The following is a 60,948-nucleotide window of genomic DNA, read 5'->3' on the forward strand; positions in this document are numbered from 1 at the left end:
GGAGCCAGTAAGCCCTGGTGTAAACACGGCCATTTAAGAGGATTTGCATAGCATTTATTAACCTTCCACAAGAACTACACAGACCCCAGTCAGGGAAAACAACTGTGTACACATGTTCGATTCATTCTTGTTATCAAAATACGGCTTCTGCCAGCCGCCTCCATGCCTTTTCCAGGGGTGGATCACGCTGGGGTTTGGGAAGGATGGGCGCACTCAGTCCTGTTGTATTTTGGGAGACGTGGTATTTCTCAGTGAGGTTTCTGGAGCCTGCATCACCTCGCACGCTCCAGCACTGCTGCATGGCGTCAGCACTGCTTGCTCTCCTCCATCGCTCTCCCCATGCTTATGGCCACGCAAGCCATGCATCTTCCTTCCCTTTCACTGTTAGCAATGAGTTACTACGTGCATTTCAAGGTGCTTGATAAAAAAAATTTCAATGGTGATTTTCGCGGCTCTCTGGGATGCAAATCCTCTGTAAGGTGCATTATTGGGACTGTGTGGAGGAAGCGTGCTGGGATGTGGGAGCTGCACCTCCTCCCCATCCTGCACAGATCCTGCATCCCTCCCATTGCCTTCCCAATCCCAGAGCCTTGCTCGGCCAAACTCTGCTGCTTTGTGACCTTCACTGGATTTCGCCCCATCAGCAGCTGGAGCTTTAGGTGTCCCTTAGCAGAGTCCTGGCACCATGGCTGTATGAAGGAGGGTGAAAGTCCCCACTAAGGTATCAGAAAGGCACAGATTTTCCTCCAAAAGTACTCTGTAGCTCACTGGCCCCAGCAGCAAAGGCACGTTGTGTTTGCTGGCAATAATACACAAGAAGCACCTCCAGGCCAGCAGAAGGTCTGCTCTGGGTAATGCTCACACTCAGTGCATGGTCTGGGGAAGACTTTAGCCTGGGTCTGGCTACTGGGATGAGAACTGGGAAGGAGTGCAGCCTTCCCCTAAGGCAGAACCAAGGCCTGAGTGAGCTTTGCTGAGGGACATGGGTCTCACACACACTTGCTTTGAAGTTCGAGACAAGGATGTTATCAGCTTAAAAACAAACAGAAAAGAAAACTTGTTAGAAGGGATTTTTCCTCCTCTGATTTCCTCAGGGTTTTCTTTTTATTTTTTCTTTCCCACTTTAAACACACGTTTCATTCACGTTTCATAAGAAAATTACGCCTTGGTATAGAAGCTGGATTACCTGATACATTTTTTTGCTTTCATATAACAGCATGTTGTAATGTTTACTTTCCAAGCACTGTACTAGAACAGTTTTAAAATAACACTCTGTAATTGATTTTTCACTGGTTTGGGTTAAATTACACAAGCTACACCATTGCTACTAGTTTTTATAAAACCCTGTTTCTGTGTATTTCTTCTTTGGTTTATAATTTACTCTAACAGGAAACTCCTCTAATCACTTAATGTTGTAAAAGCCACCTTTCTCATAGCTACTCTAACACTAAAGATCTAGCAAAGCCTTCCAAAACCCAAGGTGAACACGCAACCAAGGAAGAAAACCTGACATCCAATCCACAGAAGAGTGGTAGGGAAAGTGTAATTAATGTGAGACATAGAACAAAAAAAGAAGTTCTGAAATCTTTCCCACTGATCATGCACTTTGCAATGTAGTACAAATGCAGTTCCAAAGGCTATTTTAATCCTGGCACACACAATGGTATATTGTTACCAGGCCTGCTGCTAGAAGTAATTTCAAATATCTTCCTGAACAATCACAGAAGATTCTATATTGGAGAACAGGCACAGAAGTCATCTTTATCTCACATTCTCCATGAGAACATTTGACCTTCCTGATTTGGGTCCGTTTGACAAGAATTTGCTGGCTACTTAGAGATCTGCATCTCATGTAGAATGATTATAATAGAAGTTCATATCACAAACCCTACACAGAACAGCATTCTCTTTACCTACATTTACTTGACATTTTCCAAGCTGTTACCTAGAGAGCAAAGGACAAATGGAAAAGATCAGTCGCATAAAAGCAGCATTATCATAACATCCCATGGCAATTTCAGAGTTCTTTGAAGGCCAGATGCTTCTGCTCCATATCTGAATTTCCTATAATAATAGACTCAATGGAAGCACAAAACATATCTCTGTTGCGAAGTAAAACATGCTGGTTATTCTACATTTTAAGTTATTTTCCATTTGGAGATGGTCAGTTCTTTGTGGAAGTGTGAGGGTTCCCCCAGTCTCTCTGAGAGAGACTGCAAGATACAAGGAACCCTAGGATGGGTAATTCAATATCTGTATGTAGGGAAAGCTTTTTTCTGCCCTCTTTCCACGCCAAAGCAGACAGCTCCTGACACTTCTTGAAAACTCTTGGGCCTACAGAGGCAATTGGGCATTTCTGGTAGTCTGCCCAGTGTTCAGGCTTTTATGACTTTAAACTTCATGGGTGCATAATTGCAGTATCACAGAATCATTAAGACTGGAAAAGACGACCAAGACCATCACATCCAACAGTCAGTCCATCCCCCCTGCGCCCACATCCCTCAGTGCCACATCTGCACAGCTCTGAAACACCTCCAGGGACAGTGAGCCTGTAGAGCTATGAGAGGAGCTGGGCTGAGGGCAGTGGGAGCTGACTGCTTGGAACTGCTGCCAGCCCAGGCTGGTGGAGGTAAGGAAAAATCATGAAGAGGAAAAATCACTGTCTTGTTCTAATTCCAAAAGGAAACCCAGCTTCTGCACAGCCCCATTTGCTGGCCCCAAAGAGCACAAAAACAGATACGGAAGGTGGTGGATACCAACTGCAGAGTTTTACCAATGCGCAGAGCTACCTGGCCTTGCTTTGCTAAACCATCTCCAAATGCAGGCTGCGTTTTGGTTAGTTATTTTGCAAAAAGAGAACAAGAAATAAAAGCAGATCGATTCTTCTATGATTTACGGTGGGGTTAAGGCAAACGTGAAGCCCATGTTAAGGCTGTTCATCTCATGATAAGGCAGCAAAAAGGTCAACAAATTACTCTCTCCCTAATGGTTCATTTGAGCCAATGAAAACAGGATATTTTATCCTCCCGGGTCAGCTTGCTTAGAAATCCACGTCTCCTACCCCCCTTCCCTTCTTTCCCCCCCCCTTACACCCCCCATTCTCCTCCCTCTCTCCCACTCCCATCCCCTTTCTTTTAACTCTCCATCACCATCCTCCAAGGTGACCTTTCCTCCCGGCCCTAATACCAAATTTTCTGGCTGAGTGAAGCTGAGCGCTGCCCCAACCGAGAGCCCCTCAACCTGGGGCCACGTTGGGTGGGGAACAAATCAGAACTGGGGAAGATGGAGTGGGCAAAGCCCTCCAGTCCCTCCCCTGCCTGGGCGTGGGTTATCCGCCAACCCGTGGCTCATCAATTATAAACTTGCAGTGGGTGAGATGGGCTCTGCTGCTGCAGCCGGAGCAGGGGCAGGCAGCGCTCGCTGCCGCCTGTTAGGAAGAGCCATCACATCTAATTGTTATCCCTGCTGCTGATTGAGGGGGGAAGTGGAAGGATGGGAAGTTCAGCCGGGTGACATGATGCAGTTTTAATGAGTCTCTCTTTTTCTTTTCCTTTTCTTTTTCCTTTTTTTCTTTTTCTTTTTTTTTTTTTTCCTTTCCCCCTGGCCTGACTGTTTTAATGTGGAAATAAAGTGAATTCTAACCAAATCAGGCTACATCAGAGCACAGACGGAACGCAAACCTCCCAGAGCCTTCCGGCAGTCGGTCGCAGGGCGGCTGTAACGCTACAGAAGCAATTAGTTCCTTAAGTTCTTTAATACAGGGCCTTTGCAGGGGGGTGGACACTAGATTAAGCCCTGCTTCATTTGTCTATTTATTCAGCTGTCAGAAAGCTGCAAGGGTTACGTCGCCTGTTGGGGAAGAAAAAGACTCCCAGAGCCCCATCCCCAGCAGCACTGCCCCATTGCAGGGCTGCTCGCTGCAGCCTGACCTCAAACACAAAGAAGTTACAATCACTTTTTCCAGCAGGACCTCATGCACAAAGCAGTATCATGCATTTTTCCAGCGATTGCAGCATGACCTCATGCATGAAGCAGTTCCAGTGGCCGCAGCATGCCATGCTGGGCGTGCAGCACAACCTGACTCATCAGCCGCCTTCTGTCAGCAGCCCAGCTCCAGCCGTGCTGGAATTCACCCGTAGCACAGAGCCATGGTTCTGGTTGCAGTGTGAGCCCAAAGGTGAAAGAGAGGCCATGGTTCTGGTTGCAGTGTGAGCCCAAAGGTGAAAGAGAGGCTTGTGAGGTGGGTAAGCCTGACCCCGGGAGAGGCTGACGTGCCATAAGGGATTCTGTGTCTCTAAATAATGAAGTGATTAAGCTCCGCTTTTGGGTACGATCAGGATTTGTTTCCTTGCTCGCTTTGCCCCCCTTGCTGCCATGCGTGTGCCTGATCTGTGCACCCCACACACCTTGCTCACACCATTGGTGCTCCCACTACAAAGTGGAGTCTCCCATGAAGTTGTTTCTCCCCGTGTGCCTCAACAAATGCACAGTGCATCAACGGTGCTGCGGCCACAAAGGGCTGTAATTACAGGATCGTGGCTGTGGCGCATGACCACCTTATTCCTAATATAGGTCATGAACGTGGGCTCTCTTTCAGCTGAAGTGGCTCTTGGTGCTGTGTGCTATAACAAGTGGCAGCCTCCATCCAGCCCCACAGTATTTCTTCCTTCTCCCTGCATTATTTGAGACACAGATCTGAATTCATATGCTGAGAAATACATGTCTTTGTTGGCTGGCTTGTTTGCTTTTGCATTATTTTCTTAAAGATTTAAAAACGTACCATATTCAGAGTGGGTTTGGACAAATAGATCACATACGATCATTCGTTCAAAGGAGGAACAGAACTGCAGGCAGAGTACAATAGCTCCAAACACAGCGACAGCATGTAATGCAATTTTGTTATAGCATATCATTGAGTTTTGTTAATATAATAACCTGGAATAAAGTATTAAGGCAGATTGACATGCCTTGGTAGCACAGCTGAGGATTCAAATATTTAAACATAACATGTTCTAGCTTGTTCCTATTGAAATCAATGGAAGTTGTCCTTCACAGCTGATTTTAGTGGGGAAAAATGGATCCAGTTATGCAGAATTGCAGGAGGGAAATGGGCAGATTCTGCTGCATTTCCAAACACTGGCTTTTTTATTATTATCATTTTTTGCTCAAATTGGCTCTCATTTCTGTTTGTTTATTTTTTACCTGAGAAAAATAACTAAGCTGTTTTTTTTTTCAGCATCCGTGAATAAAACAGAAATCATCCCAATGAAAGGAAGGAGGAGGGAGGAGAGAGAACACCCTTTCCCCATGCATCTCCCTTCCTATTTTCAGGACGGAAAACTTCCTCTGCCTCTATTTTCTATTTGCCACTTTCTGCACCCAGAGGAAGGGACTGCATTCTGATGGCACCCGCGGATCCTCTGAGCTCGCTCACCATTCACACCAAAGCTCCAAAACGCTTTAGAGCTCAGAGCCTGAAAACACAAACACAGAAGCAGCACCGCAGCCCGGTGCTGTGTTTGTGTGCTGTCCTAATTCTTCCAGGACCGTGCACTGCAATTCGGGGCCTGGCATTACCCTGAAAGTGACTTCCAAAGAGGAGCAGAAAGGCTTCACCGCCGCGCTGATACAGGGGAAGTTGACAGCTCTGCAAAAAGTGTGAACCATTTCCAATTGTTTCTCCCGAGGGTATTTTCTGTCACCCACCCCTCCCTAATGCCCTTTCCTTTAGTTTGTTTTAAACAGTGTGGAAGTTTTGGGAAATAGAAAACTTGTGCCATTAAGGGTCGTGTAAAGCACATTTAAAGGTAATGCGGATTTCCCTGCTTCAAAATGTTTTCTTAAATGAAAAGCTGATTTTTCAAAAATATAATGGGGGCAGTTACGAAGGCAGACAGGAGAAATTTGCTAGAATGAAGCAGGAAGCACCTTGTTCTTCATTCAACCAAAATCAATCCGAATGGATTCATGAAAGACTGAGAAAATCATTGTGAGGGGTCCTGGCACTGCCAATAGCATCTCTGAAGGGAACGAAGACGGTGATGCCCAGAGTTCCCAAAACAACCCCAAAAATTCTCTTTGTGATGCTTTGAAGAAGTAGCTCAGGCTCCAAAATACTGCAGTGTCACGGGAGAGGCCTCACCGTTGCCCAACTCCTGGCTGTAAATCCTACCCCATCCCCCCAGAATCATTTCTGTGCTTTATCCACTACATTCCCGTGCCTTGTTTAGTTGCGTGGCTTTTCTTTTCCCCATTGCACCTGACCAAAGCAACAGAACCCTGTGCTGCTGGAAGCGCCCCGCAGCGCAGTGCCGTTTGCAGAGCATCCTTTGTGCCAAACAAAGCAGCACACAGCAGCCCTGCTCTGCTCCCCCCGCACGCAGAAAGGACAGCTCACAGAATCCGATCACCGCGGAGCAGCAGCATGTGTCCCCACCCTGGCCATGCCTTCGCTTTCTGCTTTCACCCCCAGATCAGCTTCCTGGTGCTGTCACCATTTATCTGAATGGCCCTGGCAATGTGAAGCTCTCTCATTTCTTTTATAAGCAGAAAGGATTTATTCCAGCCAGAAGTCCTTCGGAGCAGGGCTGGGAGCAGCCAGGTCTCACTTTGCTGTTCTCCCGACGGCAGCAGAAGTAGTGCTGCATTTTTGCTGATCCACAGAGGGTTTGGGGGCACTTACAATTCCCTTCCAAACCAATCTGATTTTTTTTCTGCTCTGCAGGAAGCCATCCAACGTGTCTTCCTCAGCACTCTGAGGAGCTGTTCACTACTTAAAGCCCTCCTGGTTCAGTGGAGCATCTCAGGGAGCATCTTGTACACGCCAAACATAAAGGGGCATACACTGGGATTCAGGATATTGGTGTAAACATGGGGTCAGCGCCATGGTCACAAATGAAGTGTTCCTGTTGAAGACAATTCTGAGACACCAAAAATACCTCACATGAACCTTCCACCTTCTAGACATGGGAAAGAAAGCGAGGAAGCAGAGTTGACCCCAAGACAAAGACCTGCTGGGAGCTGAGCGTGCTGCTGTGCTCCTGGCTGGCAGCCCTGTCTTCTCACTGCTACTCAAGCTCTATGTCTTTGCAGGGTATGCAACTGGCATATGGGATTTTTAAAAGCAATTTTGTAAAGATGGGCTTCTATTTCTGTTCATGCCATAGCTTTTAATCCTCAGGCAGAAGCAACCAATGCCTGAGTTTTGCATGCATGCATATGCATTACCTGGAAAAGGCAGGCGAATGTCACTTTTGGGCTTCTACCAAAATCTTTCCTTAGCTGAGTTTTCTCAAGAACTGGAGAAGAGACAGAAGCAGAGACCTTAAAATATGTTTTCAGTATTTAAAATGCAAAGTGCAGCCTTCCTGCTTTCGCCACATGTAGCCAGGGTGAAATTCACTTCTCAGAAACTCAGGGATCTGCACTGGGTGCAATTGAATGCAGCACTGCAGAAGGACACTGTATCTGGTCCCAAAAAACGTGCTTGGAGGGGGGTTGGATAACGAGAACAAGAGGTAAAGTTAACTGGCCTGCAACCACCTGAATTCCCTACGCCCTGCAGAAAGGCTCCAGCCCTAGACCAGTGCTGGGTATTAGCCATGCTAATAGAAGAAGGGATTTCAAGCCTTGCCTTCAAGGATGGTGCTGTACTCTTTGGATGTAGCTTCCAGTTCCTTTGGATGCAGCCCCTTAGCTCAGGCTGCACATAAAGTTCTGGATGTATGAGCATAGCCACATCCATTTGGCATCCCCAGGAACTCACAGCATCTCCCATCCTCATAGGGGAAAGCAGTGCTGGGCTCTGCTCCACGTGACTTTGAATTCCAGCTGGCCCTGCAACTGTCTGATGTCCACTCCAAAAGCAACTGGCCTTAAAAACTGTTAAAGCTGTAAACAGCACTCACTCAGTGAACTAAAAAGATGGATATTTGTTCATATGTGTCCTTTTAGATGTTTATTGGCCTAACTGGCTTTTCATTAACTCAAGAGCTCTGCTATTTATTTTCATATTCCAAGCATTTATGACCTTGTAGCTATATCATCAGATTCTTAATACATATGGACTCCAGGTCATCAACAGATTGTTTTCATTTTCCTTTTGCTGCTTTTTGAAACTATCAGACCAGGTCATCCAAATTCCTACAGAAGACCTTTGAAAAACCCTCCAAGCCTGACCTTTCCTGGCACAGCCATCTCCCTGGGTCTGTGTGTTACAGTATAGAAATCAGTCCTGTTGCAATCATGCACAATAAAGTAAAGCTTTCCCTGTATTTTTTCAAGTGAAGGAGTAGTCAGCAGACATTGCCAGCTCCATTCGTCTTCCTGTAGTTTCATAGTTCACTTTGCTGATGGCCTTCATGGAGGATTTCAGTAAAGCATTGTGCGTGGCCAACATTTGTCCTTCAGACACGGAAATGAGTGAGGGTGAGTAAAGATAATTCTGAAATAAGTTCACCTTTTTGTGGTCAAACTTTTATTTTCCTTTACTATTTACTTTGACTCCAATCAATCAATTACTTCTTAACCTTTCCATGGTTAATATAATCAAGAGAGAGGGAGGTATTAAGAGTGTGGATGATCAGACCTCCATCATTTGTGTCTTGTTTCAGAGCTTCCAACCCTTGGGTCAGACATCCTGGGGAGATGATCTGTGGGTCAGCTACAGTGCTTGAGTTGCTTCAGCCCTGGGCACTGGCATCTGCTGGAGGTTTGGGACCATGTCTGTAGAGTTTCTGAGACTGGCCTGAGCCTCTGATCTGTGGGAATTCCTTGTGCCATTATGGAGCTGCACCTGCATCCAAGTGGGGAGTCACCATTCCAGAGCGGATGGCAATGGATCACAGCAGCACGAGACCATTTTGAGATGGGTAAGCTGTGACAGAATAAGGGTAATGATCCTTTTTTTCCCAAAAAATCAGCATCTCACAAAACCCTGCATCACACATGGGTTCCCAATCCCCAGTGAGAGGCCACCCCGGGTTTGGGAAAGCCCTGAGCAGGGGATGTTGAGGAAAACAGGGAATCTCATCACCAATTCGTGGGATAGAGAGCCCACAGAAGTACCACTCTTGACAGTTTTCTCCAAGCTCTTATAGCATCTTAAGAGCAGATCACAGTACTGCTTGCTTTATGGGTCTGTGGAGGATCCAACTAGGTAAGAAATGCACATATTTAAGTTTATGGACAGCTAAATCCAACATTTAGCACCCAGCTATGTACATATGTAAATCTTTGCATTATAAGGCATGTTTCTGCCATCTGGGCATTCTGGCTGACCAAACTGGAATGTGTTTCCTAATTATTTAATTACCATAGCGAGATGACACCTATTATTAATACTATGAATAATAAACAATACGTCTAAAACCATGAACTCCTAAAAGCAAGTCAGACATGCACAGGAAGGGAAAAAATGGACAGAAAAATCCATGTGTCCTTATTAAAGACGAAACTCTGGCTCAGCAGGATTCAAAAAAGTGGAAATACTGGGGGAAATAACAGCATGGCCCACACCTTGTGCTTTTTTAGGGTCCCCCTAAAAGCTGGATTTTCACCTCCACGCCCACAGTTTTGTTCACAGAGAGGATCTGCAGAGAGCAGGGAAGGAGAAGCAGGGAATGGGGCAGTGGAGGTGGGTGCAGGAAGGGGAAGAGGTAGCACGAGGTTTGTGTTTGTCGTTCTTGGAGGGAGAAGGCAGAGATGCTGCAGGGGAGCTGCAGGGCATGGGCGGGCAGGGGAGAGGCGTGCGGGTCCCTGAGTGCTGTCATTTACAGATCAACACTGAGGGTTGTGGGAGAGGAGGATGCAAAAAGACATTGCTCTGAAATAATAATAGCACCACCGCCGAGCACCCAAACACTGAATCCCACGGTGCCCTGCAGCATGCACTCTGAGGCTGCCTGTACGAGGCATGGGGATGGACAGACCCCATCGTGCTCCCCGTCCTCTAACGAGAGGATGTGCTTTAATGTGCTGACTGCAATTGCACCCAGTCCTTTTAAGTGCAAAACAAATGCAGAAACTCCAGAGATTTGCTGCACTGCTGAAAAAAATAATAATAATAATCTTTCCTAAATAATTAGCACAAAGCAGCCACTTCTGCACACAAGCTTTGTTGGTTTTACCAATTAATAATAGGGAATAATCTCATGTACTAGGCATCGAGGCATTTGAGGCATTGAGTTTACATTGCTGCCATAATTTCCTCAAAACTGACCTGCAAAATACTTTCTTTTTTAATTCCAGTGTGTCAGTGATGGCACGAAGAGAAAGAAGGAATAAATCTCCCAGGGACACTATAGATCTATGCCTGTTCGTTCAGAGAAGAAGTGGAAGAAGAAGGAGAAAAGGAACGGAACGCTGCTGTACATTAATTGCACAAGAAATGCAAAATGGCCGAAAATAGTAGAACAGTAATTATAAAGCTTTCTGGTTTTCACAAAAAAAATCAAAGGCAGAGGCAGAAAAGTGATCCATGGGATGTATCTGTTTGCAAAGTGAACGCTGGAACAAAACAAGCTGTGCTGTTTCCCTGCTGCACGGCTCCCACCCGGCGCACACAGAGCTGCACTGAGCTGATGGGAAGCGGCCACACCGGGCTCTGTGTGCTCCCTGCTCTGTGCCACCAAAGGATGGGGAAGGGCAGAGCTCGGGGCGGGTTGGTCATTGGGCACGCAGGGAACATGCCAGGTAGCTGTCACGTGGAGGAAAAAGCCTCTGGGTTGCATGTGCCTGTGTGCTTTGCTATGGGTGGTGAGGAGAAGCTGGATGTCCTCAAAGCCCAGTTTGCCTTTGAGCTCCTCCTAAATGCTTCCCCAGTGCTCAAGGGTGGGTGGGCTATGCAGTGCACCCAGCCCACACTGCACCCACTCTGCAGCCAAATGTGCGTTCTGTTGTCCCTGGGCATCAGGGCAGAGGAGATCGGGACAAGGACAGCAACTGGGGCAGGGACAGTAACAGGAAGGGGTTGCTCTCAGGGAGCAGGGGGTCTTCTCTCCCTCCATTTTGACCGTGCTCTGAGCTGGGGAGCAATGGGAGCAGGCAGTGGGATGCTCCCTGTCCCCAGGAGCAGAGGGGAAGGATGGGGGGAGACTCCTGTGCCCCACAGCACAACTGTTCCAATATGGAAAAGGGGGAGAAATACCTTCAACCCCCCCGCTGCGGGTCCCCATAAGGGCCCGGGGGGCTCAGCATGCGGCCCCATGGCTCCTTGCACCTGAACATGGGCACAGGGCTGAGCAGGAGGTTCCGAAGAGCGGTTCTACAATCGTGCATTGAAATGAGGCTGGGCAGAATTGCATTTCCCTGTCCCTTTAATCCAATAAGTCAGAAGTTCTTAACTGATTAATTACAAAATTAATGAGTAAAATGGCAGGGTTTCTGTAAGGCGGGATGGGAAGGGATTTTTTTTTTTTTATGCTGCGCTCTTTAAAAAGACTGATGGAAATAAAGTTACCTCAAAGCATCAGAGTGCTTTGATGCCTATAATAGCAATTTAGTTATTGCATTAATAGATTTCCTCTTTATTTTTAACGAGGCATTGTTAAATATGTCCTTGTTTAGTCTGAACAAGGAATATTCCAGTTTGCATTTTTCATTATACGAATTCTCCCCGTGCAAGGAATTATTTCGCATTATTCCTCCGTCTTAAATCTAAGCATTAAAGCCAGATTATAGGCGCATTTCACGGGGAGAGCCGGGCTGACAAAACCCCATAACCGTATATCAGCGGCGTTCCACCCATCAGCCTTGCAGCAGCAGCGGCTGTGTTTACAAACACGCTCTTCCCTCTAGAAACCACTGCATCAAACTTAGCACAATAAACCACAGAGACTGCAACCGCTGCCCAGAATCCCAAACAGAGGGGCTGGTGGCGTGAGAGCCGCAACAAGCGGCAGCTCAGTGCGTTCCGAACGCACGTAACCCCTCTGAAATGAGAGAAAGTGAGGATCTGATGCTGCAACAGGAAAGGCGCAGCAGTTCTCCCCCTCGTAATGAACTCCGAGGTGCTGCAATTTCAGTGATTGCCATGCTTGTCACAGAGGAATCAAAGGCAGAGGTATTTGCCCGGGCGCTGTCTGCAGGTATTTACGTTGGGTTCTTCCATTCGGGGTTCACCCAGGATGCGGCTGCGGCTCTGAGAAGAGCATGGGACCGGGCGGCTGCTGCCCTGCTGCTTCCAGGCTGCTGGGATTGCTAGGAGAGCCTCCTGCCATCCCAAGGGCTCCTGCCTCTGGTAGGGGCTGATATTGTTAGGGCAAATATTTAAGCGGAGGGGAAACTCGAGGGGAGAGGGGAGGAGAACTGTTTTCCTTCTTAAAGCACTTCTAGCAAATAAAGGAAGAGGGGAAGGGGACAGCAGTGATACCCAGCACAAAACAAATGTGTTTGTCCCTTTGACAGTCGCTTGGTGAGTGGAGTAGGATGCTGCCTTCCCCATTACTGGGACCTTCATGAGAAAGAGCTGATTGTTTTAAGGGAGGATGACGACACTTTATTTTCCTTTCCTTGAAGTATATGTATATAAAATAATCTCTCCAAAGCACCTGCACCAAGAGGTGCGTTCCTAGGGTCTGCCTGTGATAAAGGTATACCGCAAAAGCAAAAATATTAAAAATTCTATGAGTATTTTTCAACAAAAGGGACTATTGCTATAGCATTCCTAGTGGCCCGGCCTAATGTCACACTGTCCTCCCAAGGACAGACCCGTCCCAAACCTACACATCATTAACCATCGTTTTGGGAGGTGGGGACCCTGGGCAGCCCTTACCCAGCTGAGGGCTGAAACCTCCTTTGGATGGACAGACTGACCTGGGAGATATATGGGCTCACTGCCTTTGGGGGCTGTGGCCATTTAAATGTATACTCCACAAAATATCTCTGTCAGCTTAGGTACGCGCTGTACGCATCTATAACCAGGCAAACCATGCAAGCTGTAGATAAGGAGCACCCAGCTCACTGCACACACACACACGTGTGGCCGGGCTGCACACATAGAGGTGCCCCCCCAATTAGAGGTGCATTGGGGATAGCCGTGTATAACACCCAGTGCGCTCGGTAAAGCCGGGTGAGGGGAGCCAGGGCAGCTGGGCTGGGCTGTGGGAATACAGATGGGGCTGTGAGGAGCTGCCTCTCCCCGGGGGATCCAAGCAGGCAGCAGCATGAGCTCAAGGACGGGGTTGTGGGTGCTACATCAGGGTGCAGTGCCCCACTCTGAATCTCCTCTCAGGGCTGAGCTGGGGGCTCAAGGTAAACTAAGCTGCAGGGATGAGGTGTGGGGAAAGGAACTGTGCAGGCTTTGGGAGGGGGAAGCAGCAAGTGGGGGTGTCCCCAGCACAGGGACAGCCTTTGCAACCCTGAGCTCAGAGGGTGAGGGTTTGTAGCCGGACCTCTCTCCCACAGCCCTGGGTGCATTTCCAGTGCCCTTTCCCGACATTTTGCAAAAATCCCATTAAATAAGCGGCGAGAGGTATTTAAACATAGCACTGTAATTATTAATTCCCCTACACCCCCTTATGATGCAAGGCTTTAATTGGCTCCAAGGCAAGGAAGCTATAAGCGATGTTATAAAACCAATTGACCCCAAAAAATGATGCAACATCTGGAGGCCAGGAGGCAGCAGCATCCCACCAAGCACCCCGCTCCTGCCCGGCTGCATCCCAGCCCCTGTTTGGGAACCCTGGGCAGCCCTGAGAATCCTCCGAGCATAGTAAGAAACAGAGCCCCTCAGTGCTTACCTGCCCATGGTGAGGTGCATCCCCGCAGCACCTGCAGGAGAGGAGCCCTCTGCTTTCAAACAGCTCCTAAAAAACTTCCCCCGAGTCCGGCTGGGTGATTATTTTTTTAGAGCTAATCAAGGAAATAAAGTTAAAGAGGAGGAGAGTTCCTCTTGTTTGGGGTCTGCTTTGGGGGAAGGAGGGGGTGGGGGCAGTTAAAGAGACCAGTTGCTGCCCACTGCTTTGACCAGTGAGGGATTCAACCCTTATTACCATTTTGTTTTTGTCCAGATTTGAAAGTAGGGCCCCCTGCATTCAAATCATCGCCCTCCATCGTTATTGTAAAGGACAGGCCTTAGTGGGCCCCCTTCGGATTGTCCTCCATTAACAATCCCTCCTTTTGTGGAGGTGTTTCTTTTTCTATTCACACACATCGCTGATGGTACTTCAGGCTTAGCTCTTAAAGAAACTGTTTGCAAAATTATACCTTTCCGCGAGCTGCTCCACAAGGAAGCGGGGAGCTGCAGTTAGCAAAACATTATTGCAGCTCGTAATTTAATTAAAGAATACTAAAGCTGGCAAAGGGAAAGTGGGAAAAGGGAAAAAAAAAAAAATAGGAGTGAGGTTGGAAACGCAGGAGCTGGTTTATTGGTATCCTCCCCCCCCAGCAGCACTGCCCTGAGCCCCATGTATGTGTGTGCAGGGAACATGGTGCAGGGACACGCATGGTGTGTGGCTGCTCATGGGATGAGGCACAGATGGAGCATGTGGATACCCTTTAGCAAACTGTGTCTATAAAATTTGGATGTGCAAGGATGGAGCCCGAAGGGCAATGGCCTTGCAGCTCCCAGCCTTGGGGGTGAAGATCTCGGGGTAGTTTCGGGGGTTCCACATGCACACCCACTGGGTTCCAGCCGCAAACCTCTTGCTTCAGGAGTTCAGGATGAAATAAAGCTGCCATGTTTTCAGCATCCTCAGTATCAGATGGGCTTGAGAAGCACATTTGCAGCAAGGACGCCCTTCCTTTGGTTATTGTTGTTATCCCCGTAGCCAACAGATCTGTAAATGTTCAAAGAGCAACATCGCTTTAGAAAAAAAATAATAATAATTCAGCTGGCAAAGCAGGGCAGAGCCTGACCTCTGGCTCCATGGATGAGTGCTTCGCTGGGACCCCTGCTGAGCCAATGTGGACCTTCAACATCAACTCAGAAATTGGTGTGATTTGCCTGGGAAACCAGCAGTCATAGAGCAACTGGCCTTGACAAGATGAAGAGGAAATGTATAGAAGACGTTTAATGGGTTGCAAAAGGAGGAGGGGGGAGAAACTCAGCCCAGAGTGCTGCATTTGGAGGGGCCCTCGTGCAGGGAAGGATGGAGCGAGGTTGGGGAGGAGAGCCCTGCCTGAGCCAGGCTTCGTTTCCTGGCCATCAGAAGCCATCTGGGAATATTCTGCCCAGCAAAAGGTTATTTCCCCATCCCTGGCTGGGACTTCAGGCCCAGGCTGGGCCTCCAATAAAACCGGTGATTTCTTTAATGTCAGTGAATAGCTGAAGGCAGGACGGCTGGCGAGGCTTTGTACGTAGACGCACTGGGCTTGGATTATGCACGCCTAATCGCCTAATTTTCTTCAAGTGATCTGGATGCCGTACTCTTGGGCTGTGGAACATTTTATAAATAGCTGTGCTTGGAGTTAATATGATTTACTGGAGAGAGACTGGTTAAGCAATTCCCCACCTAAGTAGAGCAGTAATGAACAGGCTCTGGAGAAGATGCCTTCCCCACTGGCCTGAGAGGGGTGGGCAGGGAAGCGGGGATGCAGAGGGACGATGTTTATTTGTGTGCGTGCACAGGGTGTCATTGATTTTTAATTGTATTAAAAGCACTGCAGTAGCCACAGGCTGCCTCTAGGACTGGACTTTTCCCTTCCATATGCGCTGGGAAGCTGTGGCCTCTCTCTCCTGCTAAAGGCTTGCTGCCTTCACAAAATCCCAATGCGGGGGTGAGTGAGAATGGCAGAACCCTGACCCAACAGCACAGCCCTCCTCCTTGTCCCCATCCACCAGGGAGGGGACAGACAACCCGTGCGTGGCCACGGGACTCGGCAGTGCCTGGAGATACAGGAGAGTGGAGGGCAACGATTCTCTTGCCAACACCAGTGGTATTGGGGATGTAGCGAGAGCAGCAATGGGATCTTGTGTCTTCTCTCCCCATCCTGAGACAAAAGTCACACTAATAATAATAATGTATTATTATTATATAATAATAATAATGCCCCGGGGCTTGGGGGAGCAGTTCTGAGAGCAGGAGGGGCTCTCCAGCAGATGAAGGAGTAAGGAGAAGCTAAGAGACCATGACAGAGACCTCTCAGCTTAGAAAACAAGAAGAGGAGAAAATAGATCAGCCTCAAAGCAAAAAGTAGGGGAGAAATTGCAGGAAGGCTGCCCAGGGCCAGACCTAGCTCCATGCAGCAGCCATCAGAGGCTGTGAATGGGGACAGTGCTGTCCCCATTGCAACAGAGAAGCTCGATGCTCACTGGCATACAAAAGGCAGGGGACATTTAGCCCCGTGAAGGGACAGAGAGAGAGGTCCCAGTCCACAGGGCTCACCCTGGCCCAGATACCATTTAGTCACCACCCCATGGGGAGAGGATGGAGCCTCAAACCAACCCATGGCAACAAGCTGCCCTGATCCATAGGGCAGCGTCCCTGGGAGTGGGACCCACAGCAGCTATCAGCCATCAGCCACGTTCCCACGAGGTGCCTGGGGGAAATTCGGCTGCTAAACCATGCTGCTGATTGGTATAGCCGAATACCTATCTCTAAGGGAGAAGAAAAAACTGAAAAAGCTTTTCTCCAGCACAGAGACACAAGCAACGACAGGGGAAGCAGGTAATTAGCTATGTGATGGAGCAATCCGCTCCTGCCGAGGAAATTCTTGGCACCAGAATTCTGCCCCGCGAAAATGTGTGTGTACCCAAGTGATGATCATTTTGTCTTATTTTCTTATTTATTTTCTATTTATTTTTTTTTTTTAAATGAAGATCATTATATGTTTTTTTAAACGTCAAATGTGGGAGGATTGGAAGGGGTGGGGGCTGGGGAACTGCGGGCATTCTTCAGTTCAGAAGCCTGAATGTTTCAAAGTTGCTGCTGTGCTGTTAGCTGACGGCTATTGTGTGTGTTTAAGGCTGGGGGGGAGCAAGGAGGGGGCTCTGACCCCCCGTTGGTGTGGATTTGCTGTCCAAAGACCGTTAGAAAGAGGCAGAATGAATGAGATTGAATGGAATTGTAATGCACAAGGCCCTCCTCCTTTCTCAAGGAGCTGGGAGGCCAGGAAAGCGAGTCGTGGGGAGAGCAGGCAGCTTTCTTACACATAGGAAGAGGCTTTGCAAATCAGCAAATGGTGTATTTCTGGGGGAAGAGGGGAGGGAAGAGGGGATTTATTTATTTTTTTATTACAGATCCGAATAATAATAATAATAATAATAATCCTGCAGCGGCCAAGAAGACCCAAAGGAGAAAAAGAGAGAGAAAAAGAGGGAGAGAGGAGACTTGATAGAAAAATCTGATTCCCAAAACTCTTGTAAGTGTCATTACTTTCTAAGAAAATGAATTGCTTTCTAACAAAAAGAGAAATGTAGAGGAATGCCTGAAATGATAGCAGGGAACGGGCTCTGCCGGTCTCTTTCCTACACAGAGAGATTTCTGGGGTGCAAAGCAGAGGCCTACAGGCTGCAAAGCATTTCTCTGAGCTCTGAAGCAGAGCTGGGCCTCGTTTGAAGGAGCTTTCCCTTCCTGATCGCCCGCCGGGGGCTCGGCAGCACGGGGTCTGCACTACTTGGGCCCCATCCCACAGGCAGACAAAGGCCGGGATCTTCTTTCCTTGTGCAGCAGAAAGAAGGAGGGGAGGAAATAGGTTTTGGAGAAGGAAAGGTTGCTTTTGAGAGCAGCAGTGTGCGTGTGATCGTGTGTGTCAGGACGGGGCTGCGCCGACGTTTTCATGGATTGTTGTGCTGCCGTTGATGTCGGGTTCGATCTTGTGTGTTTTTCTGATGTGGTCGTCTCTGCCTGGAGGAGCCGGGATTGGAAATGGAAGGAAAGTGGAGGCATGTTGCCCGTCACTGGGATCTCTTTGTTCAGGGAACAGTAGGTGGTGGGAGAGGGGAAGAGGGATAGAAGAAGAAAGAAATGAAAAAGGAAAGGGGAAAAAAAAAAAAAGGAAAGGAAAAGAAAAGAAAAAAAAAAAAAAAAAAAGGTTCTTTGCAAATCATCTGACTATTTTCTTCCGGGATGTAGAAATGCTGCATTAGAGATTAAGGCAGGGCCACGCTTAAAACAAAATGTCTCACTGGAAGTGCTAATAAAACAGCAGCGAAGCCCAGCCTGCTTTTACAGCCTGCAAGCCAGGAAGGGGCTACAGGGTCGGGACTGGGGGGCAGCCAGTGGAGGCATTTCATTGCGAACTTCAGAGGCTCTGAGCTACCGGTGTGGTTTAGTTTAGAGGGGAAATTAAAGCCTACCACCAGCGCTGCTGCCCGCTGCCACACGGCACGGCTCGGCCGCTCACACCGGGGCTCGATGCTCTGTCAGGGGCTCAGCATCCCATCCCATGTCCCATGTTACGATGGGGTTTGGAGGGAGAAAAGCAGCAGCAAAACCTATGGTTTTCCCAGGAGGATCTGAGGAAGGCGTCCGGGTCAGCGGGAGCAAGCAGAGTTTCCCGCATTCCATCCCTCACCTCCGCGTCTGCAGAATGAGCAGAGCAGTCCGTCGTACGGGGCTGGGGGGCGAAGCTTTGAGCACCGGTCCCGTGGGCCGGAGCTGCGGCCCCGCGCCTTCAATACCATGGACAGCGAAGCCGGAGCGCGGCGGCACCGGAGCGGCACCGGGCGGGGATGGAGAGCGGGCCGGGGGCCGGGGGCCGGGGGGGGCCGGGCGGCCACAGCGCAGCGCCTGCCTGGGTTCTGTCCCCGTTGCCAGCGGCTCTCAGGAGCTCCGGGGTCGGAGACGGACGCGAAAGGCGGCCCAACGTCCTCGGAGAAGTGGGGGTAGGGGGGGAGTGGGAGGGAAGGAAAGCTTCTGGAGCAGAGCGTTTTCCCTCCGCCTTCATTTGGTGAGGTTGTTTTCTTTTAGATCAATAACAGATTGAGAGACGTGGTTCTGTCGGAGTAAATAGGTCAATATAGAATAGGCTGTAAATAAGTAGATTTTAAAATAAAGAAATAAATGAAAATAAACACGTTTCGGAAGACGAAACGCTAAGGGAAAATTCCCTTTGCTGCATAACATCAAACGCTGATATCTGTTCCATCCCCCCCCCCCCCCCCCCCCTCCCGCCCCCCTTTCCACCCCGTTTGGTGCCTATGTCATGCACTGCAGCGTTATACACACAAATAGGGGCCCTTTTAAATATGGCTCTTAAGCTCGGGAGGTGATATTTCACCTTGCCGCAGTGCTCCTGCTCGTCCATCGTTGGCCAAACGTGGCCCAGCAGCCGCTCAGCAGCCGCTCATTCTACAAACTGCTGTCTGCAGGCCGACCTCCCCTCAGAGCCCCGTGTGTGGGAGCCGCCATCCGCCACGCGATTGTGCTGATGGAGCAGCAAAGGGAGCAGATCGCTGCCCTGCCCCGCTGTCCCGGACCTGCAGGGGCACAGGGGGCCTTCTAGGGCTGCGCCAAGATGCCTTCCATCAAAACCATTGTGTCCTGCCTCCCTACCCCTTCCTGTGAAGGGAAATACCACTGGGCATGAAAATACACGCATGCAAATAAATCCTTGCCTGAAAGCTACGCTAGCGAATGCGCAGTGTGCACTGCTGACCATAAAGTTGCTTTGGACAGGGAATAGGGGTGTGTAGAAACCCCCCAGATCTGCACCTCCTCTGTCACAAACATCGGTGTGAGTACGTGCGTGCGGATGTCTGCGAGCTGGGGGTGCATGGATGGATGGGGGGTGGATAAGCAGCAGCGAGGAAGAGGTTTGCTTACAGAAAAACAAAACACACGAGGCTGCTGAGCAAAGCCTCTCCCAGCTGCCCGCAGCCCGCTTGGTGCTCACTCCATTTTCTCTCCCCAGGCACAAAATTTGACCACCCTAGGTAAATAAATACGTACCGGTGACCCTTTGCATTGTGATGAGATCTGGAAGTTTAACCAAGGAGAGCTGCAGCAAAACCGTGCTTGAATGCTTCCCAGCACTGAGCCCCGGCCGGGCTGCCTTAGGGTTGGGGCAGGGAGAGGGCAAAGCAGCTCTGAGTGCCTTCTGCATTTCCAAGGGTAGGAGATTTAGCTCGAAAAATACCCTGTTTGTCAGCTGGACGTCAAAACCGTTCCCTTTCAGCTCAGCAGGTCCTCACGCCTGCAGTTCTGTGCTCATGTGACACGGAGAAAAATTCAAGCCCCAAATATAAAATTTGTATTAGATATTTAAGGGGAACCTCTTACTTTATATACCTCAGGACACATTGTCTCTGTTCTGAGAGAAAGGGGGTGAAATCCTACACATTTCTAAAATAAAAAGGGGGGGGAGGGGGGGGAAGAAAAAGAAAGAAAGAAAAGAAAAGGGGAAAAAAAAAAAAGTGTTTTAAAATTACATTCATGTCAGCTTTAAAAAAAAAAAAAAATTATGGCTGATGTCTTTTTGAGCTTGGAAATGTAACTGTAGGATGCAGCTCTCCCCTCCCCCTCTGCCCCTCCACCTCCCCCCCCCCCCCCTTCCCAACAGAAAAAAAAAAAAAAAAAAAAAAAAAAAAAAGACGGAAAGAAAAGAAAAAGCAACAGAATATATAAAGCTGCTCTGATTAACAGTTTAGGTGCAGAGCCCTATTTATAGGGCACACGCTCTGCTATAACGCCTCGGTCCTGCAGCCCGGAGCGGTGCATTATTGATGCAGCTGCAAGTGCTCAAAGCTTAAACACTATTTTCCGAGAGCCCCAGCAGCCCACCCGGGAGGAAGGTGGGGACGGGCTGGCAATGGAGTCCTGAATGTTACTCCTCCAGTTTCAAGGACATCTTGCTGATGAGGATTTGGTTAATGGAGGAGAACTTATGTCCTAGCGGTGACGTCATTGGGTCCCAATGTAATCCTCTTGTGCTGAACCCAATCAGCAGATGTGCTGAGAGCCGGGATGCGGAGAAGAAGCTCTAATCCCTTAGACTGGATGAGATCAGCTGAAACAGCCAGGACTAGACCCCAAACCCCTCTGCTAGGAAGATCAAGAGAAAAGGGATAAATTGAGAGAGACGCCTCATAACCCCTTTAAAGAGCTTTGGAGAAGAGAAGAGAAAGATGGGTGGTGCACCAAGTTCATCTTGCTTTTAAAGCCTAGCGGGAGCCTGGTTTTCGCTCTGATGAGGTCCTTCTGCATTGTTCCAGGGCAGGAGGAGAGAGGAGGAAAAAAAAAAAAAAAGAGAGAGAGAGAAAAAGAAAAGAAAAAAAAAAAAAGAGGGAGAGAGAAAGAGAGAGAGAAAAAAAGTCTGAAATTCAAAGATAATGAGAGACTAGGCGCCTTTCTTATTCATCTCCAGCTTGCCTACACAAAAACAGCATCCTGAGCCACGGGAGGGCGTTTGCATTGGATCTGAGCGAGGCAGCAGAGTTTGTGCCGCCGGAGCCACAGCGCGCTGCTTCCACTGGAGTGGGTAAATCTGCTAAGAGCTGTAATTACGGGGTTTGGGCGACAATGGTGGGATAGCGACCCGGCTCTGTTGCTAACTTGGAAGAGCATCAGGATTTTTTTTTTCGCCCCTTTTGCAAGCGACCTTAATGGGCTTGTGATTTTCTTTCTTTGCTTTTCTTTCTTTTTTTCTTTCTCTCTTTTTTTTTTTTTTTTCTTTTTTTTTTTATCGACAAAAAGGAAAGGGAGGAAGGGGAGGGGGTGATTGTCAAACGCGGTATCTAGAGACAGAAATCGTCCTAAATTCATAAAGCGCCTCTCAGTCCGACAGCGATCAACGAAACGGCTTTAATCGCTTTATTCCTTTCCGATCCCTCCCAATTTTTTTTTCTTTTTTTTTCATCTTTTTTCTTTTTCCTTTTTTTTTTTTTTTTTTTTTTTTTTTTTTATAAAATTGAAATTAACATTTAAAAAACAATAATAATGAGTGGAGCGATGCTGGTGCCTCACCGCGGCGCAGCGCAGCGATCGGATCCCCGCGCCTCCCTTCGCCGCTTTCCTTTCGGGAGGAGAGCGATCGTTCTTTTGCTTTGCGAGCGAAGGGAACACACGAGGGGGATTTTCCCTTCGCTCTCCGTTCCCGGGGACGGAGCGGTGCAGCATCCTCACCCGACGCACCTCGGGGTTCAGCGGGAAGAGCCCCCGGAGCTCCGTGGCAATGCGGCGGCGGCCCCAGGGATGCGGGAACGGCTCCGGGGGTCGCCGGGGGGGGGGGGGGGGGGGTTTGCGGCGCGGTGCTCCCGGCTCTGCTGCCCGCAAGCGCCGCTTCTCGCTGCTCAGGTTTCGCGCTGCGGCCGTCTGTCTGTCCGTTCCGCGGGGCCAGAGCTGCCGGCTGGCGGAGCCTCGGGGACGGCTTTGTGGAGCTGAACCCCCCCGCCTTCGGGCTTTGGGGATGGAATGAGGGAGAGAAGGGGGAGATGGCCGCCCTCCCCCGGCCCCGCTGTGCCCCCGAGGCCGCCCCGGCGGAGGGGAGCCTCGGGTCGGGAACTGGCACCGGCCCCGCGCTCACAGCCTCTTTCTCTCTCCTGCGAACACCTCTTTCCGCCTGCCCCGCTCCGAGCCGGGCCAGCCCGAGCCTCTCTCTGCGTGTTCACAGCGGACCTTGATTTAATGTCCATACAATTAAGGCACGCGGTGAATGCCAAGAGAGGAGCCTCACAGCTTCATTTTCATGGAAATTGGGGACATACACCCTCTAATTACACTTAACAACAGCCACGGAGCGATCTATGGAGCATCCCCGGCCCTTTGACAAACAGCGCGAACAATGCGGGCAGGGCCCGAGGGGCCGGGGGAGGCGGCCGGGGGCCCGAGGCCCCGCTCCCGCACTGCGGCTCGAGGCTGCCGCCCTACAAAGGGCACAGGAGATCGGGCACGGCGGCAAGGGGAAAGGGGGGGCCTGCGCCGGGCCCACTGCCGAGCTGCGGGACTTCCTGAGCGGTGCTGGGAAAGAGGCGAGAGGAGCGCGATGCAGTGCTGAAGGTCCCCGAATAAACCACCCTCTCCGGAGGTTGCTTAATTTTTAATTTTTATTTTTTAATTTTTTGAATGGCGAGGGTGCTTTTTGCCGTGTCACCCGTTTGCCAAGCTCTTTTGCTGCCCGCAGCCTCACTCCCTTCTTGCGCAGAGGCTGAGAGCGCAGCCCGTTGCACGGCAGGGTCACAACGCGGGGCCGTGGTACCGTCCCCATTGCTCCCCAGCAACGTGCAGTATTAAATCACGAGGCTGCTTTTGCTTCTCCAAAAGCCGAATGGGTGCAGCGACGTGAGGGGCTGCAGCATCACAGCCGCCCCAGTGCCACCTCCGCCGCCGCACCGTCACCGCAGCCTCAAGGTGAGACGCGGCCCCCTTCCGCAGTTTCCCCGCGGCGGTCCATAGGTTAGCCTTTAGACCTCAATAAATCTCTGTTGTCAGACTCGTGTTTTCAGCTTCCTAAAGACACGCCGAGCCCCAAGTCCTGAACCTCCTGAGAGCTGTACTCATGCAAGGGAATATCTCATTATTTGGCTGTGAAAAGCCGTGTAGCTGGATTCAGCCGCACACCCTCCGCACCCCCTTCCCTCTTCCTTCTCTGCTCCACTTTTATCAGCATTGCGTCTGTCCGAGGAAGTGAATCCATAGACAGCTCCATCTTCCATCCCTGCAGTGGTTGACGTGGGACGCACGACCTTGTCTGCAACAGAGATGTGGTAGCAGAGCATTTTCCTTGTTTAGGAGAGGGACAAGAACACCCCTACTGCACCTTGCGGGATTGCTTGGTTTCATGCTCGCCTGTGAAAAGCAGGCGCCTTTAGGGAGGGCTTCTGGGGGAAGCGGGACGAGGAAAGGGAAGAAGCACCGGAGGACACTGCGTGGTGGTGAGGAAGGGAGCTGCCCAGCTCTCGAGGCTGTTCTGCAGCAGACGCGTCGCATGAACAAGCAGTTGGGAACAGGTCTTGCCTGCAGCCCCGGGAAGAGGCAGGAGTGAGGAAGCACGCGATGCCCATACGGCTTCATCCAGCGGTGCGGCAATCCGCTCCTCCTGCGCATCTGATCCTGAGCATTGCTCCAGCAAGGCCAGGTATCGTGTAACTGCAGACGCTCCTGGGGCAAGAGGCTGCAAGGTACAGGCAGCCCCAGACTCACCAGGAGAGCTCTTGAGGCACAGAGGTGTATATGAGAAGCTGGATTTTCCCCTTCCCTTTCCCAGTAGATCAGCGCAAGCATCGAGGTGTTGGAGACCTGCTTGCTCCTACATCCATCAAGCACTGCAAGGTTGCAGGACACATTTTTGACCTCATTTGCCCCCACGATAAATCAGGGGCTGAGTGGTGATGTGTTCACTGCTGGGGACGGGACATCTGCACCACCTTGGCCTCTCTGGTGGGGGGCAGATTGCCAGCCACGGGGCTGTTCTGCTCTTGAAATGCCTGGTTCTTTGCAAAGTAGGTATAGAGGAATAAGGAGCCAAGTTCAGGGAGCCAGACCCTTCTAAATCCAAAGCAGCCTCAGCAGCTGTTAAGGGACAGAAGGGAGCAAGCCACGAGGCAATCTGCAGTGCAGCAGGAAAGCTGCTGGCTCCCTCCAGGGGCCACCAAGAAGCCAAGGACAGCTCTGCAGGATGCAGGTAATGGGGAGCTGCTGCGGCCAATCTGCACTGGGCCTGGTCCCCGACACTGGGGTGTGAAGGAGATCGTGGATCGAGACCCACTGTGTCAAGGTGGTACCAGTCAGCTTCTGTTCCTGGACCAAATTCCTCTCCAGGTTTGCAGAGGAGGGAGCGCATGGACTCTGCAGCACACAGGACTACCGCGATGCGCAAACACTCCCTTTCTCTCTCAAGATTCCTATGGGCCCCCCTTCCTAGCCAAAAGGGAAATCAAAGAGATTGGGTGTTTCAAACTAAACCCTCTTCTGCACACACAAAGCCCCCTCCAACACAAGCACACACATTGCTCCAGTGTCCCCAGGCTGCAGCTGGGGCTCTGTAGGATTGCCCTGAACGCACTCCCCACTGCAGCACAGCTAAGGGGCTGCTTCCCAGGCACCCACCCCACACAGCCATGAGCCCAGAGTCTGCTGTGCTGCAGTGAATTCGTCACGACTGCATGCATTCTGCAGTCACAAGAGATGAGAGCACAAGGCAGCGAGTCAGATCAGCTGCAGCTGAGGGAGGGAGAAGCAGGAAAGGCTGCGGACTGAGCAGCCATGGTCTCGCTTTGCACGTCGCTTTCTCCTGTACCGACCCCTGCTTGTTTAGGTAAGCCAGGACCCAAATGCCAGATGACAGCCAATGTATGTCCATAAAAAAATATCCCTCTCTCATCCGCTGTGCTTTGTACTCAGCAGTGAGACCCCACGTGCTTGGGGATGCAGTCCCACCTCTGTGCCAAAGGCAGCCCACGAGACCTGGCTGCCTGCCATCCTGCAGTGCCTCCCAGCATGGAGCTCACTGTGCCCAGGTTCAGCTGGGGGCAGCTCCCCAGGCTATGCACTCACCCTGCAGCCCCAAAGCTGAACCATCAGCCACAGCCCTGACATCCTGCCTCTTAGCCACCTCCAGCACCAGGCACGCATTCAGAAGGAGGATTTATCAAAGAGCAGATGCATTCATAGGCCGCTCACGGCTTTAGCAGAGCCAAGTCCTGTTTTCTTATGGAAAAACCCTGGGAAATAGGAACTGGGCTTTGTAACAGAGGGGTTGGGTGAGGCCATTCTGTGACTAAGTCACCACAAAGAGCAAATCGCCACTTTATTTTCTCTGTGGAGTTGCCCCACACTCAGGAGAGCTACACAGTTTCCCTCACGAGAGGAAAGCACAGCAGGATCCAAACTGAGGGCAAGAAGGAAGGCTGGCCTTCAGCCCCAGAAGCACCCCTTCCTCGCGGTACACAAAGCACCGGTCCCCATCCCTCATTTACAAGCCAGCTGGCCAGGGAGCAGCTTTACGTATGACTGCTTCATCCTATACAAATCCTGCCATCAGTCATTAAAGACAGATTAAAAAAAAAATAAATAAATACTTGTCTGTGCTCTCGAATCACCACGTAGCAGATGGAGCTGTCCTGCATCCCACTGCGTGTGCCAGGAAGGCCCCAGAGTTGGGATATGCTGAGAAATTCATGGTTGCAGATGGGATAAGGAGAAACAAATGTGGGCAGATGAGTGATATCAAAGGGTGAACTTAAAAAGAAAGATGTTAAGGGAAAGATGTTAACAGTCAAATGCTTAAGAAGCTGCAATAAGGGGAAGGATGTGTCTTCCTATAGCTGTATGGGTAGAAGTGGGCCAAACCTGAAGCAGAAATTATTCACGTATTCAGAAAAAGGATACAGAAGCACTGGAGCAGCCTGGGAAGGAGGAGAAATTCCCATCTGGGGGAGGTATGGGGGAAGGGCCTGGCAGCACTCCCTGTACAGTGCTGGTTCCAGCAGCCCTATGCAGGCATCCCCAGCACAGCGACTGCTCCACTGGCATCACACATCCATCTGCCCCAGAACTGAATGTCCCCCTCCCAACTCCCACCCCCCAGCCATCTTCACCTTTTTTCCCTGGAGCCAAAGTGTTTTTGTGTCACCACAGAGGCCTGGAAATGGATGGCAGAAGTCAGTGCCTGTAAAAGCCCAGGGCTGCTGTCCTGCTATGAGAACAGGGCAGAGATATCCCGACAGCAGTGATCGAATTCAAGGTGTCACTGTCCTTTTCTTCCAGAAAGGTAAGAGCTTTCCAGAACGACTCACAACTCCAGGCTGCTGTGCCAGGTGTACAATAAGATCAAAACACAGAAACAATCCTGTTTGGGATTATTCCCTCACCCAATTTGTCCCACGCCAGCTCAAAACTGATTCATTTATCTCTAATACCCCCACGTGATTGTAGCCCATGTGCCATCCTGGAGGGATTGTTTTCTCTGCACTCCTTATAGGCCCCCTTCTATGAGCAGCACACGTTGCTGGGTGTGTTTTCAGAAATAGGAAATTGATGGTAACCTGATGTGTGCAGGAGGGCATCCAGCTGTAAGAGCAGGTACATATACAGCTGTGTCTTGAGAATGACACGCAGAGGGGACTTGCAGAATTAGAGAAGCATCCAAAGAAGTTGCTCAGGGATCTTGCCCCTCTCTCCAGAGAGGAAGGCAGAGGTTTTGGGGTTGTCAGCAGCATTCACCTCACCTGCAGCACAGCTTTCCCAGCCTGGGCCGTCTGCTCTGAAGGTAAGGGGCTCTGTCCATGGGGATGGCCTCCCCATAGCACAGTCCGTGCTGCAGAGCTGCTCTCCCCATTGCACAATGGCTGTAGGGCCGTTACAGCACAAGGATCACATTCAGGGGATGCTCTCATAGCCCTGCAGGTAACTCCACCGGCAGCTGCTTGAGCAGGCAGCACCTTCTTAAATTCTTACCCCCCTTCTCGCAAAGGGAGAGCCAAGATAAAACCGGTTCCTGCTTAAGCAGAGGAAACAATAGCGGGACAAAGCCACTCTCCGTGCTGCAAAAGCGCGGGTGGCCGCAGGATGGCAGTCCTGCCGCTTGTCCTTGAGAGACACGAGAGCTGTGCCGGGAACGGCAGGCAAAGAGCTGCAGCAGGCGGCAGTCGTGCCGGCAAAACGCCGTGCGTCGGCCTCCCAGGTGCTGCTGTGGAATGATTCAGCATCCTGGCTCTATCCAGGCACCGAGCCACGAGCTCGGTTTCGAGACTGCGGCTCGAACTACATTTCATTCTGAATCTCGGAGGCGATTCTGCCCCGTTCCCGCAGTCCCCGTTTCCTCAGAGGAGAGAGTCATCTCCCTGCTCCATCCCCGCCCCGCCAGCTGTGCCAGCCCGGCCCCGAAGCCCCCCGCTTCCCTCCGAACCCCGCAGCGCCGTGAGCCGCGCGGCCCCGCGCCGGGCTGAACAGCAGGGGGCGCTGCTCTCCGCACTGCGAATCCCTGCGGAGGCGGGCGGCCGTGCGGGGCCGGGCGCGGTGCTGACGCCGCTGCACGGGAGCAGCTGGGCGACGCAGGAAGCCGCGGTAAGAGAAGGGGAGATTCGGCAGCGTTAACAACAAGGAACAAGGCTGCAGAGTGCGGGGTTAACGGAGCCGCACGCTCACGAGGAAGCAACGCCTAAATGTAAGGGAATAAAATAAGGGGGTAGAAAAGGGGCGGAGCACGCCAGCATTAGGAACCGGGGTGCTGCTTGGCTGCGTGCTTTGCTTAGGAGCTCCCACAGCTCCTCCGGAAGAGGTTCCCCTCTTCCCAGCGCAGCGACCAAGCTGTGGTGAGCCCAGCTCAGAGCTTTGCGCTGCCAAAATCCCAGTGCGAAACTCTGCCTCCTCGAAGGCTGCTGTTTCCCAGCCAAACTCAGGTGCAGACCCCAGGGACAAGAAAGCTTTTGGCATCATTACAGGAAAAGATCTACAAGTGCTGTAGGAAGTTCCATTCCAATTAGCTTCACATCAATGGTGGGGTAAGCATTACAAAGCATTTAAAAGATCAAATGCAAAAGCACAGCTTGAGTAATAGGGACCGAGGTGGTTTCAGCTAGGAACATTTGTGGTTAATCTGATGGAGCTCTTTGAGGCTGTAACTGCTGCAGCAGTCAAAGCAGAGGAAACAGGCAGAGCACAATTAGACTTACAGCACGCAGTGGACAAGGCTTTGCAAAAGAAGCTAATGACTGAGATGGGGAGTCCCAGGATAAGTGGATGTGCCGTGGCTTTATGCTCTGGAAATTGCCTAGAAACAAAAGATGCGAGCAGGAAGGTAATAATAGAAACCTTCTATGTCAGAAGGAAACTGTTCCTGGGATGCAGTGGTACAGCCAGCTCATCTGGAGCAGAACAAAAGGCAGCAAGGTGAGACAGAGAGTTCCCCGGGGCAAGGAGCTGCAATTTGCTTCTGAACATCATGTTCCACGGTGCCTCCTGCACCAAACAAACAACTCTCCTTTTTCTTAACCGAGCTGCTGGAGCTCTGCTTTTTCTATTCTCCCCTATTTTTTCGACAAAACCATTTGGAACAAGCAGTGCCAGTGGCACACACAGGCCCACGTAAGGGGATGGAACAGCTGCCTGGCTGTAGTTACGGGATTCATGGGAAGCTGCAGCGAGGGCTCCATGGGATGGTGCTCAGCAGGTGTTACACACATTCGTCTCCATGCATTCTGAAACCCCACACATAACGGGAAGCTGGGCAGTGCCGGGCAGGAGGACCTCATTTTGCAGCTGTTTGGTGAGATTTGGAACCGATGCATAAGGGCACAAATTGCAGGCAAACACCACCGCAGCACATCTACCATCCCACGGCTTTGTAACCTGAAAGCAAAGGCAGAACTGCTTTCTCCACGCCTGCCTGAAGGAGTCAGTGCTGCCTTCACGTTCTAAGGAATGCTTTCACTGCTCCACGGAGGGGACCGACCAGGCTGGAAAATGCATTTCTTGTTACCAACAAGGTGAGATTGCAGCGCAGGGCTGTGCCAAGGTGTGTCAGCTCAGGTATGCAGCAATGAGGCAGCAATGCCTCCTCATCCACGTGAAGAAAAAGCCAGCATTATTTCTTATTGTCCTTCTTTTCCAGGCATACAGCCATGCGTATACATGTGTGAGCCATATAACATACACCTTGTATGCATATGAGTGCACATTCAAAAAAAGAAAAAACAACAACCAGAACCCTGTGTTTTGATACCTGGCTCCTAAAATCTCTCTTCTTCCCCACCTCATATTCGCTCACCCTGGGCAGATTACATTTCCCATAGGAACTCATTATTGCTGCTCTTTCCTTAGCATCAGGAAATCTTTTGGAGCTCTTTTTACTCTGGGATGGTAAAAATCGCTTATTGGTTCTTGTCTTGAATTGCCCTTCCACCACCCTTAATTCAGATCACAATTGACCTTTTTAGAAAGCACCTTTCGGACCAGAAAATCCCATCGTGCTTCCAACCATCATCACGATCCCTTTGGTATCTCATAACCTAACAATGTCCCATGAAGTGTGGCCCTACTGGCAATTTCTTCCCTCACAGCACTCCCCACGCAGCCCCTAATGCACTCTGCAGGCTGCCAGCCCTTTTCCCCACTCCATATCAGGTCACCTATGGAAAAAAAAAAACAACATCTAAACTGTCCAACCTTCACAAAGAACATTCCCAAGGATCTGTGATAGCAGTGCTTTCTTACCCACCCCGTAGCACTTGCACCTCTTTCACATTCATCTCACCACAGCAAACACCGTGTCCTACTGATGGAGCAGAAGAGTGTTTGGCGAGAACTTTACCAACTGTCTGTTGTCATGGCAACTTCCCAGGTAAAAATAATTCCTTGAATATAACTTATAAACAGACAGATGGCATAAATCTGCCCACACGCTCCCAACTGAGGCAGTCACTAAGAGGCAATGTGTGTATCAGCTCTACAGAGTGTTTCCTTCAATGCACAAGGTCATCCTCATAGTGCTCATAACTCACCTACAGAGCTTGGGCCAAAGGAGCAGGGATGCTACAGAAAGCACTGCGGATGTACAGAAGCCACGTCAGCACACCTCCATGTGGGGCTTCCCGAGGGATCACCAAACATGCTCCAAAATCCCACACAAAATACAGAAGTGAATCCAGTAGCACAGCAGGAAAGCACGGACCTCACAGACCCCAGGGTCCCTCTGGCACAGTTCAGTCAGTTCAGCACTTGGGTTCGACTCCCTCATGTCCAAAAACAGGCTGAATAAGAGCTGCTGTTTCACAGGACTGTGGATGGGGCAGGCTGCTGACAAGGTGCATACCATAGGAAAGCACCTCATTCACCCTTTTTAATTACAAGCATGCCCTTTCCCAAAAACAGCACAGCTTCCTCCTCCAAGGAACAGGTGCAGTCACAAAAAGGCACACATTTTTCCAAGTGAAACTGGGTGCTCAACCTAACGAATTCGGAGTAACCGAGGGGCACGGAAACAGTATTAGGGCAGAGCAGCTCCCGTTTCCTATCTTGGCATTGCTTTGTTGTTTCATTTATCTGTTCTGAGTTTCCCTCCCTCCTCTTAACTGCTTTTCCCACCAGGTACACAAGAGAACAGCAGTCACGTTACAGAGGTTGTTTTACTCTCATCAAAGCTTTTAAAAATGCTCCTTTCTCCTGCAGTCTGATTTCTCCCCTACCTGAATAAATTGGCAATCATGAAAATGGGAGACAGCCTGTGTTCTCCGGCGTGCTGACATTAAGCACAAAAGCAAGTTCCTTTGGAAATACTACTTGGTTTAGAGAAAGAACAATTCAAACCTATCACTTTATTCTAGAACAGACACCAGACAAATGCTTTCCCTACCTCACAGTGCCATTTGCACACACACACAAAGCTGTGTCTCTTTGAAGCTGAAAAGACAGTTGATTGAAAACGAGCACGACTACCAGCCTGCATTTCAGCCCTCCTAGCACTGCACGTGGCAATACTAAAGGGATCATTTTCCCATTGGAATGCTTTCTCCCTGCTTTAACTCAGCTGTTGCTGTACAACGTGGCCACAAAACACCACAGTGCCTGTAGGGGAACCTCTGCACGCTGAACTTTTTGTGCTGCTCCTAAAGCCAGAGAACAGGCTGAGATGTGTTGTAACTTTTCAAACCAATACCAAAAAATCAGGTGGAAATAACAGCTCTCTCTGGTAGAAAATACTTACATTGCCTGCAGTTAAATCACAGCAAATAAACTTTCCAGATCTAAAATTAAAAAAAAAAAAAAGAATAAAGTTGCATAGCAGAGTTTTCTCTTCAGGGCGAGAATGGAGCTGAACTCTTCTCAGCTCTACACTCAGCAGCTGTCAACTCCTGTCTCAACCAGAATTTTCTCAATGTTGTAAAACACACTATAGCTTTAAAAAGCCTATTAGAAAAATAAAGTCAAATTGCAAAAATTAAGAGTGGCAAAATACAGCTCGTTGTTGTAGTTTGGAGCATGTTACCCCTCTTTGAAAGGTTCTTTTCTCCTCCCGTTGCCCCACATCCACAGCACTGAAGGCTATAGGGCAACTTCCAATTCGAAGCTGCGGCTTCAGAAAGGAAAGCACAAGTGACAAGCAGTGTGTGTGCAAATTCCTTGGGATGGAAGCACGCAGATCAGCTGCAGTGCCCTCTGCAGAGTCCTGTGAAGCCCCTCAGCAAACAGCAAGCATGTCAATAGCCAACACCCAACCTGTCAGAACCAAAGCACCTCTCACACTAAAAGCAATTCATAAGGTTGCATAATGGAAAGGTTGTAACATAGGAACAGAAATGATAGCACGGAAAAAAACGAAAATGACATCAAGCTTGCTAAATATGTATTGTTTATTAAGGCTTGTATTCTCCTAGAGGAAAAAGTTAATCCGATGCTGTCCATTACTCCTTACAGGCAGTAACAGTCCAGAGACAGTTATATGTTCTAAATACAAGTCTAAATGATACAGATTAAACTTTATTTAAATTGGAGGTCCTTTTGGAGTAAATAGTATTCAGAAGATACTTGCTTTCTAATATAGTAAAAGATCCTCTACAATAAACACGTGCAGATTCAGTGTGCTAGAGCAGCGGACATGAGCACCATTTCCATGCTTAATTGGAACTCCAGTTGGTGACAGGCTCTCTGACAGTCCCCTCACTCCACAAAAACATGACAGCAAATTCATTTTTCTTAAAACAGGTTTTTTTACTCATCCAACAGAAAGAAATCAGACATACACACTGTCAATTTTAAACATCTGAGGCATAATCCATCATATTATCCATACTATTAGTTCCTACGTTATTAAAGCTCAGCATTATTGGTATAAAAACTTTAAATGGCATTGGGATTTGGGGGGCGGGGGGAGGAATGGAAGGAGAATTAAAAATGATTCTGCAATTAACTAATAACACCTGAAGCTGAAACAGGTTTAAACACGTCGTCCAAAACCCCTGCAATGTTGATAGCATCACATTATTATTTAATTCTCAAGCTACAAAAACCATGAAGCAGAATTATGGCTGAGAGAAAGCATCGCGCTCACCCCCGGCAGGATATGGTATAACAAATGCACACTGAAGCACTGCTTAACAGAATGTGGAAGGGAAATCTTTTCCAGAGAAACAATTCCACTGACAATTGGATTTGCTACCAGACAGAAAAAACCAACGATGGCGCGTTCGCAATTTGAGAAGTGTAATCGTACAGATAAATAAGGAGGCACAGCAGCTGCACAAACTGATCTCAAACCCCATCGTTCTCATCTCTAAATTCTGAAGTGCAGTTATCTTCAAAAGGTTTTTAAATGGCAAGAAGAAAAAACAAATTAAATCAACGCATGGTTTCTTACGTTTGCCATGAAGAAACGGGGGTTGGGAAGAGGATAAAGGAAGATCTGTCATGTATTCTCCATGATTCTCTGCATCTGGCTAGGAACAGAATTTGTGCCAAAATAAAGTCTTTGGGAAGCACTGACACTTTAGTATGCTCATGTATAGGTCCCACATTAGGTTAATATAAGTGTTTACCAACTTAAAAAAATAAAAAGAGCCACACCTTTATTAATGATTTCTACAGAATTTTACATAGAAAAAGATACAAATTAATGCAGATCCACTTGGGCAAAAATAAACTACAAAGATGCAACAACTTAATTTCCCCTGCACGAGAAGATATATTGGAGCTGAAAGCTTTAGTTGGTCCTGATGCCAGGATACAGCACCAGAATACTTCAATTCTGTTTCTCAGTCGAATTTAATATCAGTTCTAGTATATATATATATCAAACTGTATATGTATATCCTTATTGTTTGTTTCGATTCTGACGTTCCTGTAAAGAGAAGAGAGTTAAAAACAGTTAAGGATTTTAGTCAAATGAACGAGCAAAAGCATTTTTAGTAGTATTACAGCACTGATGTGATCCCAGACAACAACTCTATGCTTTGATATAAGGCAAAAAAAGATGCTGCTATATTTTATACTACCTGCACAGTCAGCCCAAGCTGACAGCGTATGAAGGCCACAGTAAGGAAGGGATGGAATACCATAATTCCCACTGGAATAGGGATCTGTAACACTCTGCTTTCTGCATTACCTCAGCTACTGCTGCAGCAGCACAGTCTTGATCAGGAACTGCATTTCAAGGCTGATACTCTTATTTCATAACAACTAGAAATACACTGTAAAGTATTTTGTGCTTAACAGAAGTACTGTCTTCACTTTGATCTCAAATCAAATATATCAGCCCAGCATTTCAGGCTCAAATGGTTTCTTTACTGAATCTTGTGAACGCTGATCACAAAGTGAGCCACTGAGCACTGCTAAGAGAATCACTATTTAAAGGATCCGAGGTAAACAGAAGCTGCATGCCCTTCCAAAGGGGGATGCTTTCAGTAGGCAATACTGGTGTTAGGGGGATGGCAGAATATCACTGACACCTTACAATACATATTTGCTGAAAAGAAGAAATAAGCTTGTTGATTCAAGGGCTTCCTGAGATGCAACTCCTCTGCAGTTTCAGTGACACCAAGGCGCAGACCTTGGAATCACACTGTCACAACAGACCAGAGGTGAGCACACAGCACCGGGGACACAGAGTTAAATACAGATCTGCAAAGATGGACTGCAGACATTTTACAGCAGAACTCTCTTTCTGTCCTACCACAAACTGCAAATGAAAATACAAAAACCTGCAACAAGTTGCTTTTCTTTACAAGCCCTTACTTTCTTTTTCAAGACTCTCTCACATGCATTGCAACTTCATGTTTTAAAGGCTGATCACAAAATCTGCTCTCTCTGTGGACACATTCATGCTGCAGATTTTGGAACTGAGAAAAGCAGCGGGCAGGAGAAATTCCATACCACTTCTCTTTGGCTTACTCCTTTCCTGGGTCTGGATCATTACATTAGGCCAAAAAAAAGGCTTATAACTATGGCACATCAGAAGCTGGATTTGAATGCCAGCATGAAGAAATCAACCAGGAGTTGATGAAGGAAACACTGGCTAGAAAGATGTTAACATTAAAAAAACCTGAATGCTAGTGGCTTGCATCAAATAGATTACATGACATCATTTTTCTCCCTACTAAGCACGTGTATAAATGAAATAAAAGCATTCAAGCTCTCCATGAGTAATTTCTAAAGAATTCCAGCCTTTTGTAATCATGATGGTGATGGAGGCAGGATTTGTGACAAGAAGTGTTACTGCTAAACAGAGTACAACGCATTTAAAAACAACCACCACACCAACTTGAAACCCAATTCTGATGCTACCTATGCAAATAACCATTCCGAAAAGTCATTTAAGTTACCCTAACCAGCAATATTCTTGAAAAACTGTCATAGGAAATCCTGGCAAGAAACTCTCTTGGTAATCAGCTACACTTCTCATGTTCATTTATACAACAAGAGTGAGAAAAGAAATTAACTTTCCAGACAATTTTATAGGACACGTCCTGATGAGCAGCACCTCTCTTTTCACACCCTCACTGTTGATCTGCTTTATTTCTCCAGCACTTCCACCTTTCTCAGTGCACTGATTTCCTGAGAGCTGTGCTATTTTCGAGCCCATCCAGGTGAATCCAAGAAATGTTAAACTTCAAATTTCCTGCATGTGTCAGACAGGTCAGAGCCTCGGTTTTAAATGAGGCAAAAAGAGCCATTACTGTTTTGAAAAACCAATCCTGTTCTAGAAACGGTGACCTAAGCAAGCAATCATATTAATGCTTGAACTGAAAGTGCAAAATAGCTATGTATGAAAATAACAGCAAGTGGGGTCGGCTCAATAGGAACATCAGCACACTGAGCTACTTCAAAGCAAAGGAAGCTCAGCGCTCAGCAAGCTGCCATCTGAACCTCCTCAGGCAACTGAGTTAACAGTTCAGAAAGGCTGGATGCCGATCACTTTCACTACTTGATGCAAACAGGCACCAACTGGTTCAGATTCCCCAGCACTCCCACTCCTCACACACATTATTCATCCCTCCAGCCTTGCTAACAAGTCACAGGGAGACTCAGCATGAAAAACAAAACCAATCTCCTCCCTAGACTGTAAGCAGTTGACTTTTTGACTTGCTACAGAGAAGTTTGCACAGCAGATTGAGGGATGTCATTCTCCCCCTTATTCCACCCTCATGAGACTCCACATGCAGCACGGTGTTCAGCTGTGCAACCCCCAGCACAAGAGATGTGGACCTGTCAGAGCAGGTCCAGAGGGTCACAGGGATGATCAGAGGGCTGGGGCACCTCTCCTAGGAAGACAGGCTGAGAGTTGGAGTTGTTCAGACTGGAGAAGGCCAGTATCTAAGGAAAGCTGGCGAGGGACTCTTGGTCAGGGAACACAGGGACAGGACAGAGGGTAGCTGATTTTTTAAATAAAAGAGGGTAGATTTGTATTACATATAGGAAAAGAAATTGTTTACTATGAGAGCAGGGCATTGGAACAAGATGGCCAGAGAAGCTGCACATGCCCCATCCTCAGAAGTGCATGTGGTCAAGCTGGACAGGACTTTGAGTAATGTGAGCTGGTGGAAGGTGTCCTGCCATGGGACATGGAGTTGAAACCAGGTGATCTTTAAAGGTCCTTTCCATCTGCAGCCATTCTGTGATTATTTAGGATTCCATCCCACACATGAAAACAGCTCTCCTGAAGATACAGGGTGCTTTAAATACTGAACTGCCAATCATTTACTGAACGAATGAAATGTTGAGATAATGACTTGCAGGTTTTGGTTTGTGAGATCCTGCAGAGAGCGCAGAACAAAAACTTGCCATCCCTGCTGTGTTGAAGTATGCTACATATGTCATATCAGATGGTTAGGAAAAGTTGAGCTGGAACTTCTTAAGACACTGATCTTTCCTCTCACAATTTAAGGGTATGTTCTAAGAAGGCAGGTTAAAGCAATTTTATGTTAATTCTTAAATGTCACTAAAGGCATTAAAACAGCAACTTCAATTTCACCATCACCAAACCTTGCTTTAAAAACATTTAAAAGCAAGTGTAAGCTGCACTAAACCAGCCTGCTCAATAAGTGCTTTAATTAAAATGCTATTCAAAAAAATGTGTATAAAACACTATTGATAAAGCAACTTTTAAGTGTTACCTAAGTGATAATTACACATCCCAACACTTAGTGTTGTGTCAGTACACGACTTCCAGGCTGCCTAACTAGAGAAAGGTATTCTTGAAACTGAGGTCATGGGACAGATGACTCTTAGGGCTGTGAAAAGGTACATAAAAAGGTACATAAAACATTCATCATGCTTTCCCAGTTACTGCCCCAGTTTCTCACGCATCCTCACTCAAGACTTTTCAAGAATTAATAAACATACTAGACCTGAGAACCATTTGCCTTTATTTGCCCAAGTAATGACATACATGGGGATCCAGCAGCAGAAACAATCTTCCTAGCACTACTCCATATTCCAGTAATTTTATATAGCTCCTTTTCCAGAGTTTTAACTGAACAAGTAGGATCAATCCTCCTGCTCTTAAAGGCAAAATACAAATTTCAAATGCCAACACAGGTATCAATTTTGATAGACAAGTTCCAGTCAAACAATGCTTGAACACCTCATATTTATGAAGCAAAATGCTTGTGGGGCAACTCTAAAATAGAACCGTGTTTCTAATCTATTAACTGCTTTAAGACACTACAAAGACCAGGACACAACCTCCTTCACCTGTCAGTGCTTAAACTTTTGCTTTGAAACATATCTGCTATGAAATTACGTCACATAAATAAGCATCAGTTGAGATGTATTAAAAACATTTTTAATTCCTACTTACATTTTCTCCATTATAGCAGCCTTCACATTTCATTTTCCCCATATCTGTGTATAAAATAAATTTTTTAATAAGTTTACCTTCCGCACCACCTCCTCCTCTTCTTGGCGCTTCTCATAATGAGAAAAGTCATCAAAGATGGAGGTCGTGTGCTTGTAAGTAGCAATAATTTTAAGCACTTGTTTTGCTTTTTCTAAGGGCACCTCCTGTGTATCACGGGAGTTTGTAACAGGTTTGTTGTCATTGTTCTCCAGCCTGATGTGTCGGAGCTGGTTGTTGGGCACATCCTTCACAAAGATCCACTTGACATCAAATTTCCCCTTCCACTTGTCCTGAGACCAGACACCTGCACTGGTGCCATAGTCCACAGGTGATTTCATCTCCGCAACTCCACAGAAGTGTCCACTGCCATTGACACTGAATAGCAAGTAGACCGGGCCCTTACTATTCATGGACCGAAAAGCACTGTCCAGGCGTTTGTTGCCATGCTCCGTACTACACCAAATAGAATACTTAATGGAACGATGAATATCATCCTCAGAATAGCTCTTTATTATGAACACGCGTCCATTTTTAAGGTTCCATTCAAAATCTTTAGGGTTATAGCTGTGAGCAGCTTTCAGTTTTTCAAGAACGGGATGGGACTCACCGCTTGGAACAGGGTTAGGCTGGGTGCTGCCAGCCGAATTGCTGTCATTGCCAGTTCCTCCACTTTGGCCAAAAGCTGCATTTCTGTTGCGAGGAGCGATCCAGCGATTTTGGGGCGGCTGCTGAGGGCTCTGATACTGTGGTTGAGTCAATGGAGGAGGCTGAGCTGGAACAGGCTGAACTATTTGTTGCTGTGGCTGTGGAACAGACTGAGGAGAAGGTATCTGCTGGGGAGCAGGAACTTTCGCCACAGGACCCTTATTGTCCCAAGTCCCTATGTCCATATTATGCTTTATAGGAGGAGGCGGCAATGCTCCTCCAATCACAGGTCCAGTTTTTGTTTTCATTTTAGGCTGTGGTTTTGCAGGTTTGCTAGCTATAGCAGCCCAAGAAGTCGGTTTAGATACTGGCAAGTTTACATTTGAGCCACCATTACCAGAGAGGGGACCTGCCATCCCAGCACTGTTAACAACGGAACCTACTGTTTTCACAGCCGAAGTCGTAACGTCTCCACCAATCTTAAGTCCAACCATTCCCTGTTCAATACTGTTCATTCCAGGAGCTTTATTTAATGTATCATTATGAAATCCTGTTTGTCCATCCACGATGGTACCTCCCAGTGAACTAGGTGGATAGCTGTAACTGCTCCCATACGCTGAACTTTGAGTCTGCTGTCCTTGGGATCCACTTGTTCCCCAAGCTGAGAAGGCAGGGTTTTCAGGGAAGAAGTTAAACCGGTGTTGGTAGATATTATTTCCCAGACCCCCAGGCTGTCCAAAAACAGCATCGTGCATAAAATGATGATCTCCATTACTGAGCTGTCCATAGGTGGTGAGATATGGGATAGGAGGATCTCCTCCTGTAGACCATGGCGCTTCACTGAGGGAGTAGGGAAACCCAATAGATGGTGGATAATAACTTGACAGATAAGGATCAGTCATGGATGGATAGCTACTGTTCTGTTAAAGAAAAAAAAGTAACTTCAGATATATAAAATTTTGTATACGAATAGCCACAGTGCTACATAGAATCATAGAACCACTACATCACCAAACAGAAAAGAACAAATAGTAATTCATTTCTAATTTCTAAGTCTGAGGATAATTAGTATATCTTAACTGTCATAAACTTGCAGGTGAAACTGCTTTAACATGACAGTAAACAGTAATATGAACACAAACCTCATTACGGGATTATTTTGAAGAGCCAACAGATCTTAACAAGCAAAACATACCTGAGGTGGTAAAACATACAAAGGCTACTTCTTTCAGATAGGACCACAGTAAGATCATGTATTAAGAAATGTGTCAAGTCTGGAATAAGACAATCCAGTCACTAGAAACTGAAGTTAAGTTGACTGATGTGCTACAGAGAAGTACATAGACATAAAACATGCCAGGAAGCGAAGCAGTCTGGGACAAATCCTATTCAATTGTTTCTCAAAGTCTCTTCCTCCCTCAGCAGTAAAGCTACAAACGTTCAAGAGCATCTACAGCCGCCCTTCCAAACAGAACATCTTTTTCACTCTATGAAATAAAAGACTGACCTGTCATAAACCAGCCAATCCACCTCTGAAATTCTAGTTTTAATTCCCTTACTCCCTCTAAACTGTTTTTCAGACCAGGTTGAGAAGCCTTTTCTTCCCCTTCAATCTCCTGCAGACGCATTATTTTGAAACATTCAATGTCTCTCTCACATTCAATAAATAAATATAGAATATTATAAAATGAGGTTTTTTTATTCTTTAAATAAGCATGAAACCTAGATATCAGAGAGATTCCATAAAGATACTCTAAATGTAATTACCAGCAAGGAGGAAGGAAGGTCAACATCTCCTGTTAATGAGTTGAACAGCAGTTACCCCTTCCTCACTCACAGAGAAAGGTGATTTTCAGAACAGGAACTAAGATTCCTTTCAAACTGCAAGATCCCAATCCTGAACAAAAGCCAGCAAAACAGCACTGGAACTTCAGTCATTTTTCCAAGCATAAGATTGTTTCTTAGCTTATTCAGAAAATGAAGCAAAATGACTCCCTGCTGAAGATGAGCATTAATACCCAATTGATAAGTTACAGTCATTTTTATTACCCGTTTTTCGGTTTATTCCCTTCCACAGCATCAAAATTAATATCCTTTCCACATAAAGGATGACACCATACAATGTCACCAAGTCCTACATTCCCCATCACAACCACTACTGAGATTTCAGCAGCCTGAATTCAATGTCACTGATTCAAAAAACATCACTGCTGCCAATGCTCACACTGCCTTCACATACAAATTCCATCACCAAGATGTGTACTACCTACTTTCCTATGAGATCCTTCAAAATGGATGAAATTTCCTAAGCTTTCCAAGCCAAATGAATCTGTATTTAGTGTAAGGAAACATTTTTTTCTGGGAGACTCCACATCAAGATTGATGTCAATGCACCATTTCTTGAATTGTTAACGTAGGAAAAACATAAAGACAAACACTGGCAAAAAGGAGGGGAGAACAGCTCTTATGAGATACTTCTCTTTGTATACTCCACACATAAATATTTTGTTAAGACTGAGAAGAAGTAATGTAGAAAAAGATGTTTTGTTCTGCAGTATTTCTGCTAAGGGATTCTAGACAATTACTGAGACTCACCCCCTGTAGCCATGGTCTGTAAGTTTCAGCAAGGATTCTAACACTATAAGGAAAGTTTCAGCAAGCATCTTCACAAAGCACTCAATCTATTTTGCCTGGCATTATGCCAGAGCATGTAAGAGAAACCCTGTCAGAGACCCTGCACCGTAACAGCAGTCACATTCATTTCAACAAATTTATCCTTAGCCGTTTCCTTTTTTTTTTTCCTCAACAACTGCTGTATTAATTAGGGAGGGAATCCTTTCTTCCAAGCAGTATGAAATCAGAGTCCTATTTAATGCTACTCTCACTTTCCACTCAGAACTGTTCAGACCACCTACACGATTATTTCTTGCAGCTCACCAACTTGTTGTTGCAGCATTAGAAGAGTCAATGGAGTTGTGCTTCAGTCTATGTACATACCTACACTTTTTTTTTTTTGTTTTAAGCACATAGAGGCTCTTTTGCCAGCAAGTTCAGCAACATCACCAACATCAACAGTGGCATCTATCAGTTTCAGGCTGAACTGCACTTTTTAAAACAAATAACAGATGTACCCCTGCCAAGGCTCTCAAGTTTCTAAACATTTTGTTCACTTTAAAAAGATTGAAATTTAAGTCAAAAATTACTTCAATTAGAAGATTTTCACGACCACAGTGGTATTTAAGATCTGATGGTGACTTAATGTACAGCACAATGAACTGTTTTACTCAGAGTTTGCATTACAGGGTGTTCATTACCTTTAAAATGATACGTTTTGCAGACGTGTGATATTTCAGAGGACAGGAAAGAAGAGCAATATTTGTTGAAGTGAGAAAAGCAAGCAGGATATCTGCGATCTCTTCTTAAAAGCAATATCCAAATTTCAACAATATTAACACTTTGGATTACTGAAAAGATGAGTTGTGAGACCCCAAAATCAGGAACTCCAGACTCCTACATGCAACTCAGCTATCAAAGAACTGCAAGTTCAAGTAGTTTGTCCCAGTCCAACCATATCAATAGCCTGCAACATGAGGAGCAATCAGCAGAAGCCACTTGGAGCATTAACATAGTTTTCACTGGTGGCCATCTGGATACACACAGTAATATCAGCTTTGTGAGCACAAGGCTAGTTGTATTACTAAGTAACACAATATACCAGTCATTTCTTTCTCCATGTCTTCAAGGAATTTGCTTCTGCAACACAATCCTGTGGAACTGGGTGCCAAAAGCACGCATAAGATGAAGAAAAAAAAGTGAAAAAACACACCAACCTGATTTGACTGCCCAGAAAGGTAAGGTTCAAAGTCGTTGTCGTGAACTGTATCCTTCTGATGTAATGAACCATTTTGTACTACAAAGAAAGAGTTACAAGGCATTATGATACGGCTTAGGAGTGTTTCAGTAGAGTTCCATGTCACTTTAGAAAAAGCCACACTTCTCCACAGCATGAAGAATCTTGAAGACATACAGATCACTTTTGACCCTGATTTCGCTTTGTATCACCACTTACAAAACTGAGCTTGAGTAAATTCTTAAAAATCAAGCTTTCCTACAAACGAGTGAACACAGAACCCCTGTGAATCATCTCTGAGCCAAAAAATACAGGAGTTCTGTATAAGAAATAAATTGGGAAACATCAGATGTTTAGGTCCATAATTAGAACTCTCTGAAACTAATTCACAGCTCTCCCAGCATGTGGTGCTTACTGCCCAAGTTAAGATAGCCACAGTGAGATCAGGTGGGCTTACATTTAATTATAACCAATGACTGCTGTGTGACTTGATATTCTGCCATTTTTAATCAAAATTTAAATCTTTAGAAGTGTATAAAAGGGATACCTGCCTTACCCAAATGCCTACCTACACATAAATTCTTATGTGAAATGCAATCAAAACCCATTACTTAAAGCTACACAAAAACAAAATTTATTGGGTTACACCAAATGATTTCCTTTGACATTTTAAATGCTGAAAAAAAAGCTCAAACACCACATTATGTGGCGAGAAAAATACAGCTACTGCTCCATATGAAGTAAAGCCACACAAAACTTAAATGTTTAACAAACAAGTTGGGGAATTTGTGAGAATAACTCTGGAAAGATTGTCAACGTAGCAAAAGAGTGTACGCCAATAATGGAAACAGAATCAAACTTCTTGTGAGCAGAGATAGCTGGATTTTTAAGGCAGTTTATGATAAATTGGAAAGCATCTGAGCTGAAGATACTGCTAGCCTCTAAAGCTAAACAATTACATGCTTACGTAGTGATCATAGAATCAATCAGTTTCCTGAACCGCTGACTGAAATTAGAAATCAGATGGAGTGTGGATGTTGGCATAAAAAGTTTATTATCTCCAGCAGTTAATTACTTAAGGAATTTTAAATGAATACAATTAACTTTGTAGGCTTACTTATCACAAATCATACCTGTAGAGCCAACAGCAGTCCAGTAATGGGACTGTATTTGTATAGCAGGAAACGACTACGCAAAGCATGTAGAAATACTCATACAGCAAACAGACACCCTTATAGTTTTTTGTTATTACAAGGAAACGAGGAGATTGTAAACTCCACAGCAATAAGCTGGATGCACTCAAGACCGTGCAAATAACAGTTGATCCAGCTGTGAAACAAAGCACAACTTCCTTTGTTCCAGATGTTACCCACAAGGGCTGCAAACCCACAGGTACCTGCACAGCTCATCTCCTACAGGGGCTGCTTCAACAGCAAGATCTCAGCGTGATCCTCACCTTTATTATCCTGTCCTTTCGGTCTCTGGAAAGCCACAGTACACGATCGGGTGCAGAAAAAGACATAAACAAACCGACAAACAAACAAACAAAAGGGAAACAAAGAAGTTGATTTTAGGAAAACGTTCATACCGACACACAGCCGACTGGGAGGGATGGGGGTCTCGTAGTAAACAGCCGCAAGGCACCGAGGGCTCATCCAACCCGGCCCGCCCCACCAACACCCCGCACACATCGCGCCGTGCCCTCGGGCGGAGGAACCGAGTGCGATCCGAGCCCCAAAGCGCCGAGCCCAGCAGGGCCGCCCCGGCCGCGGCACCCCCGGGGCCCGCGCCGCTCACCTGAGGGTCAACGCTCGTGGCAGACATAATTCATGTACGGGGCCGCCGCGGTTCAGCAGAGGCCGGGCGGGAGGCGGGGCCGCTGGGAGCTCCGGGGCGGCGGCGGCGGCGCCTCCGCGCACAGGGCCGGGGAGGGGAAGGGGCCGAGGGGGAGGGGAAGGGGCCCGCGCGCCGCCACTCGGCGTCTCCTCGGCGGGCCCGGGGGGACGGTAGGCCGGCGCCGGTCGCGCCTCGCCGTGCCCTGCCGGCCCCGTCCCTTCACATGCCCCCCGGCCTGCCCGCCTGCGCCGGGCCGCTGCAAGGGACGGAGCCCGAACCGCCAACTCCAATGGCGGCGGGCGCCGGGCTGCGGTGACGTCAGACTGTGAGCGCGAAGCACGCCGGGAGAGCGCGGCCCGGCGCGGGCGGGAGGGAGGGGAAGGGAAGGCGCGCGGCGCGGGACCGCACCTGTCGCGCATGCGCGGGGCGGTGCGGCGAGCTGAGGGGCGGGCGGGCGGAGATCGCGCCCCGCTTCCTCGCTATTCCCCCTATTCCCCCCCCGCCCTTCTGGGGGGGCTCTCAGGTCTCGGTGGGCGGTCGGACGTCGGCTTCTGGCTCTGGCGAGCCGCGGGGCTGGCACCGATGTGAGATCCGTGAGGAAAAGGCGGCGAAGAGCTGCGCCCCGGGGGCGCAGCCTTCTGTGCGAGCAGCCGCTGCCGCAGAGCGCCCTGTGGAGCATCGCGCCAGCACGACTGCTGCCTGCCCGCGCTCTGCCGTGGCTTTTTGTCGGGTTAAGTCATCTTATTTTCCTTCCAGCTGTTGCTTTGGGAGAATGGAGGTGAATTCTCGGTCCCATCAGCGCGGTTGATGCTGATTTCAGAGGGCTGAGAAGTGGTTTGTTGACCTCCATCCGTGAACCCTTCTGAGAGAGCCTGAGGACGCGGAGCAGTGCTGGAGAAGCCTGCTGAGCTGTGACCCCACAGGGCCAAAGTCGTATCTTTGTAGTTTTTAGGGAAGCCTGGCATTTCCTGAACAAGAAATTGGGTGAAATAAAACCCTTCTAACCCTTCTATTTTTTCTAGTGGTTTCGTTTTACTAAATGGGTGGAATATGCAATGACCAGAACTGCTGGAATTTCGTGATAGCTGTCAGAATCCTACTTAGAATCCTTTGGGCAGGATAAAATTAATAGGTGCTGCACACAACAAAATGGCATTTCATGCCTTCCCCAGGGTCCTGCAGTTTCTTAGGTGATTTAGTATTGTTCAGAAGCTTGTATAATAATTTTTTATACCTATTTGAGTTCTGATGGCAATAAAAAGTTTCATTCCAACGCTCCTATACAACAGTGGATCTTATTTACTATTGGAGATTTCTAGAATGTAATGTCTGACTTTGGAAACTGCTGCAATAAACGGGCTTGTAACAATGTTAACTGATTACCAGTGATACTGAAACTATCTTCACACCTTACATAGGTGCCTGAGGTCTGTTTGGAGGATGGGGATGTCCTTAATTTGGCCACAAGCCTGTTTTTGTGTGTGTTTTTTTCTTGAAAGTGTCAACATACGTGCAGAGATTTAGTTTGGTAAGTCTCTGTTGCCTTTAAACATACTTCTTGTGTAGGTTTCATGACGTGAATATACCACTTACAGTCAGCAGATACATACAATATAAGCACATTTGAGAGAAAAAAAATGGATCAAAATTAGATTCTCAATATGTGTATAATGTGTAAAGTAGGTAAATCTGCTCCCAAGAATCCCTGCATGTGCCAGAAAGGCCATCTAGGGACATTGCTTCAGTAACAAGTGTGAAAAAGCAAACAGCATGGCATGAGAGTGGAACATCTGTCAGAAAGAAAGAAGGAAAGGGTAGTCCTGGATGCTTCTGGGCACTGCTTTAAAGTGTATGTGACTATATATGTTCACTAGTCTTGATATAGAAACTGTATGACTATGAATCATCTTAGCTATGAATGCCATGAATGTATGTAGGCAGCATGTGAATACTCTATTTGCTTCAACATCCTAAGGTACAGCAAACTAAAGCTGTTAGGCTATTCTTGTTTTTTTTAGGTTAAAAGACAGTGTATGTCATATATATATATGTATGTCATATGTATATGTCCAAATTCACATTTGTGAATTTAAATATATGTATATATACATATTACATATACATATATGTATATATATATGTATATATATACACATATATATACACATATATACAAATATATATATATACATATATACAAATATATATATATATTTGTGGATTTATTTTTTACTTTTGCATTAGGAAAATGTGAGTTGTTGGTACTTCCTGGTAAGTTTAAGACCATTTGTCTTGCTGTCTTCAGCTATACTTTAACCCTTGCATTTACTGATTACTTTATTTCCAAATCAGCCTGATAATAGCAAATATATTACGACTGTGTTTACATTCATTTCTTCTTAGAGAGTTTCCAGTCACTGCCTAGCATGTGTGTCCAGTAATCCTTGAAATGAGCTCAGCAATGTAGAATTTACCACTTTCCTCATACAGAGGCATGGTGGTGATGCTGTCAATCCTAGCTGATATTTTCTGTTTCCAACATTTGTTTTTTCTGTAGTTCATTGCACTCCTTGGCTTAAGACAAGCTCAAAAGCTCATTAGGACACCTTAATCCTCTGAAAAAGAACTAAAAATATACTCAAATTGCTGAAAAAGATAAATATTAGTTGCATAAAACACTTTATTGAATATGGTATTTGCTTTCAAAATTTTGGTGGGCTAAAATAAAACCTCCAAATCTATCCTTCAGCATGCTGGCTTATTTTTTTCTTTCTTTCTTCAGCAGACTTGTCCCTTCATTTTCTTCTGCTGCAATGACCTCAGTAGTACTTCTGAGCTTTCCTTTGGTGGTGAAATGCTCTCTCCAAAAACTGAGCATCTCCCCACAGAAAGCTAACCTTAAGCCTGTCTTGAAGACTGCATGATGTTAAAAGAATGGTGTATTAACAGTAACAACAAGACTCACAGCTAATAATCACTGCCAGAAATTTATAAATTGTCTTAGGAGCCCCCTTCCAGTTCTTCTGAAATTTAATATTGCTTTTCCCTCCCTAAGAGGCTTGATGGATAGGGAAATGACAATACAGAAAAAGAAAAGCTCGTTCTTGACACTGCCCAAGGCACCTGACAGGTTACTCAGCTTCCGCGTGTTCAACTTCACCACCTTTTAAATGGAAGTGAAGAATATCTGTGATGTATTTTGAGAGATTTGCCCTTGAAGCAAAGCAAACGTGGAACCGTATCTCCAGTCACCATCACCCCAGGGGCTTTCCCTAGCAGCAGTGTGGTTGCAAAGGCTAGGCAACTGAGTACACCTCTGCCACAACACCGCAGTGCATCACAACTACCTTCCACGTGCCACAGTCAGATCTTTTAAGCTTTCTGTGACAGCTTCCCTGACATCTGCCTTAAGACTGTTAACATGCTTCATAGGCATGGCCACGAAATAGGCAGACTGAGGAGCCTCCCACGTTCCCAACACTTCCCGAGGTCACATTTAGAAGAAAGTTGCTTAGAAACAGTAAAGACCAGGTCATAGCTTGTAAAATACTTCCTGAGAACAACTAATGATTCTTAGCTATGGGCAGGTGATTTGCAACTGCCCATTAATAGAGCCCTCACACAACCTCTGTTAGAGGGATTTGTACATTCTGTACTTCACATTTTTACGATACATTCTTCAAGAGCAGGAGATGTGGAGCAGATGAAAATGTGGATTACATATAAATTCATGATGGACAAATTAAAAAGAGCCAGTTCCACGTGTTACAGTTCTGTAAATGTTGTATATAAGTACTGCCCCCTACTGCTCAAGGGATTTTCATAAACGTATTTAATTTTTTAAAGTTTCAACTTTTTAAATTAAAATGTTTGCAAAAGCTTGCCTGTAAGAAAAGGACACGTGGATCTTTTTTCTTAAAACAAAAATCTCAGTTTATCGTTTTTTGCAAGCATAAGACACCTGTGTCCATTCTCTTGCTAATGGGCAAATTATGCTTTCCCAAAGACATTCTTCAGAATAAGCTGCGTGCATCTTCTCAGCCACAAAAGCCATGGAGATAAACACATTTCCAAGTAATTGCACCTTTCAAAACTGACCTTAAAATTCTTTATTCTGAATTATGACTACAGGAATGCAAAGGAATAGGAAGATTTCAAATTGTAGAGACACGATGGTAGCAAGAATTGGTGTTAATTCCCAAAGTAAAGGCAAAGCAATCAAGCATTCTTCAGTGAATTCTTGTTGATATTATCTGTTCATTTCACAGTACATTTTCTTGGAAATTTTAAGGTGCAAAGCATGCTTGTGTGAGAGCAAGGTGAAAAAGATAAAGTAACGCCATTGTGGTCAGAGCATTACTGCTAGTGCTCAGTGCTGTCACCTTTCTAGGGAGCTGCTGTCGTGCCCTTGTGTGACGTGCTCTGAAATATTTGATGTATGTCAGAACTTACATCCAAACAACCTCCTTTTAGAATGTGGTTGTTTGTCTCTGTTTTTGTATCAATAGAAATTAAAGAAAAAAACTCATAGTTGCACAAAATGTTGTCGATTTAGAAAAAAATGTGCTTTCCTGTTGTGGTATAGAATAGTGTCACCTGCTCTGGCTTGAAAGCAACTCCCTCTTAATACCTCGTTGCAAAAGCAATATTTGGACCTGATTCAGCAGACAATAAAATCCCTCAGTTTCCCTGTAGCTTCTGGAAAGCTGTATTAAGATGTCTGTGCATTTGCCATGGAGGAATATTTTTCTACTTCAAGACTGCATTACATTGCCAGGTTCCAAAGGGGTTTAAATAGACATCAGCATCAGACTATAAATCCTTAGACCATGTTTGTGAGCTAGGAAATATACTGGTCCTTATTTTAGGGACAAGAAAACTGAAGCACAGAGTCTTCAAGCCTTCAAGCAAGTACTTAATTGCTTCTTATTAGAAAGTGGATTTAACATCTGCAAAACCGGGGGCACGCTGAATGTGTTTGTACTTGAAGTGTGTAACAGATCCATCCCACTTTGGAGTCATTAAGCTGTGCCCAGTGCCGTGCACAACGCTGTTGCTGCTATTTGTATGGATAGCGATTCATCTGCATGTCTTCACAAGTGCTGAGGTGCATTCTGTTTCTTGGGGTTTTAACCGCACCACAAGACTGAGGTATTTCTAAGGGACTCGAACAAATTACCTTCCACAAGGAACTTGAAATTAACTCCCTATCTTTCCCTGGTGGCTCACACTTATAGAGATGCAAATCGGGCCACTTAGCCAATAGTGAATTTCAAAACAAAACCAACCAATCAGGGGAAAATGAAGCATTTAAAATGGCCTCAGTGGCAGGTAGGGTCACTTACATCTCGTAAGAGCTTTAGCTGCTTTTGTGGAAGGTGTGCGTGTTGCTGAGAGGAGTATAGGCTTGAGCCTTGTGGGGTTGGGAGAGGCTGTTCCTGGTTGTGATTTGTTGTTTGCTTTAGGTAAGCAAAGCTCTTTTGTTGTTTAATAACTTTTCTGCTGCTTTTGTTAGAGAGTATAGTTTCTATTAACTGTGGTGTTGCTTTAAAAGTAGGTTATGGAGTAAAGATAAACAGTGTTTAATAGGAGAGCATTCTCTCTTACTCGTGTCATAGTAACTTCAAGTTTCAGTTGAGAGACCTTCGTTATTAGTTATCTCTGTGCTTTGCAAATAATCAAATGCCTCTAAATGTCTCTGAACCACGGCATGTTTTCCATACTGAAATACCTTTTCTTCCTCCCTAGTTGTGCTTTTAAAAACAAACAACTTACTTCTCCTGTGAAGTGTTAAGTGTAGTAACTCCATCCTTTTCTTTCTGTAGCTTTGTTGTGAGGCTTGTTACAGTGCTTGTAACATGCTCTTACAAAGTGGAAGTAGCCTATAATAATTCTTGGTCATTTTCTATGTGGAAAACAATGCTTTTTGTCTTCTGAAAATCAAAATTCTCATTTAGCCTGGGCCCGTGATGAGAGCAGCTCTCCAGCTGTGGAGCTGCAGCTAATATTGAGTCTCTGTCACTTCTGTGTTTTGAGACCAGAACCTGCTGTGCAGGTTGAAAAACTGTGCTTGTAAACTGCTCAGCCAGTGAATTCTGCTGTGTGTTGGTGCTAATGCAGCTTCTTGGTTTGTCTTCCTATGGATTTTTCTTTATATCAGCGGCGTAGTTCTCAGTAACTGCTACAACATTTTAAACAAAAACAGTTTCTAAAACAAGTATGTAGAGTTGTTTTCCTTAAAATTGTCTTCCATGATTATGGTTATAGGAAAAAAACTGATTTCTAATGAACTTCCTTTTCCTTGCTTGTTTCTGTTGAGAAGTGTGAAGCTGAGCAAGCATCCTTTTGGCCTTTAAGATCTCACTGTGCAATACCTATGATAAACAGATTTATTAAGTTTCCCTACAGGTCTGGCAACTAAAATGCCCTGTAAGTTTTTTCCCTGCAATGTCCTGCAGTGCATATTTCAGAGGAACAATCCTTTAGAGATGCTGGTGGCCTAAGTGCCTCTTAGGTCTTATATGACTATGCTTGCTGCAGAGTAAGCTGCTATACTGGTGTGCTTTGTGTAAATGTTTTTTATAGTGTACTCAGTGTGCTGCAGTAGTTAGCTTGCAATTTAAACTCTTGGTTTGTATGTCAGCTTTGAAATGATGTATTTCTTTAGGTGTGTAAGTGTATTTACTTTCTAATCTGCATGTGTAGCGCAATGGCTCTGTGTGCTTAAATGCTTGTTTATGACAACCAGAAGTCTCCATTTCCTTGGGAGGAGCTGACCTACTGGGTTGGGTAGTGAAAGGATTTTCAGGATGCTTAATTCAAAAAATAACAGTAAATTGTATTTGTCATTTAGTCATATCTGCAGTGACTTCACTCCAAGGGGATTCCTTTAAGTATTAGTTAAATTGGTTAAATTCTTGGCTGTGTAACTGTGTGACCTTTGGAAGTGTATTTGCTGTCCGCGTAGCCAGCATTAGAAGCAGTAGCTGAGTTGTCTTAGCTTAATTGTGCAGGGAAGGACTGTTATCTCTGGAAGGATGGGGGCTTGGAGGAGTTGGAATTCAATAGCTTCGTATTCTGCCTGTGTTACTTCTGTGCAAGAAGTTTAATGTCTTACCTTTCCTTGACTGACTCCTCCCTCTAGAAGCTGGACTTAATTATTTTAGATTGCTTCCTGGAGGATAGTCCATAATAGAGACATTTCTACATGTAATGTTTAATTCTCATAATAAGGCTCTGAGAAATCTGCTCATATCCTGCAGCTGCTGATATCCTGCAGCACTTAGCTGTTAATTGGATATTGAGAGGATGCCTGTTTGAGTGTGGCTGTTCTTGGCTTGATGTGGTCCCTTCTGAAAGGGTTGTTGTGTTTTTACTGTCTTTCTGGGGTGGGCTGCAGTCTTTTTTGATGTTAAAGTCTGAACAAAATAACTGGGGATTAAACACAGCCTGAAAGCTGGATTGGCTCAGCAAGAGGCAGTGTAGGTTTTGCCCTCCCCCTCCGCTATTGTTCCTGCAAGCCTCTCTCCTGTGAATTGGTTGAAGGGATCAGAAAGCGCGAGTGTCTTCCTTTCAGACTTACTAGTGAGGATTCAGCAAAACTTGAGCAGCAAAGTCCAGAAGCACCAGACCTCTGACTGAGCTGCAATTCTGAAACAAGCTCAGCTGTGTAAAGACCACGAGCATTCCAGAATATGCATGGGGATGAGCTGTGGGGATGTAGAACAAATAACACAGGGTGAGTTCAGCCTGACACCAGGAATCCAGCTGACTGCTCTGAATTCTCATTCCTCTTTCAGGACGAGGACATGGCAGACACAGCACCAGCAGAAGGGACTCATCTCAGGACTACTTGCTGCCAGCTGTTCAATTCCAGCATGAGGGACGAAGCAAGGAGGCTGAGCACTTTCTCACAGTGGCCACGCAGCTCACCAGTGTCTGCCTGGGATTTGGCCAAAGCTGGCTTTTTCTTTGTGGGTCCAGGAGACCAAGTACAGTGCTTCAGCTGTGGTGGCATCCTGAAAGACTGGGAGCCTGGTGATTGCCCAATAGTGGAACACCTGAAGTTCTTTCCTTTCTGTAAATTCATTTATCATGGAGCTGTTTGGGACCAACAGGTTCCTCTTCAGGGAGTGTTTGACAGTGTAGATGGGCAGTTCCTCAGCCTCTTGCAGAGGATAGAAAGTGAGGAGACAGCCCTGCCCAACCAACCAGAATACCCAGAAATGGTAACAGAGGAGATGAGACTATCAACATTTCAGAACTGGCCACAGTATACTGAGATGCATCCTGAGCAACTGGCTAGAGCAGGATTCTTCTACACAGGTAGGAACACCCGGTAAAGTCTCTTTTTTTCTTTCTGTCTGTGTAATGCTGTGAAACTACATTCATAAAATTCCTGTATGGGGAATTCACAGTTGAATTTTGATTTACCATGCCAAATATTGGAAGAATTGTCACTTCTTAGCAAGAGCTAGAAAGGGAGAGGAGCTGAGGTAAGCTCAGTTTAGCTGGACTGTCCTAGAATGCAAATAATGAAGTCACTGGAGGGTCTGTGAACAGTATTTAATGGTGTAGTGTGAATGTTACATTGACACTGTAGGTCAACAGAGGAAAAACGTGTCACAAAAATGTGTTTGAAGGCTCTGGAGTAAATGTGATCCCTTGTAAAGCAGGATGTATTTGTTTTGCTCTTACACTGTGCCTTCATAAAGGCAAATGTGTCGCAAGGGTACTTTCTACTACTACCTTGGTTCAGATTCAGTATCCCGTAGTAACTTAAAATGGTGGTTGGTGTTGCTGTTGTAGGTACTGCTTGTGACTTCATGCTGAAATATTTTTTAACACTTTGGTGGTGAGTCTTTTCTGGCTCTGTTCTGGTGGTATGAGTGTATGTAAACCAGCTGATATATTCTTATACCAGCTTGTAGCTACCTAGGCATCAAAGAAAGCTTACTGAATTTGCAGCTTTTTTCCTAGCTCAAGCACTACTTTAAAAATTGCTGCATTTTCTTAGCTCTTACTCCAGTCAACTTTTGAAGATTTCACTGTGTATTCATGTTCTTGCTTGTGCAAATACTTGCAAGTGCATCTGCTATGGTTATAAACTACATCCTTCTGTGTGTGCTGTCTGTCTTACCACTCGGGCAGAATTCAGTTCTGTGCTGGTATCTGGTTTGGATGCTGATGAGTCCACTAAGTCTTTTCTTACTAGCAGGAATGGAAAGGCAGTAAGTTTTAAACCAGTTTTGCCAGAATGAGAGTGTGTGCTTAAAGATTCATCAAACCTATTTATTACCTGTGCTTTTGGAAGAACCCAAGGTACTTCTTGATATGCTGTGCTTCATAAGCTCTGTCTTGCACTCCAGCCTTCTCAAAAAATAAAAAAAATACAAACTTGAATAAGATTTGTAAGGTGGCAAATTAGGCTGTCACTGTGGTTTGTTGCCATAAGGACTTGTATTACCAAACTAAAAAATACCTTTGAGTAAAATATGCAATATTTCTTGTATGCATGTAAGTGTACATCCTCAGCTGCTTCTCCTAGAGAGGGCTATGCTGGCTAGGAAGCAAGTCTGAGTCAGAACTGTTTCCTGGATTGAGAAGTTGGAAAAAATCTTTACAGTACCTTCATGATTGACTGTAATTCAATACTGTGCGTGGGGGTGGGGAATCCTTCTTGCTGTCTAATATAATGATACTTCTGTTGGAAACATCCTTTCTTCCATATGGTAAAGGAACCTATTGGTTTCATATTTGCAGATCAGGCTTTATAGACACTTCCATGTCTATTACTGAAACAACTTCTTGTGTGTGTGGGGAGGGACTGTATATCCCAAATGTCTCATGCCCTCACTGCTGAAGTAAAACTGAATTGCCTTTCTCTAACTACTTGGTGAAGATGGAAGGGCAGTCTTAAATGTGGTGAATTTGAGATGTGGCACAGCAACATGCGCACTGGAAAGTCTAACTGATCTGATCTTTCTGTCCAGCTGGAGAAAGTGGCTGGCTTCTTAAGTCAACTTCTGTGAGATGTTTCACTGAAACTGTAACTTTAACTGGATTTACAGCAAGTACTAAGAATCTGCACCTATCTGCTCAGGGTGCAGCAGTGGAGGTGAAGCAGCATGTAACAGAAGAGCAATATAGGCAGTACATCCGATCTACTGCTTTTGTCTTTTAAGCTGCGAAGCATAAAAAAGAGCAGCTTGGCCAGGAGCACAGAACAAACTATAAAGCAGTGTCTGGAGCTGAAATCCCATTTCTGTTGGACTGGGTCACTTGTAGAGCAGCTGAGTAAGAGCTCAGCAGAGAGGCTCACTTTAGGGATCATTAGGAAGCAGTCTGTTCTGGCACTCTCCTGCAGTTACTTGAGCTGGAGAATTCTGGAAATGAGCACTCAAACAGTTCTCTTAATACAAGTGTGTTTGGAAGATCGTGTCTGTAACCCACACTTACTGGCAGACTTCACTGAAATTTTCATCAGCCTTCAGATAGGGCACTCGTAGACAGTTCTTAACTGTGCTTGGCTTTAATTCCACCTCTTGGATGGTGAGTTGAAGCACAGTAGCAGGGTGGGATAGCTTGGGAATGTCCTGTGTCAACTTTTTATGCCTTATAAACCAGAAGCGATGTATGCTGACTACACCAGCTATTGATTTATGGCAGATCATGGTAAGGAAATGTTCATAGGTACAATTACAGCTGTACTCTAAATCCTGGCAAGAGGGAGCTGGATGGTTGGTGTACAAGTGAACTGTGGTGCTCCCATGCATGCTGCTTGTTACCTTGTGACCCAGTTCTGGAATCAGCTGGCTGCAGCTGTGGGAGTTCTGTTGTCTTTGTGCCCCTAAACAACTTGTGTGATGCTGATAAGCTGTCATGTGCTCCTCTGTTCTGTAGCCTGTGATTTGCGCTCAGTCTCCCCAGGTTCTGATTAGAGCTAGGAGAGCATAGGTTGTATCAGATGGTAAACTGTCTTGTAATGTCTTTTACAGGCCAAGGTGATGTGGTGAGGTGTTTTTACTGTGATGGAGGTATGAGGAACTGGGCATTTGGAGATGACCCTTGGAGGGAACATGCCAAATGGTATCCAAGGTAAATATCTTGGCTTACAAGTGTCCCTTGTAGCAAGACCAAAAGGCACATGTGCATTCCACTCAGTTACTCTTCTGTTTTGTAAGGTAGAAGTACTACCAGCTGAGAGTCACAGGTGTGCTGGTAATGGCTCATAAACTGATGGCACTGCTTGCTTCTAAGCTTAACCCTACTACCTTCTTACCCACTCTTAAGAGGTTCTGCACAAATACATTGAAATCTTTCTGCTTATAGGTGTGAATTTTTGTTGCGATCAATGGGGAGAGAATTTGTCAGCAGTGTTCAAGAGTCCTTTGCCAGCACTCCACCTCCAGTGAGTCATAAATATTTTGTGTGTAGTGAATGAGAGTTTGTTGGCAAGTTCTGAGCACGTTTTTTCTTGTGGCATTTTCAGAGAGATTCCAGGGATCAGATGGGACGAGGGTCCTCTGCTTACCAAGGTTAGTGCTGTTCTGTTTAAGTGTTGTATCTTTTTCTTCTACCCCACTCTTGCTTGTATGTTCAGAGTTGGTGCTTAATGTTCTGTTATTTTAGAAGCAATTCTCCTTTATTCTTGGGAAATGGTCTCTAGCAGAAGTACTTGTTCTTGTTCTTGTACTCTTAGCCTGTTTAAGACCAATTGTATTTAGCTAGTCTGGATAATGACTTGTTTGTCCCATCTTACTTCTACTTGTCAGTTCTGTGATGTTTGTCTGAATCTTTTATGCTGCAGCATTTTAAGCAGGCCAGAGAACAGCTAGAAGGTCCCTGCTGTTTATGAAAGCATTAGCCTTGGGGATCTATCCTCATCTGCTACTGGAAACTTAAGTAGGTTAACCTTGGCTCCTGTAACTGTGGAAAAGTGGTTTTTTTTTTTTCTCATTCTCTTGAAGATCCTGTCTGATAGGTGAGCTTAAATCTTTAAGCCTTTGAATGAACTGCCAGCAGAGTTTTGTATTTCAGTATTTACTGATGAATGTTTCAGCTAGACTGAGGCAGGAGAGGCGTAAATTGAGAGATTCTACTTGATCTTCATCAAAACAGTTCTGATATTTTGGCTGTTGGACTGGAGCAAAAAAAAAAAAAAGAGGGATTTATTCACTGATGCTGGAGAATGAAACACCTGAAGTTACTCTCCTGATTCTTATGAAATTGCTTTTGTCTTGGCTCTTCTGAGTTATTGGAAGTGGAAACTGTCTTTCTTGATGTTACTTTATCTATATAGATAACCTGAATCTTTGGAAATTAATGCCACTTTATATGTAATGGTTTCAGTGAGTAGCATACTGTTTTTTGTGAAGAGTCTGTTTACTACTTTACAGATCTTTTAAGGAACTGGAAGTTGCAGACTCTTCCTTCTCTGGATCAGTTTTCTGTAGCACAGAATGTCCTGGAGATGGGCTTCAACCCTACCTGGGTTGCTAGCCTGGTAGAGAATAAATACATACTGACTGGGACTTTCTACCTTTCTGAGTCTGAACTGATTTCTGATCTGCTTCGGCCAGAATGGGAAGAGAGCAGCAGTGCAAAGGAAAACAGAGGTATGCCTGACTGATTTGCCCACCCACATTCTTGGTGGATGTTCAACCTCTTACTCACTTTATCTTGAGCACTGTTATGAGTGTCTTGTGGGTCTGCTTCCTCTCTTCCTAGACTGGAATTAAGAGTAGATACATATCAAAGGCTGTCTTCCTTTGAGAGGCTGAAGAGTGAGGTACCTTTAAAGAAACCTGAAGAGTCTGTTATTACTGGAGTAACTGATACAGATACAGGAAATGTCTCCAGTAGGTTGTGGTGTAGACATCTTTGATGTTTTCTGCAGCCCTTAACTGCAGTAGCAGGTGTGCATTATGTGGGACTTATGCACAAATTGCCATCCTTGGGTGCAACTGACTAAGGCAGTTGCCCGAAGCAAGGCTTTTTGGACAGGTACATTTAAGGTCTATTCAAGATTGCATCAATGACTTCATTAGAAATAGCTGCACTTTGGCTTGGGTAATACATTTTCTACTTGGTTTATATGTCTACTTTGTGGTGTCTGCTGTATGGAGTCTGATAAGTGAAGCTTATTTGAAGATGTTTCCTGCTAGCCTTTCTTTAGTAGCAAGCCTGCTTTCTAAAGCTACTGTCTCCATATTGGTCTGCTACATTTGTCCAGACAAAAATGAAATGACTTCCACAAGACTGAGAGTGATTAAACAGTAGCAAAGGAACAGGAACAAGCAGCTGATGGCTCTTGTCTGATGGAACCATAGAATCATCACAGAATGGCCTGGGTTGAAAAGGACCACAATGCTCATCTCATTTCAACCCCTTGCTATGTGCAGGGTCACCAACCACAGACCAGGCTGCCCAGAGCCACATCCAGCCTGGCCTTGAGCCCCTCCAGGGATGGGGCATCCACAGCCTCCTTGGGCAACCTGTTCCAGTGCCTCACCACCCTCTGAGGGGAGGGTGGAGGGGAAGCTTTGAGAAGATGATAGGCATAGGCACGTGTTAACCTCCTTATGAGGACATACTGACATAAGCACCAGGGAGCATCAGCTTGACCAGGCTGAGTGTGTAAGGTTGACAATTCTGTAAAGACTGCTTGACTGAAATAAGGATATTTCAGCTCTTTAAGCAGCATTGTCTGAAGAGGGTGGGAAGGAATATGTTTAATGCCTTCTTTCCTGGTTAAACAGATGCGGTTCAGAGAGAGGCTGAAACATCAAGTTCAAGAGGAGAAATGCAACCTGTGCAGCAAAAAGGTGCACTGGGGTGACTGGTGGGGGAATTATGTGCAAGCATAATGAGGACAGCTTTTGTAGTAACAGTATCATGATGGTTGTATTTCTCCTTAGTCTTGAAAAGGAGTGTGCAGTAGCCTGGACTGTGGCTGAATGTAGAGACCTTACTCAGGATTTAGAGCTCCTTTGTGATGCAGACTTATCTTAAAACAGTTTGGGTTTTCTTTAATCAGGGATATATATTGAAGTACAGTGATACTGATACACCCTGCTCAGTGTGCAATGTGCAGGTGTGCCAAGTCTTAAGTAGATAAGCTGGAGTTCATAACAGCTGTAGCTAATAATGCTTAAGTGAAATCTGCTTGAGAAAAGTACTTCTGCTGTCAATCTGGAAAAAATGAGCAGTTGCTCTGACTTTTTAATGTAATGATCTGCTCTCTAGAATTGTTACAGCATTAACACTATGGGTTTTCTTTTTTCTTTTGTGAAGAGGAGTCTCCATTGAGCACAGAAGAACAGCTCCGACGCTTGCAAGAAGAAAGGATGTGCAAAGTGTGCATGGACAGGGATGTGTCTGTTGTATTCGTTCCCTGTGGCCATCTGGTAGCTTGTGGAGAATGTGCCCTCAACTTGAGACTGTGTCCTATCTGCAGAGCAGTCATCCGAGGAAGTGTGAGGACTTTCATGTCCTGAACCACAGTGTGCAAAAAGGAAAAATAAGTGTCTAAAATACACTCCTATGCCAGCAGAGAAAGAAACAATTTGTTACTGGAGCAGTCTTGTTTTAGGCCAAGCTATCCTGCAAACTGCTTTCTTGCAGTGCTTCCAGTAAGAGCTGATGATTAGCTCTGATCTTGCTGTAGGACTGCTCCAGAAAAAGTATGCCAGTTTTTTTCCTTCAAAATGAAGTTTTTGCTGAAGGTAATCCTCCAAATACTTGTCTCAAACAAATCCCTTTTCTGCACTGAAATCAAGAGCTGTTTTCAGCTGTCTGTCTGGTTCTCTTCATTTAGTAGTTTAGAGAATATCCTGCTAGGGCTGATGGATTCCTTCAGAAGTGTGGGTAAAGTTAGAGTATTTTTATACCAAATGCATTCAGTAGTAGCTAGGATACTCAGTAGGAATGTATTGAGAGGGGGAAATAGAAAGGAGAATCTAGCTCTTCTGAGGTTGAATTCTGTTTTTTTTTTTTTTCTGTTGAATTTTCAACAGTTGGAGAAACTATTTTTAACAGTACTCAAATCTACTTAACCCTGCTCTGTTTCTCCAACCTCTTTGCTCTCAGCTCATTATCCTTCTAGGCAGATGTTGAGAGACTCTCTGGAGCTCTTGGTCACAGGATCTGAAACTTTCTTGTGAGGCCTCTTCACTGGCTGTTAAGGTCTAGTCTTTTGCTAAGAGAGTTTTTTTAAAAGGAAACTTTTTTTAGGGCTTCTGTTTGCTGGCTAAACCAGTTTTTAATTTAAATATAATACTCCATCATGTAGTAACAGACTTGTAAGCATGCTAACTGCAGGGAAGATGTTTTTAAATTTTTCTGTTCTGTTTAACTGAATAAAAGGCTTGTCTTATGAAGGTCTGAGTATCTGATTCCAGTATAATGTCCTACTGGTGGGGGTGGGATCCTGGAATATTAGAGGGGAGCCAGACATAGATATGGTTGTGAAGGATGGAAACTCATAAGTGGGAGAAGTAGATTCTTACTGTCCATTAATTTCCTTTGAAATACAGAAGACAGTGTGGGATCTCCAGATTCCTGGCTGCAAGGCAAGGGAGGATAAGGACCAGATATGTGAAGTTGTGTAAGTGAGAACAATTCCTCATCTGAACTTGATGGAGAACTTTAGTACCTGTCTCTTAAATAGCATCTATGGAGACTGGAGCACAGGCTCTAACTCTGGATGCCAAACAGGACTGAAGTCTCATCCCTAGGCCATGTGAGAGGGAAGTATTCTTCATCTTTCTTTTCAGGAGAAGGTAATTCTAATGCAGCTCATGGGAAAGATGAAACCACCAGCTGAGCAGGTTAAACCCTCAAACTCTGAGGGCTGGTGGATCTTTGGTATCTGGCAGCTCTTGCAGGGAAGAGTTGTATCACCGTGCTAAACTAAGTGTTGTGGCAGGGTTCAAGCTATCATTGCCTTTATTTTGCCACTATAAATAACTGCAAAAGCTGCCTGCATTGTAAGTGGATGTGCTAATCTGTGAAGGGGGGAGTGAAAAGTAGCTCAGTGTTGGAGTAGTGCTATTTCCTCTTAAACATCAGCTCAGAGCCTGGAACGTAGCCAAGCATCAAAAGGACTACAGGGTGTGAAATTGCCCAGCTATTTCTGGGATTTTCTTGTAGGTTTTTAAGTGTTTCTATGGAAAAAATGTCCCTTCAGGAGCAGGTACAAGTTTTTTTTGTTTTTTTGTTTTTTTCTTTTACTGGTTGAAGTCCCAAGTGCTACCTATCCCCAATAGAGGGCACTCCTAGCCTCTGCTAAAGGAACCCCCTTGTGGAAAGAAAACTGCTGCTCCTTCATCTCGTGGCATGCTGGAGATGCAGGCACCTACAAGTCGCTGCCCTAGCAGATTATGGGGTTTTGTGTAGTCTTGCAGTAGTTAGGGTAAGTCTACTGCAAGCAGACCAGTAGGAAAGCTTTGTCAGAGTGTAAAGGATAAATGTTTCTGCTAACAAAAACTAGAGGAGGTACAAAGAAAAGTGCATCATTGTATCTTTTGACTTTTAGCACTTAATATTTTTATTTTTTTTTAATCACTTCCTTGCACTTTGCTTCCCTAGCTTGGCTTCTGGCTTGGCTCTTTTGTAAAGCATTATTCAAGAATCCCAAATGGTTTTAGGCTAGACAGCACAAAGAATTACAACAGCTTGTGGAATGCTTCAGCCAAAGAAAGCCATGGATGGCAGACAAGCACTCTTTTCCCCTGCTTGAGGCTTAACATCCTGGAAGATGTAACTAACAAAAAGGATGCTGGTTTTTTTCTTTTTAATTATTTGCTGCAGCTTATTAATGCAACTTAATTACAGTTCTATTGCCCCTTTCTTCCTCCCCACTTCCTCCTCTCAAAATTATCCTGTCATTAAAAATACCTTCCAGCAGGAAGCTGTTGGGCCTGTGCCTGGAGTAAGTGTGGCTGCTTGGCAAAGAAAGCAGGTACAAA

General features: G+C 46.1%; 2 protein-coding genes across 2 annotated transcripts; one reads left to right on the plus strand and one right to left on the minus strand.

Moving 5' to 3' along the window:
- Positions 1–33,624: 33,624 nt before the first annotated feature.
- On the minus strand, positions 33,625–43,966 carry YTHDF1 (YTH N6-methyladenosine RNA binding protein F1; the record flags this gene model as incomplete). Its single annotated transcript, XM_079543222.1, has 5 exons — positions 33,625–33,651; positions 37,686–39,212; positions 42,123–42,202; positions 43,599–43,623; positions 43,940–43,966. The coding sequence occupies 5 exons, from the start codon at positions 43,964–43,966 to the stop codon at positions 33,625–33,627; spliced, it is 1,686 nt and encodes a 561-aa protein (XP_079399348.1).
- A 235-nt stretch (positions 43,967–44,201) lies between these two features.
- On the plus strand, positions 44,202–58,476 carry BIRC7 (baculoviral IAP repeat containing 7; the record flags this gene model as incomplete). The annotated part of the gene is given in 11 exon segments (XM_079543212.1): positions 44,202–44,290; positions 44,502–44,562; positions 45,397–45,445; positions 45,448–45,506; positions 51,778–52,303; positions 54,976–55,075; positions 55,310–55,388; positions 55,470–55,515; positions 56,377–56,595; positions 57,739–57,804; positions 58,274–58,476. Coding segments are annotated over 11 exon segments (1,497 nt in total).
- Between the last annotated feature and the right edge of the window lie 2,472 nt (positions 58,477–60,948).

This window comes from Tetrao urogallus, assembly GCF_951394365.1.
Source record: "Tetrao urogallus genome assembly, chromosome: 16".
NCBI lineage: Eukaryota > Metazoa > Chordata > Aves > Galliformes > Phasianidae > Tetrao > Tetrao urogallus.